The sequence below is a fragment of the Lissotriton helveticus genome, chromosome 7, assembly GCF_964261635.1.
Source record: "Lissotriton helveticus chromosome 7, aLisHel1.1, whole genome shotgun sequence".
Lineage (NCBI taxonomy): Eukaryota > Metazoa > Chordata > Amphibia > Caudata > Salamandridae > Lissotriton > Lissotriton helveticus.
The window spans coordinates 1,814,702,905-1,814,774,993 of record NC_136068.1 but is presented as its reverse complement, the minus strand read 5'-3'; positions in this window follow the sequence as shown (position 1 = coordinate 1,814,774,993).

The window sequence follows — 72,089 nt, the reverse complement described above, 5'->3', positions numbered from 1 at the left end:
GTAAATATAAGTGTTGTTTCACTTCTGTGGGTGTTGAGGTCTCTAGCAAATCAAGGCACAATTATAGGATGTCACTACCCCTGGGTGTTCCCACTGTACATAACGTTTGTCTGCCCTGTTGATACTATAGCCTTTGGTAATACCCAAGAATCTCTTGTGACATATGTTCGTGTCTAAGGGCCATAACACCCATTCGTTCCAATTTGGGTCTGTTCTATTGTACTGTAAAATGTTATCTACTGTTTCCCCATCCTGTGTACTTGAATTTTGCCACCCCTGTGATAGTCTTGGAACCTGAGATGTATTAAGATCTTTTATCTTGGCTACTCCAAGACTGGATGTCTGTTGCGCAGTTTCATTTAGAAATATCTACTGTGGAATGAGGGATGATGTAAATAGCACTTCTGTTCCCTGTACTTGCCAGACCCTAGAACCCCAGACTGATTTAAAGTCTATTGTGTCCTTCCATAGGTCAAAACTAGGCCTGGGCCTGGGCAGTAAATTCTGTTTTGCTAGCAGAATTTGGTAAATTTTGCATTCCGCGGAGAACGCAGAATTGCCAAGAATTTTGCGATCCACGGCTTCTCAGAATTTTTTTCTTGTTCATGCATTCAAAATGCGTGCTTGCAGGATATTTCACCCCGAGCACGCAAACAGTGTTCACGAACAGGAAAAAAGCATTGCGAACGGGTGGAACAAGCAATTCCGCGTATTTGCAGAACTTTTGCATGCTCGGAATTTTTTTTTACCATTTTGCAGACTTTTGCGTAGCGCGACTAAGCAAATTACGCCCACCCCTAGTCAAAACCCTGTTACGACAGTTGGGCTATAAAGGAAGCAGAGTAAATCTGTTTGGTGTTAGTCAGAATACATTTCAATGCCGATGTTGGTGTAACCTTATAATAAAATGAGGCTGGGTCTGTGGTGTTAAAACCTGAAAAGTATGAACATTTCTGTGCAAATGTATGCAAACTACTCTTTGGTGGTATGGTGCAATGATCCCATTGATTGTATTCAAAAACATTTCTAGGTGAAATAGATTTGTGCAAGACATGATGACCATAATGTTGGTAACAGTATAATGGGTCATATTCTGAATTATCTTCTAACATTTCAATATTCGGAAATTCAGCAGTATTTTCTAAATCAGACAACATGTTATTAACAGTTTCAGTGTCCCAATCATCAGAAAATGTACTAGAGGTGATAATGTCACTTAAAGAATTTTTAAATAAATGAGGAATTTTTAAATGTACCGTCGGGCCGAATTAACCTTGTCCCAAACTATACCGTCCGGTAGAGGAACTGCTGTAATGTTCACTGATGACAAGTCTCTTTGTTCACGGTGTGATTATTGATGTGGCTTTAAAATCAAGTTGACTATTTGGGCTGCAGTGCTTTGCTGAAGGTATCTTCCATTAATAAGCATGCTAGAAAAGAAACAAGCATTTGCAATGCAATAGGTCTCGCATTAGAAAAGTTTGAGCTATTGGTATTGTAAATGACCATTGTTTTATTTATGTGTTGGTTTTGAAAATAGCTAAATGAATAGCTTTGTCATTTACAATGCCAATAGTTTTAACATTCACAAACGGGACACCTTTAGCATTTGTAATGCAATATGTGTTGTATTTACATGACTTAGATGTATTAATATTTAAAATAACAATGGCTTTTATTTTTTTAATAATTAATACTTAAGTAAACGTCATTGTAATTTATAATGGCAATAGCTTTAAACTTTTGTAAATAACTTTTTGGAAGATTATGTTCAGTGTATTTTATTGTGATGAAAATCAAAGAACAGAAGTGAAACATTAACATCTTTTTGTGACATTTGTAATAAAGCTTGAAACATTGAGAGAACAATTTAAAACCAGTTGTTGTTGAATGGTTGCACAGAGTGATGCTGTGGCCTTCAGTGGTGCTGAGTGATGATGTGGCTTTCAGTGGTGCGGAGTGATGCTGTGGCGTTCAGTGGGGCTGAGTGATGCTCTGGCATTGAGTGGTGCTGTTGGCATTGAGTGGTGCTGAGTGATCCTGTTGGGTTGAGTGATGCTGTGGCATTGAGTGATGCTGTGGCATTGAGTAATGCTGTAACGTTGAGTGATGCTGTGGCATTGGGGGATGCTGTGCGCTGAGTGGTGCTGTTGCGTTGAGTGGTGCTGTGGCATTGAGTGGTGCTGTGGTGTTGAGGAGTGCTGTGGCATACAGTGGTGCTGAGTGATTCTGTGGCACTGAATGATGCTGTGCCATTGAGTGATGCTGTGGCGTTGAGTGGTGCTGTGGTGTTGAGTGGTGCTGTGGTGTTGAGTGGTACTGTGGTGTTGAGTGGTTCTGTGGCGTTGAGTGGTGCTGTGGCATTGAGTGGTGCTCTGGTGTTGAGTGGTGCTGAGTGATGCTGTGGTGTTGAGTGGTGCTGTGGTGTTGAGTGGTGCTGTGGTGTTGAGTGTTGCTGTGGCATTGAAGTACAGTAGATCAATGCCTTAAACTACAACTGATTATGTAAGTGCTGGGGTTTTGTCCAACAGAGCCAGGCAGGACATATAAATACAAGTAATACACAATTGCCTGGTCTCGAGTTCAATGCTGTCTTTTAATTATCAGCAAAATATGAGCCTGAAATCAATTACACAGCTCATGTGTTATTTCACTTATTTTACATACATTTCACATAAGACATTACTTCATTTCTTATACGAGGTTTCAACACATTCTAACTTAAATTGTAAACACATTGTACTGAACAAATTCAAAAATTCAAAACAGTTTCATACATGAATAAATCATTGGTTCAATCAATTATAAAGTAAACATCATTTGGAGTTACACCAGACTCAGTTATACTTCAGTCCTGTCAGTATTATTTCTAAATGTCTTTAGGGACTGATTATCGCCGTAGGGCTCATTTCAAACTGATGTGTCCGAATCGGACACCCTTTTTGTTTTCTACCCTTGGCGACTGGAGCGATGAATCTACTCAAGAGAGCCGACGCGTTTCCAAACCCGGTCCAATTGTTCGGGTTTTTCCTCAGGGCGAACCTGGGTACCTAACAGGTTAAAAATTACAGTATTAGTGCCTTCTCCTAATTCTATTTCAATGTTGCTATGCTACAGCTTTTTGGCGCCCGGATTTACCTTATTAGTCCAGCGCCGCTTTAGCGTATGCAATCTGGATATGTGTTCGTTTCGTGACCTGTGGTGGTGTGAAAAGAGAGAATCGTTTTGTATCCATGTGTGTCTCAACCTAGGCATTTCTTGAAACATGCTATACGTGCTCAAGACTTACTTGTGGTGGTGGATGTAGTGAGCTCGTACTGTGAACGAATCCTGCGTTGAAAAACGATCTTGAGGAACCACTCTTCTGTTTGTGGATAACAAACTTGTATCAGTTCCACATGAAAATGAATTAAAGTGTGCCAGCAGTCGTGCTTGTTTTTTAAAAAACATAACAACATTAAATGGACACACAAGGAATTTACAAATTGCAAAAGCCGCAATTTGGTCTATGCAATAATCTGCCCTTGCCCAAAACTGTATATAGGGAAGACGACCCAGCAAATAAATCAAAGATTAGCACAGCATCGATCCAGAATCAAACAAAATATACTGACAGCCCCGATGGTACAACACTTTCAGCAAAGTGGACATAGTGAGAAGGATTTCAAGTGGACTGTATTGTCCGGCATCAAGATCCCCCCACGAGGAGGAGATGTGGAGAGTTTATTATTGCAAAGAAAAGCATACCTGATTTTAAAGTTTAACTGTGTGTTTGATGGTATGAACGAACTTTCTGAACTCCAAAGGAACATTTACTGACCCCCCTGTGAACTGCACCGGCACCTTCTAGAACACTTTCAGGCGCTTAAAAATATAAAACTGTAGGAGCAGGACAAAACCCCAAATTATTGTGGTCCACCCCATAAACTCGAGCATTGTGAATTTTTATAAACTACAACTCCCAGAAACATCCGAGACAAGTGTAATCACATGACCTAGAAGGTGTGGCTCTAACTGACACACAGCAAAGACATGGCTGAACGCTAACCAGCAGGAGCGAGTAATTTTGAATCCTACCTAAAGATACAAGGTGAGCAACAAACTAACTTCCAGAGTTTCAATTACAGCCCGCAGTTAAATGCGTGTGTGCTTAACAAAGCCTTTAAACTTTTTTCAGCCAAATAACACTAAAGGCGGCAGCTTAACACTCTAACGAAGACTCGCCGAAAGACAGCAATAGGATACAACTACGGCATACACAAGTAAGAGCCCGCTCCGGTTTAAGTGCTTTTTTAAAAAACAAGCACGACTGCTGGCACACTTTAATTCATTTTCATGTGGAACTGATACAAGTTTGTTATCCACAAACAGAAGGGTGGTTCCTCAAGATCGTTTTTCAATGCAGGATTCGTCCACAGTACGAGCTCACTACATCCACCACCACAAGTAAGTCTTGAGCACGTATAGCATGTTTCAAGAAATGCCTAGGTTGAGACACACATGGATACAAAACGATTCCCTCTTTTCACACCACCACAGGTCACGAAACGAACACATATCCAGATTGCATACGCTAAAGCGGCGCTGGACTAATAAGGTAAATCCGGGCGCCAAAAAGCTGTAGCATAGCAACATTAAAATAGAATTAGGAGAAGGCACTAATACTGTAATTTTTAACCTGTTAGATACCCAGGTTCGCCCTGAGGAAAAACCCGAACAATTGGACCGGGTTTGGAAACGCGTCGGCTCTCTTGAGCAGATCCAGTCGCCAAGGGTAGAAAACAAAAAGGGTGTCCGATTCGGACACATCAGTTTGAAATGAGCCCTACGGCGATAATCAGTCCCTAAAGACATTTAGAAATAATACTGACATGACTGAAGTATAACTGAGTCTGGTGTACCTCCAAATGATGTTTACTTTATAATTGATTGAACCAATGATTTATTCATGTATGAAACTGTTTTGAATTTTGATTTGTTCAGTACAATGTGTTTACAATTTAAGTTAGAATGTGTTGAAACCTCGTATAAGAAATGAAGTAATGTCTTATATGAAATTTATGTAAAATAAGTGAAATAACACATGAGCTGTGTAATTGATTTCAGGCTCATATTTAACCTACATCTGGTCATAGGAAAATACACGGTCGCAAAGCAGGGGGACATCCATTTAGCCTTCATGGATCTGTCCACTGCCTTCGACCTCGTAAACAGGCAAAAGCTCTGGGCTTCTCTTTCTAGTATTAGGCTGGAACCTGCACTAGTATCATTCTTGGCTGATATTCATGAAAATAACAATGCAGCGGTCCATTATAATGAAAATGGGAGTTTAACTGATGCATGGCCAGTTAAGCGAGGAGTAAGGCAAGGATGTATCCTTGCTCCTTTACTGTTCACGCTTTATATAAACAACTTGGGAGAGGCATTAATATCATCTTGCAAAGACATCCCAAGAGTAGGCCAAAAAAAGATTCCAGCATTACTGTATGCAGACGATGCAGTTTTAGTGGCTAGAACAGCAAGAGAGCTGCAATCACTCTTAGATTGTTTTATTGATTTTATGGACTCAATTAATTTAATAACCAACTTCAAGAAGTCACATTCTATGACAATTAGTGGCAGACGGGCGAAAAAGTAAAAAAAAATCTGCAAGGGGCTAGAGCTCATTAAAGTGCCAACCTTCGCACATTTAGGGATACTTTTTGATGACAGAAGATCATGGGCTATGCAGTGTACCCTTAAAAAGAATAGCCTGTCTAGGTCGACTGGGGCGGTGTTAGGGTTTGCAAAACGGATAGGTTCAAAGCCCTTATGAAAATATATAATGCTAAGTGTGTCCCAATGGTGTTATATGGGAGTGAGGTTTGGGGCTACACAGATGCTAGTGAAATTCAAGTAGCGGAAAACATATTTTTACAGAAGCTGCTGTCGCTCCCAGCATCTGCAGCTACTTTTAATATACACGAGGACGTGGGTGTTGGCTACATTTTAGACCAGATTGCTGTGTCCCCATTATTAGGCTGGTTAAGAATCTGGGCGCAGCAATCGCCTAACTTAAACCAATTGATAATCCGAGACTGCATGTCCCTAGACAGAGCACTTGACATTCCATGATTACGATACATTAAAACCCAAATGGATATTCTGGGCAGCCCGATTTGTTTTCAAATCCTAGGGCTCTAAGTAAGGCGGCTATTAAAGCCACAGCATCCCAGTTTCTTAACAGGGCAATGTTCATGAGGGAAGTAGGGAAACTGGTCAAACCCTCAGTCAGGAGTTTTGTAATGCTGAGTTTAGGAAGAGAAATCCAGCCATACTTGACATATTTAAACAAGCCATATCAGTAGTTTGTATTGACAAGATTCAAGTATAACATGCTCCCATGGCTATTATCTTTCCCAAAAGGTTTTTCCAAGGAGGTGGCTTTGGGGCCTGCCCCTGTGATAATTTTTCAGAGAAGAATACTTTACACATGTTTTTTTCTGCGATATCTACGTATTATTACGTAAGACATTTATATTGCCATTGTTAAAGGGTTGTAGCTTTGAGCAAGTTAAGCCTGCCCTGGCATACTTGCAAGTCCTGGGGTCCCCGCTGTTGTGCTTTGGGGTAGCTAGCTACATCACGGGGGCTATAAGACGAAGAAATAAGGTGTAGAAACTGTGGCACCTATTTCCCAGCTTTGTACTTATAGTGACTTTTTGGACGAGGGAAATTATCAGTGTGATGATTTAACCAATGAATTATGGGATTTTACAAGGAATACTCAACAGGTGATCACAAAAATGTACATTATTTATTTGGACTCCAAGTATTTCATGATGGTTTTATGCAATTCATATGGTCTTTGCATTTAATCACAACATATGTTTATTTGTAATGTGTTATTTACATTATATAGTTTTATGTAATGTATTTTCTATCCCATGAAATTTTGTACTGCGCTTTGATGGTTTTAAATTTTAACCGAATAAAGCAAAATGTTTTGACTTTGAGTGATCCTGTGGCGTTGAGTGATGCTGTGGCGTTGAGTGGTGCTGTGGTGTTGAGTGGTGCTGTGGTGTTGAGTGGTGCTGTGGTGTTGAGTGGTTCTGTGGCGTTGAGAGGTGCTGTGGCGTTGAGTGGTGCTGAGTGATGCTGAGCGTTGAGTTGCGCTGTGGTGTTGAGTGGTGCTGTGGTGTTGAGTGTTTCTGTGGCGTTGAGTGGTGCACTGGCATTGAGTGGTGCTGTGGTGTTGAGTGGTGCTGTGGTGTTGAGTGGTTCTGTGGCGTTGAGTGGTTCTTTGGCGTTGAGTGGTGCGGTTGCGTTGAGCGGTGCTGAGTGATGCTGTGGCATTGAGTGATGCTGTGGCGTTAAGTAATGCTGTGGCGTTGAGTGAAGCTGTGGCGTTGAGGGATGCTGTGCGCTGAGTGGTGCTGTGACGTTGAGTGGTGTTGTGGCATTGAGTGGTGCTGTGGCGTTGAGGTGTTCTGTGGCATTCAGTAGTGCTGAGTGATTCTGTGGCGCTGAGTGATGCTGTGGCATTGACTGATGCTGTGGTGTTGAGTGGTTCTGTGGCATTGAGTGGTGCTGCGGCGTTGAGTGGTGCTGAGTGATTCCGTGACGTTGAGTGATGCTGTGCCATTGAGTGATGCTGTGGAGTTGAGTGGTGTTGTGGCATTGAGTGGTGCTGTGACGTTGAGGGGTGCTGTGGCATTCAGTTGTGCTGAGTGAATCTGTGGGACATTGACAAAGCCAATAGGTTTCACAATTGTATTGTGCAGTTTGAGATACTAATTTGTGGAATTGTATTTTTGTCCATGCTTGCTCTCTCTGCTACTAGAACAAAGTAAAATAGTACCTTATGCATTTGGGTGGGGTGCAAAGACATACCTAAATAGGCAATAGAAAAAGCTGACACCAAATACTCCTGTTGTCTGATCTAAGATCTCTTAGACATTGGCACGATCTAGGGGTTTGAAGGTTCCAAAGCAAAAGCAGCCAATGGCTGATGGAGACTGACCCAAAGGCCCTTGAAGGGAGTATAGGTTGCAAAGTGCTTGTCGTGAATGGTGTAGGGGCTGGGAGGACTGTGACTGAAAGTGACTGAGGCTAGGTGGTATGTTCCAATGGGCCAGAGGGTGGAATTCCAAGCAACGAACAAGGCTGTAGTCAGCAGCCTGTGACGATCCTGAGAGGAGACAAGCGCGGCTGCGAAAGCGCCATGGAGCCAAGCCAGAAATGGCGGGGTGGGGGAGCAAATTCCTTTGAAGTTTTACCATACAGAATGAAAAGTTACAATATTTTCCGGAAGCAAGCTATTTCTTTCTGGAGTGACGCACTCTGCCACCATGTTCATCATCAGGACAATCAGCCCGAAGTTTGATTGTGGTGACAGAGGGATTCCTCATTAAACTGTTTAATGCCGTGCAAAGACCTGCGAAGTACTAGTACCGAGTCCCTTATTTGCTATAAATAACTGAAAGGTGTGATCGCGATCATGCGACAACCGCCAAATGTGGGTGAGTTGACCGGTATGCTGGCCAGCAGAATATAGTCACCGCCATGCAACTCACAACCAGGCACCGTGATAGGCAATTAGGTATGAGGCTTAAACCAAGGAAGGGCACCACAGGGGCTCACAGTGAAGACGGGCCTGATTTTTAAACCTTTTTCTGCTGCATGCGTAATTTAAAAAATCTAACTATAGCCCTGCGCAGCTGTAGTGGAGACGGTGCTGTGCTGGGGCAAGAATAGTATAACGGAGCTCAGAGCGGAGCAAGGCAGTGAAAGTAAACTAGTTAAAAATGAAAGTGATGTCATCCAGCCGCGCTCTCAGTGCAGTCGCGTTGGGAGGCAAGTTAATAAACAAAAACAAGCATTTGTAACACACAGAGAACAGAAGAGAGGATATGAGAACAAAGCAAATGGGCAGCCTGAGAAGATTAGTGGCCAGATGAGGGCGATAAGCTATGCATGGGGTGAAGATGTTGTAAGCGCTGACAGGGAGGGCTCTCAGAACAGAAACTCAGGAATGCGAGGCTCTGTATGTTTTAAGTAAATATGCTTGTCCTGTGCTGGCTGGTGCTCCGGGAAACAAAAGAGAGAGTAGGAGGCTAAGGGTGGGTGCATGAGGGAAATGGAGATAACCCCCTCTTAAACAAAGCTGATGCATTCGGAGCGACGATGTGGCATATCATGCAAAGCTGGGAACTTTGGAACAGGGGATCGTTGTTCGAGTATCCACCTTAGCTCTGTGTGCCTTCCAAAAATCAAATGAAGACCATGTTGAGTATTAAAAGTTTAGTAAAGCAAAAGCCTGCTTTTATTTTTGCCTTTGTATGTTTCAAAGGGGACGGCAGGCAGACGATGCAGTGGCACGAGAAAACTTTTGACAAACTTAAAGAACAATCTACATCGTAATGTAATCCGAGCAAGCAGCGCTTGGTTTGTGAACATAAATAAATACAGCACTGAAAACGTGGAGCATGCTGCGATGTCGTGGATCAAATAGAAAAAAAATCCATATGTACCGTGATGTAATCCAAGCAGAGCTTGGCTTGCTGACATAAATAAATACATTACTCAATGAGCACATAGTGCTGCGATGTTGTGAATCAAATAGGGGAAGCTCATTCCGACTTATAAAGCAGACCATGCAAGGACCCAAGTAAACAAGTCGGTGGGGGGGGGGACGGGGGAGCAGGGGAGCGAGCGAGTGGGAGGGAACACACATGGTCGTGTGCAAGGCTTCCTTTCAAGTCGGATGGGGGTGGGGGGGCAGGGGACGATGCAGTGGCGCGAGAAAACTTCTGAAAAAATTAAAGGAACAATCTACATCGTAATGTAATCCAAGCAAGCAGAGCTTGGTTTGTTAACATAAATAAATACATCACTAAAAGCGTGCAGCGTGCTGCGATGTCGTGGATCAAATAGAAAAACAATCCACATGCACCGTGATGTAATCCAAGCAGCGCTTGGCTTGCTAACATAAATAAATACATTACTCAAAGAGCACATCGTGCTGCGATGTTGTGGGTCAAATAGGGGAAGCTCATTTCGACTTATAAAGCAGACCATGCAAGGCCACAAGTAATCAAATCGGGTGGGGGTGTGGGGAGCAGGAGAGCGAGCGAGTGGGAGGAAACACTCATGGCGGTGTGCGAGGCTTCCTTTCAAATCGGATGGGGGTGGGGGGCGGGAGACGATGCAGTGGCGCGAGAAAACTTGTGAAAAACTTAAAGAACAATCTACATCGTAATGTAATCCGAGCAAGCAGCGCTTGGTTTGTTAATATAAATACATACATCACTAAAAACGTGCAGCGTGCTGCGATGTCGTGGATCAAATAGAAAAACAATCCACATGCACCGTGATGTAATCCAAGCAGCGCTTGTCTTGCTAACATAAATAAATACATTATTCAAAGAGCACATTGTGCTGCGATGTTGTGGGCCAAATAGGGGAAGCTCATTCCGACTTATAAAGCAGACCATGCAAGGACCCAAGTAAACAAGTCGGGTGGGGGGCGGGGGTGCGTGGGAGGGAACGTGAATGGTTTTGGGCGAGGCTTCCTTTCAAGTTGGATGGGGGTGGGTTGGCGGGGAGCAGGGGAGCGAGCGAGTGGGAGGGAACGAGCATATGGGGTGTGAGTGTGAAGTGAGGCCAAGCGCGCGCTGGCGAAGCGTCACGCTTGAATACCTCACATGCATTGGGGAGAATCTGCGCTTGGTCAAGAGTTTGTTTTGTCTACTATATACTCGCCCATTAATCCCTGCGGGATATAATAGCCGAGACCTAAAAACAGTATCCCGGTAATTACCCAGAATGTTACCCAATGCGATACCAAGTATGTATTTTTAAGAAAGTGAAGAAAGTTCTTGATTTGTTGCTTTAGTGGTGTTTTGGCTGGCCTCATTTCCTGTTCACATGGATCCAAAGAAAACATATCAAAGTTAATGAAAGCTGGTCCCAGGATTACAACAATTATGCGTTTCCCCTGAGCCAGTGCTCTTTCTCTTGCTACAGTGGTCTGGACAGCTCTCTGTATTTTTTTCTGTTGCATTTGTGTAAATGTGTGATTTGTATGTGATTGGTACTGTTCCGCCTTCATTGAAGGTTAAGGAAGTGTACCCGCAATTACACGGATTACCAAGTTGCAAATGTTTACCTGTGCCTGTAAGAGTTTGGAAGCAATCATGTCTTCAACGTAGGATATTGGAATTTTCCAGTATCCAGCGTTTGACTGAAAAGTCACGTTTTATTAAATCATATAAAGGTTTTACCCTTTCTGCATATTCCAAAATGTATGTTCTGCTAAAATTTAGGAATCCCAGTAGTGATTGTTAGTTTTCTAATGTTTCTGGAGGTTGAAGCAGTGCACCCTTTTCTAAAAAGTTAGCTGTTAAACTTTTTCCTTCACTTGAGAGCTCGTATCCTAAAAGCAGGACACTGAGGAGGGCTGTTTTTGATTTTAATAAAGTTTTTTTTAAAGATTTTAAAGTTAAATTTAGATAAGATGGCCGCCGGACATGAGCTCTAGGGAAGAGCTCTGGGGTTAGGGGATATCCAAATATGGAGTAAATCTCTGAATAACCCTAGGTGCGACCTAGAATTCACGGAAGATATCGCCGAAGACTCAGAGGAGCGAAAAATTAGAAGGAACAAAGCTAAAAAGAGCAGAATACAACATACCCGGTCAGGGATCGACGAGGCTGACCCAGCTCATCGGACTCCACGGACGACGGACGGACGGACCTCGGAGTGCAAGCCTTACTGTGTGGACGCTCGGAGCTGGGGGAGGACCCGCGGCGAGCCATCTGATATCACCCTTGGCTGCTTGGGGCTGGGGCTGAGAAAGAGGAGTTTTCCCCAACTGCACCTTCTTCTTCGGTGTCGGGGCTTCGGAGACTGCACCTCCGGTGACGGCAGGCAAGTCCGATCACTGCAATCAGAAGTGGAGCCTCGGCGAACGACAGACGAGGTACGAACACCCTACCTCGCGGCACGGCCCCCCCGCCCTGATTATACACAGGGGACAAAGAGGTCGAATTGAAAGGAGAGGAACGGAGAGGAAAGGGAGAAGCGGCACGCCTGACCTTAAAATGGCGGCCGCTTGAGACTTTTCACTGTGTATGAGCACGATCCCCTAGGCGCTACATGTGGAGATCGGCAAGAGGTCTATCCTGATATGACCATGGGCAATGTGAGAGCATACCCCGACCACGAATAAAGAGGGGGAGAGAGGTTAGGACCGGTTCACGGTGCCTGCAGTGAACATCAACTCAGGGGCATAGACACGGAGAGGGGACTGCCGACATACCAAATCAGGAAGAGAGCCTGCTGAGGAAACAGATAAGCGAAAGAAAAAAGGGACCAACTATAGGAGAGGAAAGGAAGGAAGTGCACTCCCCCCCAGTACAACAGGGAAAGAAACGGCGGACATCTTGTAAGTGAAAGGAAAAAAGGACCAACTACAGGAGTGGAAAGTAAGAAAGTGCCAATCTCCCCAGAACAACAGGGAAAGAATCGGGGGACATCTTGTAATGGCTAGCTCAACACGAATCCTCTCTTAACTTATCGTAAATTAACTCAACTTAATAAGGGACAGCTAAACTAATTCTTATGGCTTGGTAACCCAGCCATAAGGATATAATTAGAGGACAGCAGAGGAAATATACTTACCACGAAATATTGGTACCAGAACTATTTCTAATCCTCTGACTACCACTGCACAATTGCAAGCGATCAATTCAGAACTAATCACCTGAAGATTTACAACGGGAAAGGAATATGGATAATAGATACCGGGCGATGGCTAGCTCCAAAGCGCAGAGTATAAAATATCCTCCTTCGCTATCCAAAAATGCTGCCAAAAAGTTTAAACATAACACACTGAGAAAGAACCCAGACATACTGTTCGCAGACCCATACTTTGATGGAGTCAAAGGCACCATAATGAATGACTTGATTTTCTACACAAATAAAACAGCGAAATGGCGCAATGCCCTCACAGAAATGTTATTCATAAAAAGTATGAGAAACATCCCTCATGGCACAAAAATAATGTCCTCCCCGACAATAAGATGCAATGCAGAATTATGCATCACGCTATATAAAACGGGAATAGTGCTGATACAAGCACCTAATAGGGACCTGGAAGAGTTTGAAAAGTCTTTCCTAACAATAAAAGAAACTCTGGAGAGACCAAGACACCAACTACCCATGACCTCACATGAAGTCACTCTCGACAACACTGAGACTACAACTAGAGATACCAACCGAACCAATGACCATAACAGCCAAACTTCCAGCTCGGGAGACATAACTGAAAGGGAGATGGCAACCCCAGAGTACGAGCCAGAAAGGGAGATGGCAACCCCAGAGAAAGAGCCGGAAAGAACAGAGAGATCTTCCAATCTGACAAATGAAGAGCAGGTCCAGGCCCAAAGGATACAGCTGATGCCGCCACCAGTCAGTGCGAATCTACTTGAAGAGAATACCTCAGCTCCTAGCGAGTCACTAAATGACGCGATACCTCTCCCGAATTGCATACCAGAGTGGGAAAGATCACCACCCACAAATTCAATACTTGCATTACACAACACAAATAACACACTTGACATCCCAAACAGATTTGGAAGCGACAACCCACCCAAGGAAACAAAGGATAGAACTTTGAAAATGAGAACAGAACAACTACGGAGTAGAGCAAAATGCACAACCCGAAGTGGCAGGGCAATCCTCCCTAAGAAAACACCGCGAAGCCAGAAAGAAATTAAGAAGCTCCAGAAAATAGTAGGCAACCTGGCACAAGGCTCGAGGATAATTTCGCAGGCATTCGAAAAAATGTGGGAGTTGACGGCAAGCACACACTCCAAGGTCTCTGATATCCAGAATCTAGTACTCGCCGCACAAAAAGGAAATGACGAGATGGCCCTGTCCCTAAAAAATAGGCCCAATAGACCAGACAGGATAAACCCTTTGTCAAACGAAGAAACTCAGGCCTTACTCCGAACTTATGAACAACCGGCCCGGGAGAGGGAGGAGAGAATCAGAACAGTACCAATTGATTCCAATACAACTTCCAGAAAGAATGACAGGAAAGCAAGTCACCTCAACCTACAACATATTCAGTTATCAGCATATGAATCTGAAAAAGGGAACATCCTTAACCCTGATAATCCCTTAAAATGCCTTCTACTCAATTGTCGTTCGGCATCCAAACATGCATCAGACATAGCAGCACTCATCATCAATAACGAAATCGACCTGGCAATCCTTACGGAAACGTGGCTAAAGGAATCATCCTCCCCCGCCATTGATCTCTTAGTACCACCTCATTATAACATTATGAGGTTAGATAGGCCAAGGAAAACAGGAGGAGGTATAGCATGTATTCATCGATCAGAGATAGAGGTCAACATGATTCAAGCCGACCCCATAGAATCTTGTGAATACCTCGGTCTGAATATAAGATCTTCAAATAAACAAAAATGCAATTTACATGCATTCTACCATCCACCAGGAGATAACACAAAGTTCTCAGAGCAACTAATAGAGATCATAACTGCCAACTCCAATCCGGATGCCAACAACATATTCCTGGGGGACTTTAATCTACACTGGGACGACGACAATGACAAACTGGTTAATTCGTTAAAAGAGTTCCTCGCCGAAATAAACCTCATACAAGCATGCACCCAACCTACCCACGTGCAAGGAGCGATCTTAGATTGGATCATCTCCAGAAACAAAGAGACATTGATCTGCGCCATAGATCCATGCGACTGGTCTGACCATCACGCCATAACATTTATGATTCCCACAGTGAAAAAAGGTAGAACCGTACAACCCCCCCAAGTCCACAAAATTGATCAGAGAAATAAAAGAGGCGAACATTGAGCTATTGGTTGAGAGCTGCGAGAGAGACTTAAAGCCACCTAACAGGATGCAGGATGTAAATGAGCTGACTGAGCACTACATAACCTCAATAGGAAATATCGTCAATGACACCATGCCTCTAAGAATGAAAAAAGTTACCGACAAGCCAAAGAATCCGTGGTTTAGTGGATCACTGAATGAGGACAGGCGCAAACTGAGAACAGCCGAAAGAAAATGGAGACAACACCCTTCCTCACCTGAGCTGAAAGCCCTCAGAAAAATCAGAAACGATTATAACAAAAAGGTAATCAATTCCAAAAAAGAATTTATAAGAGCAGAACTAGACAATGCCAAAAATAGACCACGAAAACTCTTTGAGATACTAAAACAGCAATCAGATAAACTAGCCAAATCAACCCAAGAAAACTCAAAAACTCCCTTAAGCTGTGAGGAATTCTCTACATTCTTCTTCGAGAAAACAAAATCACTAGAGGTAGAGCTCTCTAACGCTGCGGTTATCCTCCCGACCCAAACTCTGCCGAGGAGCGAGGCCGATGTGACAACAGAGAGTAATAAAACAAAGAATGAAGCAATCTGGGACACATTTGAATTATACGACCAGGTCAAGATCGCCAAAACACTGTCAGAAATCAGACCAAACAACCACTATCAAGACCCTTTACCTGCAAAATGTGTAAGAGAAATCAGCCACATTGTGGTTCCAATATGGACCGAAATTATAAACGCTTCACTTACACAAGGGATCCTCCCTGACTGCCTAAAAACAGGACAAGTAGTGCCAATAATCAAAAAACCGACAGCGGACGCATCAGATCCGAATAACTATCGACCAGTAACCAACATCCCTTTACTGGCCAAACTAATTGAGAAATGCGTGCAGAGCCAATTGAAGCAACACATCACCAAGTTCTCCCTACTAGACGAATGCCAATCAGGGTTCAGAGCAGGGCACAGCACAGAAACAGCGATCCTGCATATCGTTGATGACGCGCTTCAAGCCCTAGACCAAAATCAAGCATGCCTATTGATTCTCCTAGACCTGTCATCTGCTTTTGACACGGTAAACCACGAAACACTACTCTCCAGGCTACAGGACAGGATGGGATTGGCCGGTAATGTGCTGAGATGGTTCAATTCGTTCTTAAGCAACAGAACCCAACGATTCCGGGTTAACCAAGCAATTTCAACCCCTTGTCCTAATGCAATTGGGGTCCCGCAAGGCTCAACTCTATCCCCAGATCTATTCAACTTGTATGTCGAACCTCTTACAGACATTCTTCGGAAATCAACGATATCCTACCACATGTATGCTGACGACACGCAAATATACTTAAAGATCGCCTCCCTTGATGACATAGATCTAATGAATAAGACACTAAAGATGGCTATGCAATGGTTAACGATGAACCATCTGAAATTAAATGCCCAGAAAACAGAATTCATGCTAATTGCACCTCCAAGGAGCCACCCGGAAGTAAAGGAATGGACCAAATTGGTGACTGCGCTTAACTGCACACCAACCCTTGTCAACTCAGCTAAATCATTGGGAATCATATTAGATGAGAACCTCGACATGAAAGCCCACATCAATTCAATGGCGAAAAGTGCCCGCTTCCATCTGAGCTACCTAAGAAAATTAAAACCATTCATCTCAAAGGCAGACTTAAAATTGGCTTTACAGTCCCTAGTCATATCCAGGATCGAATATGGTTGCTCTACATTAACTCGTCTACCTAAAACATCTACAGCACCGCTAAAAGCCTGTCTCAATGCTGCGGCAAGACTTATCACTGGATCGAGGAAATTTGATCATATATCTCCTCACCTGAAAGCACTAAACTGGCTACCTTATGAGGCCAGAATTCAAATGAAGACAGCATGTATCACTCACAAAGCGGTGCACTATAACACGCCAGGATACCTAAGCAAGAAAATAAAGCTATCGGGAGGAAACAGACCAACGAGAAGCGCCAAGGAGCTGCTGTTGAGGCCGGCCTTTTTTCGAAAGAAAAAGACATATGATCGAGCATTCACTGGAGCTGCCCCCAGAGTTTGGAACTCACTCCCTCCTAGCATTAGGAAGATCCAAAATATCGCAACATTCAAACGGGAATTGAAAAGCCATATGATGAGTAAATACTTGGCATAGGGAAGCCGACGGATCGCCAGTATGAACTACTACATCAGCTGAAGAGTGGTCCCTCTTCATGAATACTATCTTTATCAAGAAACTGACTCCACTCACTAGCCTCGGCTGTACCCTTATCAATACCACAGTCCTGTGTGAACCAATTGCTGGTCTCTGAGCCAAACTATATAACCTCTAACTCACCTTAGCTACTGATATGGATGGTGTTATAAGTTATAAGCTAAGCCTCTCTCACCTTTATTACTAATTGCACATGTGTTTGGTATATACTTATTTATTTAGGCATCCGTTATAGCCACAACCTCTTCTACCTTATATCTGTTGGTTGTTAGAATGGATATATGACTGTCAATGCGTAACCTACCTCGATGTAATGTGATGTAGTGTGCGGAGATGGTTTAAGCCATTCCTATGCAACAGAACTCAACGAGTCCAAGTTACTAAGCAATCTCAACCCCTTGTCCTCATGCAATCGGGGTCTCGCAAGGCCACCTTATCTACTGATATGGACCGTGTTATGAACTAGGCCTTTCTCACCTTTTACTACTAATTGCACATATGTTTGTAATAGGTTTATTTAGGCACCCCTTATAGCCATTGCGCCTTTTACCTTATATCTGTCTGTTTTTAGAATCTGATATTGGACTGTTAATGTGTAACCTACCTCGATGTTAAGCGCTCTGATACCCACGGGTCTTGTTCGCGCTATACAAAACTCTATAATAAATAAATAAAAAGCCCTCAGAAGCGAATCCCATAATGATGGTGCTCACTCTGGTCAAGTGCCTCATTAAGCTTTTGTCCGTCAGATTAAATATAATCTACATAGGATAATGCTTCTTCATCAAAATTTAGAGTAACTCAGTTACCCTTGCTGAAAATACCCCGGGGCTATTCTTATACTCTTGGGGGAGTTGACAAAATTGTTGCTGTGATCCTAACTCTGATAATGTGGTCAAATACCTGCTTTTAGTTGCTATATTTTGGCCGAAAAATCATTTTGAGATATCAAGCGTTGTCTTTCCGCACCATGTTATTCATTTATGCGATACTGTGAGCATTTTGGACAGCAAATGTCTTTGTACAAATGTTTAAATGTTTGTAATATAAAACTAGACAATATGAATTATCTAGAATTGATAAGGGAAACAAAGGATTGTTCATTGGTGTGGTGCAAATTTCGATCACCCCTTGGTATTCAAGTTGATCTAAGATCTGTCTGACCTGAGCATTTGATGAAACTTTTAACAGGATTACGTGGTGGGTTGACTCCTCATCCCATCCTGCATGATTTAATACAATGCTGGAGCTAGGGCTGCTGCCCGCTGCAGTGCATATGCATGTTTAAGATGTATAGGAACAAGGTCATAAAAAGATGGAAAAATAAAATGTTCTCCCCTTAGGCACTCAATAACGAATGATGGCGGCCAATCTTGTTCTGCTAATAGGATGTCATACCCACATGACAGATGTTCCCAAAAGAGATCCTTTACTTTAATGGGCTTGTTCCCCCCATCTGGAGTGCTACCTCGTGTATCTTATGAGGGACACTCATCCTTGTGTGTGATCTTTCCACTGTGATGCAATCATTCAAGTTTGCTGACATCAGAAATTCCTTCAAGTTCTATTGTTATTTCTGCCGCACTGTCTAGCATCGTCTGAGCCCATTCCCCATTTAGAAGCTGCATCCTCAGTATTCTGGGCATGTCTGATCTTCAAGCCTTGCAACTTTCTTTTTCTTAAATTGAGGTTTTGATTTTGGCTTGTCTTCTTTTATGGAAGTATAGTCTTGAGTGTGTTGCTTGTCTCTGGACTTTTTACGCTCTGTGTTCTGACTGACCTTCTTTCTCTGTAGCTTTCGTCGAGCCCTTAATGGAACAAGAGGAATGTGTATCAGTATCCTGATACCTGTCAGGGTTCCTAATATTATCCGTATTCCTAAGGTTGTGCCTCTTTTCTGAGGGCTCCTGTGGAGGAGATCTACCTTGGAATGGAGATCTCTTTTCTGTATTGTTTGATTGTTTTTTATTACTCCACTTCTTTTTAGAAGAAGAAGAAGCAGGTTTCTGCTTAGAAGTGTCCTTTTCAGGACTGCCTATCAGTTGTGTTTTTAAAACTTGTTCACCCAAACTGTCTCTGCCTAACTCTGCATATGCAGTTTCAATTATTTTGGGTAGTTTGTGTGGTTGATCTAAAGGATAGATCTCCCTTAGGCATTGGCGGATTGCCACTGTCGCTGCTTTCCCTTTATTATCCAGTATTATAGCTGATACCTGTTCTGAGTTCTTTATTAACTTCACCCCAAAGTTCAGAGCAGGCTCTGCTCTGTACTCATTCTGTATTTGTCTCAATACTTCAGGTATAACAGTTAATGAAGGAATACCATGTGTTCTGGTATATATGACAGCAAAGACGGTACCCCAAGTGGAACAATCCTCTAACTGTGGTGTTATCCCCATGGGCAAGCAGATTGTTAACATCCTGTGTTTTTCAAATGTGGTAGTATTTGGATATACAGCTTCAAGCTGAGTTATTTTCTGAGCTACCCAGAATAGTATTTGTTCTTGTTGCGTGGGATTTGCCTATTACCTCTTGTAATGTTTGTGCATTTATTTTAGTTGATGTACCCCGGGATTGAGTACCATTTGTTGTTGTTGGTTGGACTGTATAAGTCCACATGACGTATTGAGTCAAGTTTCTGTAGATTCTAGTTAGATCTTTGTGTTGTGTGAGTAAGTCAGGTTGTGGCATTTTATCAATGTCAGGATGCGGTGTATAGCCTGCTAGTACGGGCCATGTTTCGCCGTCTCCTCCGAGCGGGTGTAATCTTACTCTGTTTTTTAAGTGGAGTAGGGCGCCTTAAAACCAGTAAAAGTTTTTCTGTTACATGAGCGGTTCCTCTATGTCCTCGCAGGGACCATATTGAGTTGGTGCATCTCCCTCTGTGTAAGAGTTATATGTGTGTGTTCTAGCATCTGCTTTTGGGAATGTAACCCACATATAGAATACCTCTGTTTTGTTTGATTTGTGTGCCTCAATCACAAAGGCTACTAAACCACCCGGGTATCAAACCATGTTCTAGTAGTTTCAGGGTGATAGTAAGTCTGAAATTAGGTGGAATCAGAATTCCATCCACCTCTACTTCTGCTTCCGAGAGGTGCATATTTATAGCTGTGTTATTTTAAGCCCCAGTCTCAGTCATTTTTTAAACAAAGACGTTTAATCAAATGTGTTCAAATGCACTAAGATAAGGTGTTATGCACACTTTTAGGAACATTATGTCCTTCAACCTTGATTAACCAGCAGTCAATAAATAGGATATTTTGCCTACTCATCTGTGGCAAAGTTTTGTGCCCACCCACTCCAGATGTCTCTGTTGTTTGTGAGTAGAGGTCTCTGAGAATTAACATGACTTAACTACTCAGATTCTACTGTTAAATAAGTGATATACCAATGTTGGTGGCGCCATGTTGTGTAGCTCCTATAGTACCATGTAGAACCTGCGCATTTGGATAACATAAACTGTAGGATTGATGGCAGACTAACTCTGAGCACCCCCATCGCATATGTTAGCTGGTCTTAACATTAGCTAGCTCACAGTGCCAGTGGTGTCTCCTCCTATTGGGGAGAGATTAATTTCTGGCAGCCTCAGACATGACAACCCTGATCCCTCAAGATCGTGGAAACAATGTGCTACTTTTCTTTCAGTCACTCATGCTCGTTTTTTTATCTCAGAGGTACAAAGAATAACAATTGTATTGAACAGTTGTTATTCTTGTGTAGAATATATGAGCTGTAACAACCATTAGACAGTAGCAGAAATATATGATTAGCAGTACTATTAATCTAAACGTATCGTACAGTTCTACTATTGTGCAATAAGTATGAATTAATACATGAATATAAAATGCATGATAAAAGTGCACATACACCTACGATGATCTATCTAGATGTACCTAAATGTACCTAGCATATAAGTAGGTGTAAAAGCCAAGATTCCCTCCAGGCTTTAGTCAAACCCCATTACCTGAAGTATGAGAAATGTCATAGCCCTTCTTGGTCGCAAGTTGGACACCCCGCAAGGGATGGTCAGACCACTGTCAGCTGGAGCGTCTCATGCAGGAGCCTCAGCATCTCTGGTCAGTGTGTCGACCTGGAAGTATTGGTTCCCTCTGCTTTATCTAGGCAAGATGTGGTATATTTATATATTACCTACTGGCGGTCACCAGTAGGTATATATAGTTAGGATTTTTTCTCTATGGGTTTTTTGAAAATTCTATGTCTAATAACTTTGGCGTTTGTGGACGGAATTGGCTGAAATTTTCAGGAAAATGGCACATTTTGTTTCTGAGCAGCCCCTGAAAATTGGGGGGGGGGTTTCGTCCAGGGGGGGTCGAGAAAAAAGGGGGGTCCCAAAACGTGTTTTTAACATTGAGTTTTCCATAGGGCGGTTGGCCTCACTTTTAGCCCGAACGGCTGAATGGATTTGCACGAAACTTGGCAAAATTGTAGGGACTGGTAGCCCGATGTGCCTTTTGTAGGTCTCAATATATGTGCTCCAGTGGATTTTGAGAAATTAATGTTTAAAAAAAGATATATATCTGTAACAGCGGACCGGGCAGCGTCCCAGGACGCGTACTTTTCGTGCAACGGAGCTTTGTGAAGCGAAGCTGATTGGTTCTCCGGCGTCTGTCAACATTCCAAACAGTCCGTAGCGGCCGCCATCTTGTCTCTCGGTAGGATCGAGAGACAAGAGGAGGCCAAAGCGAAGGGGCAAATGACCATAAGGGGGAATAGTAGATCCTCGCTGACCCCCTAGGTTTGATGTGGAGGTTTTAAAAGGGCCCCGCGGGGCAAAAAAAAAAAATAATAATAATAATCGAACGGCTGAATGGATTTGCACGAAACTTGGCAAAATTGTAGGGACTGGTAGCCCGATGTGCCTTTGCTAGGTCTCAATATTTGTGCTTCAGTGGATTTTGAGAAATTAACGTTCCAAAAAAGATATATATCTGTAACAGCGCACCGCTTCGCGTACTTTTCGCGTTACGGAGCTTTGCGAAGCGAAGCTGATTGGCTCTCCGGTGTCTGTAAACATTCCAAACAGTACGTAGCGGCCGCCATCTTGTCTCTCGGTAGGATCGAGAGACAAGAGGAGGCCAAAGCGAAGGGGCAAATGACCATAAGGGGGCATAGTAGATCCTCGCTGACCCCCTAGGTTTGATGTGGAGGTTTTAAAAGGGCCCCGCGGGGCAAAAAACAAAAAAAATAATAATAATCGAACGGCTGAATGGATTTGCACGAAACTTGGTAAAATATTAGGGACTGGTAGCCCGATGTGCCTTTGCTAGGTCTCAATATATGTGCTTCAGTGCATTTTGAGAAATTAACGTTCAAAAACAAGATATATATCTGTAACAGCGCTCCGCTTCGCGGAGATAAAATTATATCTGTATTACCTAGCTGTTGCTAACACCAGTTAGCGACGGCTAGTAGGAGATAGCGACCATCTTGGGCCCCACTTTGCATGTGAGTGATATTTATCACTAATGACATGCAAAGTGGGCATGCCAAGATGTTAGCGACTGGAAACAGTTGTTAACATCGCTATCTCCTATTATCAACTTTTGGAAATATTCGAGATAAGCGCGAATATCTCCAAAAGCTAGCACCTGCCCTGAGCAGTTCTTAGCCATGTTATCCAATGGGAGGTGGATAACATGGCTAAGAGCATTAGCTCGGTAATGCATGAATATCGCTGAGTTTTCAGCGATATTAATGCATTGCGGTCGTTTTTTATCGTATTTGCGATAAACCTTGATAATAGCAAGGTTTATGTGCGATAATTTCTGACGGTAAAAAAATCTTTGCAATGCATCGTTAGGGATAAATATCGCTTAACTTTGGTAATATGCCCCAACGTCTGTTAACGTTCGATTCGAAGGAAATCAGGAAGTGTTGAAAAACATTGTCTGCGCCATCTTGTCTTTTTTCAAATGCCACACTTTCGTCGTGCACGGCAGCCATTTTAGATGCCTTGACCAGACCCACTCTGTGCACGCTGTCGATCCTTAGCATGGCTCCCCACCCTCGCAAGCATCTCACCCAGGCAGTGGTCACCCCCGCTCTCTGTCTTATGCATGGGTAATAAACCTCCCCCCATCTGCGCTGCTCTTCCCTGAGAATCACACCCTGTGCCCGCCCGACACCTCCCTTTCGCCCTATTCACTACCGCACCCTCTGACACTCCTTTTCCTCTGTGTCCGATTGTCCAGGCCGGTCCTAGGCTATCAGCTAGCCCTGCAGATGTAGTTTATGGCCACAGCTGTAAAGAATCACCCCTCTTCAAAGGAGTTATAGTAGATCAAGGCCCACACTCGATGAGATCCGTCACAGCAGAAGCGTTGCTATTATCTGAAAACCATCCTGTATTGTGATTGGGGAGGGGACCGAGCGTGAAGCGGAAGATTCCAGGGATGACTCTTTGTACATCAAAGTTTTTACAATTATGTGTCACATTAAAAATATATAGCACTCCGACAAAGTAGTAAGATTATAAAACTTTAATAATTTATAAATATATACAAGAAAACAAAAATAGTAATAACATATAAACATTTTTAGGGAAAAACAACGAAGTAGCGGTCGGCTGTGCGAATAGTCCCAACGCAGCACAACGTCCAGATTTCCGGCGTGGGGCGTCGCGGGGGGTGGGTCATCAGTAGCAAACTGTTGTGCGAATAGTTCCAAGGCAGCAGAACGCGCCGAAATCTAGATGACACGAAAGTGATGTCTAGTAAGTTGCCACCCAGCAAATAACGGCGTGGGGCGTCGCGGGGGGTGGGTCATCAGTAGCAAACTGTTGTGCGAATAGTTCCAAGGCAGCAGAACGATGGCACCAAGGTGATGTCCAGTAAGTTGCCGCACTGGTTTTGGTATCCTACAATGCTGCTCCGAATAACGGCGTGGGGCGCCCCGGGGGAGGCGGTGTGAACGGGCCTCTCCAGGTGGAGTGTCATCTGTTGTAGTGGGGCGCCCCTTTACCGTTTCAGTTGCCATTCCGTCCGTTTTTGGTCCACTGTGTCAAAAGCCGCAATTCAGCTGAGTTGCGCCCACTCTTGCGGTGCAGCGATAGGCGGCTGTCACAGGACTCTCAAAATGGCGGCAGGCTCTTTCCTTTTTGGGCCTGGTCCACTGAAATGGCCCTGGGACACCTTGGAAATCGGACGCTTGTCTGCTAGGTCTTGGACCCCATTCTCGAAAGCGTCCCCTCCGCATTGAGAATTCATCAAAAGTTTTGGGGGCCCCGACTCCTGCAGGCTTCTGGTGGGGAGCGGCTGCCATGATTGCTCGCGGAATGACCACGACGGAGCTACGAGATGGTGGTGCTCTCATGCTGACGCCAGCTTCAGTCTGAAACATCCAGAAACAAGGTGGGGCTTTCATCGTTTGGGAAAAAAAAAAGTTTTCATCCAATGAAAAGTGTTGTTTTTAGGTCATATGATCAAGCCTTCCATCATTAGGAAACCAAAAGTAAAATGAACCAATGAAAAGTTTTATAAACAAGTCACATGACCTGTTATGCGGCATAGGGTATAAAATGCGGAGAAAATACGTTGGCACGTGAGGCGGCGTCAGTAGCGGACCGATGTGCGAATAGGCCGAAGGCAACACAACGCGCCAAGATCCGGATGGCACCGAGGTGGTGTCCAGCAAGTTGCAGCACTGGTGTGGCCATCCTACAATGCTGAAAGTCGGCGTGGGGCGCCCCGTTGGCCTGTGAGTTTGCGTCAGTAGCGGACCGATGTGCGAATAGGCCGAAGGCAGCACAAAGCGCCAAGATCCGGATGGCACCGAGGTGGTGTCTAGTAAGTTGCCGCACTGGTGTGGCCATCCTACAATGCTGAAAGTCGGCGTGGGGCGCCCCGTTGGCCTTTGAGATGGCGTCAGTAGCGGACCGATGTGCGAATGGGGCCAAAGGCAGCGCAACAATATATTCTGAATTGAAGACACCACAAGGCGCTGAGATGCCAAGTTCCAGATGGCACCGAGGTGGTGTCTAGCAAGTTGTGGCACTGGTGTGGCCATCCTACAATGCTGAAAGTCGGCGTGGGGCGCCCCGTTGGCCTGTGAGATGGCGTCAGTAGCAGACCGATGTGTGAATGGGGCCGAAGGCAGCGCAACAATATTTTCGGAATAGAAGACACCACTAGGCGCTGAGATGTCAAGATCCGGATGGCACCGAGGTGGTGTGTAGCAAGTTGCCGCACTGGTGTGGCCATCCTACAATGCTGAAAGTCGGCGTGGGGCGCCCCGTTGGCCTGTGAGTTTGCGTCAGTAGCGGACCGATGTGCGAATAGGCCGAAGGCAGCACAACGCGCCAAGATCCGGATGGCACCGAGGTGGTGTCTAGTAAGTTGTCGCACTTCTGTGGCCATCCTATAATGTTGAAAGTCGGCGTTGGGCGCCCCGTTGGCCTGTGAGATGGCGTCAGTAGCGGACCGATGTGCGAATGGGGCCAAAGGCAGCGCAAAAATATTTTCTGATTTGAAGACACCACAAGGCGCTGAGATGCCAAGATCCGGATGGCACCGAGGTGGTGTCTAGCAAGTTGTGGCACTGGTGTGGCCATCGTACAATGGTAAAAGTCGGCGTGGGGCGCCCTGTTGGCCTGTGAGATGGTGTCAGTAGCGGACTGATGTGCGAATGGGGCCAAAGGCAGCGCAACAATATTTTCTACAATATTTTCGGAGTAGAAGACACCACAAGGCGCTGAGATGCCAAGATCCGGATGGCACCGAGGTGATATCTAAGTTGCGGACCGATGTGCGAATGGGGCCAAAGGCAGCGCAACAATTTTTTCTGAAGAGAATACACCACAAGGCGCTGAGATGCCAAGATCCGGATGGCACCGAGGTGATGTCTAAGTTGCGGACCGATGTGCGAATGGGGCCAAAGGCAGCGTAACAATATTTTCTGTATGGAAGATACCACTAGGCGTTGAGATGCCAAGATTCAGATGGCACCGAGGTGATGTCTAGCAAGTTGTGCCACTGGTGTGGCCATCGTACAATGGTAAAAGTCGGCGTGGGGCGCCCTGTTGGCCTGTGAGATGGTGTCAGTAGCGGACTGATGTGCGAATGGGGCCAAAGGCAGCGCAACAATATTTTCTGACTGACACCACAAGGCGCTGAGATGCCAAGATCCGGATGGCACCGAGGTGATGTCTAAGTTGCGGACTGATGTGCGAATGGGGCCAAAGGCAGCGTAACAAGATTTTCTGTATGGAAGATACCACTAGGCGTTGAGATGCCAAGATTCGGATGGCACCGAGGTGATGTCCAGCAAGTTGCTGTACTGGTGTGGTCATCCTACAATGCTGAAACTCGGCGTGGGTCGCCCCATTAGCCTGTGAGATGGCGTCAGTAGCGGACCGATGTGCGAATAGGCCGAAGGCAGCACAACGCGCCAAGATCCGGATGTCACCGTGGTGGTTTCATAGTTGAGAGGCACTTCATCTGCAGTGGGGCGCCGAGATCCGGATGGCACCGAGGTGATGTCTAGCAAGTTGCTGTACTGGTGTGGTCATCCTACAATGCTGAAATGTAGTGGGGCGCCCCTTTACCGTTTCAGTTGCCATTCAGCTGAGTTTCGGCTGCTCTTGATGCTACAGCGACAGGCGGCTGCAAGAGGACTCTCAAAATGGCGGCCTGTTCTTTGGATTTGGGCCTGGTCCACTAAAATGGCCCTGGGACACCTTAGAACTCGGACGCTCGATTTTTTTTTCCCTTTCCTGTACATGCAAAAAAAGGTAAATGCCCGGTACGTTACACGCTTCATCTGCCACGATGAACTCTCCAGAGGAACCGAAAAAAAATATAGTTGTGGTAACTATACCATGCATCGTCATATGGAGAGGTGGCACCAATTAATTATAGTGCTGCATAAAAGAGAGATTTGGAGGAGAACCCCTGACCTGCTAGTACATTCATCAAAGAAGTGGGACTGAGAGCTTCAGAGGCAAGGGAAACGGTCCCAAATATTTAGAAGAACTTTGGAAAGATTAAAATGACATGTTTAGATTGTGGCAAATTAATTTCATGTGGACAGATGAGTGTTACTCTAATAAATACAGCATATGAACGTCATCATAGTCGATGGTTGGTAGAGACATTTTGACTATATCCTGGACCTGCCCCTCCTCGCCCAAAATGGCGCCGGAATAAATGGGACTCGTAACTCCTTGTTGTGTACTGGTTGCAGAACCTTGAAATCACGAGATACGTATGCAGTTTTGAAGCACATGGCGGGCGGGGACGAGAATTGATTGAATATTTCGACATCCCTATTGATATTAAGTTCTGATGTGTTATTGATTACTGTACTGTTGAAAGTTCGAATTAACGTCACCCATGGTACTTGCCCGCAAATGTATATCTAGATAATTTTATTGTAACTGGCCCTGTCGTATTTTAATTATAAAATGTACGTCCACCGATTCCGTAACTGTTAGACACCTTAGTTCTTGCAACCTAATGGCCCGCCCGTTACGTTCCTCTACAGTGTAAATGTCTATTCATCATATACGATTACAGTTTGCTCTGTGGCAGGCCCACGTGGTTATAGGCTCGTATTTGTATAATGAAATTTTCACAATAAAGGTTTTTAAAAGAAAACATGGTAGTAGTATATACATTGGTAAAGTTTTTAATAATAGTCACTGTTTTAGAATCATTAAAAGGCAAGTGAAATAAAGCAGACCAATTACATGAAGGGTAAAAGGTATAATACGAAGGAACGCAGTAAAGATAAATGGTCAAGGGCTGTTGTGTTTTCTACTCCTGCAACATAAAGTGATCAATAAGAATCTCATATTCAGGCGTATCGGCGACTAAGACAGCAGGTCGACCCTCTTTTGCTCAACGGCTCCGTCATGGGACGAAGAAACGCTCTTTTTCTCGAAAAAAGAATATATTTTACTTGCAGGACAGTTGTAAATTTTCCGGGAAAGTACATTAGCCTGGAACATTATAACATATATTTAAGAAAAAATAATGTTCGGAAGTAATAAAAAGCGTAATTTTTAGGTCATATGACCAAGCCTTTCATCATTAGAATAAGAAAAGTAAAATGAACCAATGAAAAGTTTTATTAACAAGTCACATGACTTGTTATGCTTACGTTACGCGCTGCGCGCCCCGGATGACTTCCGGATGCGCTAACGCGGCGCGTCATATGACGCATTACGCGACAACGCAGGTCCAGAATATAGTCAAAATGTGTCCACCAACCAGCGGTCGGAACACAACCCCTTTCAGCAGGCTAAATAGTTCTGTTAAATGACAACAGAAGGGACAGGCAACAAGAACCATTAGTCAAAGAGGGGAGGGCTAGTTCTTCTCTACCGGGTTACATTGGGGCGCTACCAGAACTGATCGAATTGGTAGTCTACAGTGTTTCTGGATGTTTCAGACTGAAGCTGGGGTTAGCATGAGAGCAGCACCATTTCGTAGCTCCGTCGTGGCCATTCCGCAACCAATCATGGCAGCCGCTCTTTATCGTTATTTTGGGCGGGGTGGGTGGCGGAGCCGAGCTGTTTTGCAGCCATCATTGTGTGGAGTTCAGTTCATTTCACTAGTTTTGTATTTGTCATGAGGGGTTGTTCCTAATGTTTCTATTTTAGCGAGGTCAAAAAGAGATCCCATTAGTGGCCTACTGATTTTGCTCGATTCCTTTTCTTTTTTTTTTACACGATTTTTCGTTATCTGCAAAGACTAAACAGAGTATTGCGACTCTGTGTTTGTTTGTAAATAGAGAATGAACCAAAGAGAACCAATTCTAAAACAGTAAATACTTGGATAACAATCAATCAAATGGAGAGAGAAGCAGGCACGACGTATTACAACGGGGGCAAAGGCCTGCGTTAACTACCCTTCACTATGTGCAAAGAGAGAGTACTCCTAATAGAAATGAGGGGGGGGGCACCATTCAAAGCAGATCAGTGTGCATAAACACGAAAATGTTTTCACTTACCACGTACTTGACATTCGACAGCTTATGATATTTGCTATTAAAAAACCATTGAAATTCACTGAAAAAACCATAGGTTATAGACCATATATAGTTAGGAATTAGCATTTACAAAACCTTGAAAATTCACTGAAAAAACCATAGGTTATAGACCATATATAGTTAGGAATTAGCATTTAAAAAACCTTATTTTACTCACACAAAACCATTGAAATTCCATATATAGTTAGTTGCACTAACTATATATCGCGCACCCGCAATCCACTGCTGATGATGTCACATATTACATCATTCATGACATGGTCAGTGACATCACTGATGACATCACTGATGACATCTCAAATGACATCACTGATGACATCACTGATGACATCTCATTTGACATCAATGACCACATCACTGATGATATCATTCATGTGACAATACAATGCATCTCCTCACATTTTAATATAACCTCTGTTTCACCCAGTGTTAAAAACAGAGTATAATTTTTGAAACCATTGACACACCAATACTAGTTACTACATACGTACTCACTGATTCCTACGTCTACACACACATTCACTCATTCACCCATACAATCATTCATACATACAATCACTCATCTTTACAACACTATCATATGCACTCATACATCTATACAGACACTCACACTCTGCCACTCATCCATGGAGTTACTCACACACCTAGTCAGTCCTGTAAAGAATCAATCACACTTCCATTTTCTTGTCTATACAGTTAAACATAGAGCACCTTACATTTTCAAACATATACTAACACATTCTTACTCTCTTATACAATCATTGATACAAGAACACATTGATCTGCACAGAGTCACACATCTCCCAGCCAGCCACACACACACTCAGTCTCCCATACAAATACTTGGACAATCAATCAATAACCCATATAGTTACCCATATAGCTACTGATCAACACATGCAGCAGTTTACAGAACAACAGACATAATGATGCACAAATTAAGACAGTTTAGTCACTAACCCATGCACTCAGTGAGACACATTTAATCACTCACTCATACAGTCAGTCACGCACCTACTAAATCTTTTATTTAGACACTTCTACATCCACTCATTTTTCAATATGTAAAACATATTTAAACTTTACAGAAACACACAGTCACTGGATGATGTCATCAGTGATGTCATCAGTGATGTCATTTGAGATGTCATCAGTGATGTCATCAGTGATGTCACTGACCATGTCATAAATGATGTAATATGTGACATGATCAGCAGTGGATTGCGGGTGCGCGATATATAGTTAGTACAACTAACTATATATGGAATTTCAATGGTTTTGTGTGAGTAAAATAAGGTTTTTTAAATGCTAATGCTATATATGGTCTATAACCTATGGTTTTTTCAGTGAATTTTCAAGGTTTTGTAAATGCTAATTCCTAACTATATATGGACTATAACCTATGGTTTTTTCAGTTAATTTCAATGGTTTTTTAATAGCAAATATCATAAGCTGTCGATTGTCAAGTACGTGGTAAGAAATTTTTTTTTCGTGTTTATGCACACTGATCTGCTTTCAATGCTGCCCCCCCCCCTCATTTCTATTAGGAGTACTCTCTCTTTGCAGATAGTGAAGGGTAGTTAACGCAGGCCTTTGCCCCCGTTGTAATCCGTCGTGCCTGCTTCTCTCTCCATTTGATTGATTGTTATCCAAGCATTTACTGTTTTAGAATTGGTTCTCTTTGGTTCATTCTCTATTTACAAACAAGCACAGAGTCGCAATACTCTGTTTAGTCTTTGCAGATAGCGAAAAATCGTGTAAAAAAACAAAAGGAATCGAGCAAAATCAGTAGGCCACTAATGGGATCTCTTTTTGACCTCGCTAAAATAGAAACATTAGGACAACCTGTTGAAAATAGCAATGTGTATGTACATAAGCGGCGTTCATTTGTGTTCACAGTACCCCTTGTTGTAAGCAGAACAGATATCGCTAAAACACTGACTGTGTTATCCCGCTAGCATAGACCCATGCACACACGTACACGACAGCCATTTTAGGTACCATGGTCTCTCTCCGTGCAATCGATCACCAGCGCCCCTTCCCTGACCCTGCAAGCTTCCCCCATGCACCCTGACTGCCCCCGCTCCCATATGCACAAGTTATGAGCCCTCCCCTCCCGCATGACTCTGTCTCCGAGAATCGCACCCCGCGCCTGACCAACACCTCCTGTCCCTCCATGAATGCCCCTCCTTGGATGACCTCTTCCTCTGAACCTAATTGTCTACATGGACCGCTGGTCATCCCTTAGCCTGAGGATACAGTTCATTGCCCACTACTGTATGCACTCGCCTCTCTTGAAAGGAGCCACTATTGATCATGACCACCCCACCCCCTGAGATTCGATCAGGAGCACACATTCCAACGGAATCAACAGCACACTCAGCTGCGTGACAGCCCTTCCTATTGTATGGAGGATAAGGGCCCCTACTGTAGCCACGTGTTGGAATATCTTCGTACTTTACAATGTCTTGATTGTAATGAAGGATGTGTGTGTGCCATAAACCTGTGTATAAAAGACAAAGCCTCAGAGAAACTTGTTAGAGCACCTCCCGAAGACACTATGCGAGTGTCCCAAATGACAGGCTCTCCTCATGAGTAATAAATAATAGTGAAGGATAGGTAAATGCAGACTTTTGTCCCCATTGTAATCCGTCATACCTATTTTTCTCCCCATTGATTGATCGATTGAATCGAGCATTGAATTGTTCGAAGTTGGTTCTCTTAAGGATCTTCTCTGCCTGCAAACGGGGAAGAATAGGAATATTCTCTCTCCCTTTGCAGATAGTGAAGGGTAGGTAACGCAAACCTTTAACAAGTCGTGCCTATTTCGTTCCTCATTGATTGATTGTTTGCCCGAACATTGACTGTTTGGGAATTGGTTCTTTTTGGAGGTATTCCCTGTTTGCAAATAAACGTAGGAAAATCTTTGCAAGTAGTGAAAGGGTAGGTAATGCGGACCTTTGTCCCCCGTTGTAATCTGTCATGCCTATCTACTCCCCACTGATTGATGCACCTGTTTCACCCGGACCATTTACTAGAGATAGGTCATCTGGCCCGACCAGAGAGCACCCCTAGTGAAAAGGACATATGCAATAATAACGAAGTGATCACTGTATCCTGTTAACAGAAACTTTAGCATGAAACAACCTGGAAAGAAAGGAATAGGAAAACGAAAATCAGTAGGCCACTTTTTATTAAATAACAAACAAAGAAACGATAACAATACGTAATGATAAAACCTATTATTGTCCTAGAAACAAGAAACGTTAGAAGTAAGCCCGTAATAAGAAACCTGAAAACAGTAAGAGAAACCAAGTGTGACATTGCAACGGCCACAAGGCAACGAGGCTTCATCGCCCCTCACTGCCCCAAAACGTGTCTGACCCACACCCTGCCACGCCCAAATAACGGCAAACTGGGAAAGATACAAGTCAGCAGACATCCGCCCCATTCTGGAAACTTCCAAAGTGCAACAGGTTTGCGGCTACGCCCAGCCGGAAGCAACACATATAAGGCGGGTCCTGCTGACAACCGTCGGCAGAAGATCATCAGGTAGGGTGTAGCCGGAGGAAAGGCCGAGGCCAATGGGACCCGGCCAGGGGGATTGCTACGACAACCCTGGAGAGTTGCAAGGGGGCGAATGTCCGTGTCCTCGACCCTCCCCTCTCTCTTCCAGCCCGGCCACCATCAACCAGAGGCCGAGGCCGACGGGATCCGGCCGCGGTAACACTGGAGAGTTACAGGTTCGACCCCCCCCTCTCTCTCCCAGTCTGGACCAGCATCCATGGAGGGCCTGGGAGTGGAGAGGCCACTGCACGAAAGGCCCAGGAGAGGCGCCGCGCGCCACGCGCCAAGGTCTGTCCCAAGGATGGACTAAGGGACCCGTTCCTGGGGCCGTGGCAAGGAGCGTCCGGCTACCATCAACCATAGGCCCGCCCCAAAAGACGCACTGGACATTTCTTTTTTCTTCCATAATGGCTGCAACAACCCTGGGGGGGGGATGTCTTGCACATGCCTCCGACCCCCCCTCGTCCTCATCGCCTGGTCCGGCCATAACAAATGTCAAGCGAAACGCCGTGGGTTGCACTGGGAGGGAGAGACGGTGCGAACAGGCCTCTCCCGCCTCCCCAGGTGGAGGCTTCCCAGCTGCACCCTCAGCGCTCCAGGCGCCCGGAAAAGGGTTCTTCCACTGTGGCGATGCTGCAACGTCTCGCCCGGCAGGGTGTAGCCCGTCCGCTCATTTGACCCCGCGATCGCCGGTAGCTGCCGAACTCTCAAAATGGCGATCGACCTGGTAATAGCGGGCCCAGCATGAAGAAATGGCCCGGTCAGTGGTTGACTCCACCACCGTAGTCCTCCACGACCTTGAAGATTCTAGAGGAGCCGCGGGAGTCCCCGACCCCCGCAGACACCCCCGATGGGGAATGACTGCCATGATCGCCCGTGGAGCGACGAAACTGTAGCCGCGGGACATCGGCGCTCCCATGCTGGCGCCAGCCTCAGTTTGAATGACTAGAATCCTGCAGACCACAGTTCGGATCAGTTCCGGTGAAAGCACAGTGTGACCTGGTAGGAAAAATTGTTGCACCCCCTCCCCTTTTTGACTGATGGTTCAAACCACCAATCCTTTCTTTTGCCCTTTTAACGGAACTTTGGACTGCCAAAGGAAGCTCTGGGCCAAACACGAGTTAATAGAGATTTAGACTATGCCTGGTTCTGCCTGACCGCACCCAAAATGGCGCCGATGCAAATGAAACCCTCAACTCCTTATTGTACCCCGATTGCTCAGCCTCGGTGTCATAGGATATGTATGAAGTTTTTAAACATATAGATTGATATAGGATGTGTACTGATTATGAGTTCGGACAATGGATTGATATAGGATGTATACTGTCAGCTCGGACAATGAATTGATATGAGATGGGTACTGATTACGTGTTCGGACAATGAAGGACAATGAATTAGCATAAGATGGGTACCGATTGAACATTCGGACAATGAATTGTTGTTGAGTTTGGCGCATCATGATTATTGAAAGTTCGAAATTTCGATGCTTACGATATTCGCTCACACTAAAGATTCAATATGATTTTTATTGCACTTGGCGCACTTTTTATGAAATTAACGACCACTGACTCCATTAAGTTTTCCACTAATAAAGTATCCCCACATCTACAGTTCCAGCCTGCTCCGTGGCCGGCCCACGGGGTTGTAGGCCCGTATTTGTGCACCGACATTCTCATTAAAGATTGTTTTTGAGAAAGCAAATATAGTTGTCCGCGTAAATTGATAAGTTTCGTATAAATGATCCGATATAACTTAAGTACAGGTGAAACGACTCAGCTTGATTAAAAAAAAAAAGGGTTAAAAGGGTATAGTACGCAGAAATACTGCAAACATGAACGGTCCAGGTTTTTGTTGTATGTACTTTGCACATTTTTGTACAGCCAAAGGCAACCGCTAAAGATCCTGGTATTTAGCCTATACTTTATATGCTGCCTGTATAAGAAAAATCACACTACCGGTCCACCTGGGCTTGAACGCCCAGTTGGCAGTGACTGCATCCCGTGGAGATAGGCCGAGTACGCAGTAAGTAAAAGCCTTTCTGGGTTTATGCGCGCTAGTGTGTCTATCAATGTAGCCCCTGCCTCCCTTCTTTTTCCCTCTCTCTGCAGGTCACATCGGAATGTCGACTAATGTACGAAAATGGTGATCTAACGAATGACGAGACGGGAAAAAGGCGTTTGATTATGGTGCCTGACCACGACAAACCCCGAATAGTGCAACGAAAAATAACATACAATAATGAATACATTCCTACTTTTAACTAAAGTAGGGAAAAGTTTAGGGTATTTCGAGGTAAGGGTTACACAAGTATCCTCCGCCGAGAGGACTAGGGATATTGCCAATATTTGAAAACCTACTACCTCCTTTTTCGCATCCTCATAGGCATGTAACTCAAAGCTGCCCCATTGTTCTCCAACTGACACCGACTATTGTCTCAGCCTGGAAACACATTTGGTAAAATGACTCGAAAATACCACCGTGAGCACTAGCCCGATCAGGTTAGTTCATGACCAAGTGGCAGAGACGTAAGTGTGCGCAACCACAACCTCCAGTAAAGGCAGCCGACAATAAAGAGAGAAGAACAAGTAAAGAGAGCTTAAGATACTGAGAATGCGCAGCGTACCGGAGGAGATCATTGTTGGCCAATAACTGTTCTATGTTTGTCTTGGATTTCTGTATATAATACATGTACTGTCTCCCCCGTCTGAGTTTGTGTGTACGTGATGCATGAATATACGTCATCCCTCTGCCTGTGTTTTTGTGTCACTTAACCCCTGTTGTTCTGTGTTTGTGCGCGCACTGAATGGCCCATTATTGTACACGTCTCTCTCTCTCTTTCTCTCTCCATGTCATACGTGTACCGAATGGACCATTTAGGGTGCGGTCTCTCTCTCTCTCTCTCTCTCTCTCTCTCTCTCTCTCTCTCTCTCTCTCTCCCTCTCTCTCTCCCTCTCTCTCTTTCTCTCTCACCCTCTCTCTCTCTCTCTCTTTCTCTCTCCAAAAGCCCCCTGTTTCCTCTTTTCCTTGTATGGTGACGTTGTGCCCCTCCGGCACAAAACATATTTGGGTTTCCTCGAATGCAAAGGTGTTCAGCAAAATTGGCCAAAACCAAAACGATTGTGACTTGCCATATTACTACCTCTCCTTTCTGCAAACGATAGAACCCGAGTTGGTAATGAAGGAAAGGACAGGTAAGACGACAGATGTCCCCTAATCTGGCCTTTTATAAGGGAACTATAACGTCAATGGTCTTCTGTTCCTCAGTTCGTTAGAAATGCGATCCCCAATGCCCCGATTGCCCCACCCCCCTGCACCTAAGTGCGGATGTCCAGAGTACCCCACTCCTCCCGATCGACCCCAGCTCCCTGTCCAAAGCACCCACGCGCCCCCGATCAACCCTAGCCCCATGTCAGCTACCCACGAAACGTAATTGATGACCTTGATTAACGGTCATTCCCCAGGAAAGCCATGTTTTACATCTGCCCCTTTTTTTTCAGGGAGGATCTACTATGCCCCCTTATGGTCATTTGCCCCTTCGCTTTGGCCTCCTCTTGTCTCTCGATCCTACCGAGAGACAAGATGGCGGCTGCTCCGTACTGTTTAGAATGTTTACAGACACCGGAGAGCCAATCAGCTTCGCAAAGCTCCGTAACGCGAAAAGTATGCGAAGCGGAGCGCTGCCCGGAGCACTGTTACAGATATATATGGCTTCATTCCTGTCCAATAGGACACAGGCAGTGACACTGGGCGCATTTCAATCCCCTCAGCTCGCCCTCCCATGTGGCGTCCCGCAAGGCTCATCCCTAAGTCCGACACTCTTCAACATCTATGTGTCGGACTTAGCAAGGGTGATCAAGAACTACCGGATGAGCCTTACCTCCTACGCCGACGACACCCAACTGGTGATCGCAATCAAGAACAATGGTGAGGAGGTTGCCGCCAGATTCCAAGAAGGCATGCTTGCCATCAAGGAATGGATGGCTGAAAATTGGTTGCGCCTCAACTCGGAGAAAACCGAGGTAATGATCTTTGGAAATCTATCACCGCAGTGGTCCACTCTTTGGTGGCCGACACCCCTCGGAGCCCCTCCAGAACCAGTGAAAAAGGTCAGGAACTTAGGCATTATATTTGACGACAACCTCAATTTTTCCAACCATGCCAACCAGGTTGCGTTGTCTGCTTTCTACAAGCTTAAGATCATTAGAAAAATCCTGCCCTATCTCCCTGAGAGTGCTAGGAAAACAGTGGTGAGCTCCTTAGTACTCTCATCACTTGACTACTGTAACGGACTGTTTGTAAACGCCCAGGCACGGGTGGTGGCCAAACTGCAGCTTATTCAAAATGCGGCCGCAAGGCTACTAGCTGGCATTCCTAAGTTTCAGTCCACCAAGCAAGCGATAAGAAATTTCCACTGGTTAACAGTGAGAAATCGCATTAGATTCAAGACCCTGTGTCTCACCTATAAAGCCCTTAAGGGTCTCGGACCAGCATTTCTCAAACAGAAACTCTATTACTACTCACCAAAAAGATCCTTACGCTCCGAACAGAGTCACCTACTGGTAGTACCACGTACCAGGACGGTGACATGGGGCGATAGAAGCTTTACCAACGCTGCAGCCAAAATCTGGAACATGCTCCCAAAGGAAATAAAACTGTCACCCTCGTTATTTCAATTTAGAAAATTGGTAAAAACCTGGTTATTCGACCAATAATCTGTTCAGTAACAATACATTTTAAGGCAGCTACCACTTCATTCTGGGATTTTCAGCAAAATTATAGCGCCAAGACACCCACGGGTATACGCCGCGCTTTATAAATTTTTAAAATAAATAAATAAATCTTTTTTTGAACGTTAATTTCTCAAAATCCACTGGAGCACATATATTGCGACCTAGCAAAGGCACATCGGGCTACCAGTGCCTACAATTTTGCCAAGTTTCGTGCAAATCCATTCAGCCGTTCGATTATTATTCTTTTTTTTTTTTTTGCCCCGCGGGGCCCTTTTAAAACCTCCACATCAAACCTAGGGGGTCAGGGAGGATCTACTATGCCCCCTTATGGTCATTTGCCCCTTCGCTTTGGCCTCCTCTTGTCTCTCGATCCTACCGAGAGACAAGATGGCGGCCGCTACGGACTGTTTGGAATGTTTACAGACGCCGGAGAACCAATCAGCTTCGCTTCACAAAGCTCCGTAACGCGAAAAGTACGCGAAGCGGAGCACTGCCCGGAGCGCTGTTACAGATATATATCTTTTTTTAAACGTTAATTTCTCAAAATCCACTGGAGCACATATATTGAGACCTAGCAAAGGCACATCGGGCTACCAGTCCCTACAATTTTGCCAAGTTTCGTGCAAATCCATTCAGCCGTTCGGGCTAAAAGTGAGGCCAACCGCCCTATGGAAATTAACATTGGAAAAACACGTTTTGGGACCCCCCTTTTTTCTCGGCCCCCCCTTGACGAACCCCCCCCAAATTTTCAGGGGCTGCTCAGAAACAAAATGTTCAATTTTCCTGAAAATTTCAGCCAATTCCGTCCACAAACGCCAAAGTTATTAGACATAGAATTTTCAAAAATCCCATTGGGAAAAAATCCTAACTATATATACCTACTGGCGACCGCCAGTAGGTAATATATATTACCTACTGGCGATAGCCAGTAGGTATATATAGTTAGGATTGTTTTGCATAGGGAAATCGCAACATTCTATTGGGAATAACTTTGGCGCCGGTTGAGGAATCTGCCTGAAATTTTCCTTAACTTTGCCTCGCTGCGCTCCGCTCCTTCCCTGAAAGTTTCGGGGGGATCCGTCAAGCGGGGGCCGAGATAAAAGGGGGGTCCCAAAACGTGTTTTCCCCATGTTAATTTCCATAGGGCGGTTGGACTCACTTTTAGCCCGAACGGCTGAATGGAAGGTCCCATCACCTCCTTTGCTGCACCCGCCTGAGAAGAGTGTACGGCGCCGTGATGGGGAATGAGCATGGCAGCAGAACTGCAATTCGCCGAGCACCGCCAACGCAGCGTGATGTAACGAGTCCATAATGGCGAGCATCCAGCCTGCGGGGAGATGCTCATATACCTCTCCCTAACTTTATTATCACTACGCTGCCTGGCTGGCGAGGGGTTTCCAAGACAAGGCCACTCCATGACAAAAGAAAACCCCGAACTTGTACGCAATACTGCGAGTAGACATCACGGCAGGACTACAAACACCACTAGGCACTGCGCCCATCCAGGGGCGTGCACTGAACAATATATAAAAAAAAAAAAAAAAAAAGGGTGTTTCCTGCCACTACCCTGCAAAGCATTCATCCTCCTCTGAAGAAGAAGGCTACCGCCTACGAAACGCGTCAGGACAGCAGACGAAGCAGGAATCATCATGAACTTTGTTCCCGGTTTCCAGCTATTGAGCGATTTGTTATGAAATAAAGCCTTGCCTGGAAGCCCCGTGAGTGTGGTTGGTGTGTTTACACTCGAGCGATCATATTTTGGAAGGTCCCATCACCTCCTTTGCTGCACCCGCCTGAAAAGAGTGTACGGCGCCGTGATGGGGAATGAGCGTGGCAGCAGAACTGCAATTCGCCGAGCACCGCCAACGCAGCGTGATGTAACGAGTCCATAATGGCGAGCATCCAGCCTGCGGGGAGATGCTCATATACCTCTCCCTAACTTTATTATCACTACGCTGCCTGGCTGGCGAGGGGTTTCCAAGACAAGGCCACTTCATGACAAAAGAAAACCCTGAACTTGTACGCAATACTGCGAGTAGACATCACGGCAGGACTACAAACACCACTAGGCACTGCGCCCATCCAGGGGCGTGCACTGAACAATATAAAAAGGGTGTTTCCTGCCACTACCCTGCAAAGCATTCGTCCTCCTCTGAAGAAGAAGGCTACCGCCTACGAAACGCATCAGGACAGCAGACGAAGCAGGAATCATCATGAAGTTTGTTCCCGGTTTCCAGCTATTGAGCGATTTGTTATGAAATAAGCCTTGCCTGGAAGCCCCGTGAGTGTGGTTGGTGTGTTTACACTCGAGCGATCATATTTTGGAAGGTCCCATCACCTCCTTTGCTGCACCCGCCTGAAAAGAGTTTACGGCGCCGTGATGGGGAATGAGCGTGGCAGCAGAACTGCAATTCGCCGAGCACCGCCAACGCAGCGTGATGTAACGAGTCCATAATGGCGAGCATCCAGCCTGCGGGGAGATGCTCATATACCTCTCCCTAACTTTATTATCACTATGCTGCCTGGCTGGCGAGGGGTTTCCAAGACAAGGCCACTTCATGAAAAAAAAAACCCCGAACTTGTACGCAATACTGCGAGTAGACATCACGGCAGGACTACAAACACCACTAGGCACTGCGCCCATCCAGGGGCGTGCACTGAACAATATAAAAAGGGTGTTTCCTGCCACTACCCTGCAAAGCATTCGTCCTCCTCTGAAGAAGAAGGCTACCGCCTACGAAACGCATCAGGACAGCAGACGAAGCAGGAATCATCATGAAGTTTGTTCCCGGTTTCCAGCTATTGAGCGATTTGTTATGAAATAAGCCTTGCCTGGAAGCCCCGTGAGTGTGGTTGGTGTGTTTACACTCGAGCGATCATATTTTGGAAGGTCCCATCACCTCCTTTGCTGCACCCGCCTGAAAAGAGTTTACGGCGCCGTGATGGGGAATGAGCGTGGCAGCAGAACTGCAATTCGCCGAGCACCGCCAACGCAGCGTGATGTAACGAGTCCATAATGGTGAGCATTCAGCCTGCGGGTAGATGCTCATATACCTCTCCCTAACTTTATTATCACTACGCTGCCTGGCTGGCGAGGGGTTTCCAAGACAAGGCCACTTCATGACAAAAGAAAACCCCGAACTTGTACGCAATACTGCGAGTAGACATCACGGCAGGACTACAAACACCACTAGGCACTGCGCCCATCCAGGGGCGTGCACTGAACAATATAAAAAGGGTGTTTCCTGCCACTACCCTGCAAAGCATTCGTCCTCCTCTGAAGAAGAAGGCTACCGCCTACGAAACGCGTCAGGACAGCAGACGAAGCAGGAATCATCAGGAACTTTGTTCCCGGTTTCCAGCTATTGAGCGATTTATTATGAAATAAAGCCTTGCCTGGAAGCCCGTGAGTGTTGTTGGTGTGTTTACACTCGAGCGATCATATTTTGGAAGGTCCCATCACCTCCTTTGCTGCACCCGCCTGAAAAGAGTGTACGGCGCCGTGATGGGGAATGAGCGTGGCAGCAGAACTGCAATTCGCCAAGCACCGCCAACGCAGCGTGATGTAACGAGTCCATAATGGCGAGCATCCAGCCTGCGGGGGGATGCTCATATACCTCTCCCTAACTTTATTATCACTACGCTGCCTGGCTGGCGAGGGGTTTCCAAGACAAGGCCACTTCATGACAAAAGAAAACCCCAAACTTGTACGCAATACTGCGAGTAGACATCACGGCAGGACTACAAACACCACTAGGCACTGCGCCCATCCAGGGGCGTGCACTGAACAATATAAAAAGGGTGTTTCCTGCCACTACCCTGCAAAGCATTCGTCCTCCTCTGAAGAAGAAGTCTATCGCCTACGAAACGCGTCAGGACAGCAGACGAAGCAGGAATCATCATGAACTTTGTTCCCGGTTTCCAGCTATTGAGCGATTTGTTATGAAATAAAGCCTTGCCTGGAAGCCCCGTGAGTGTGGTTGGTGTGTTTACACTCGAGCGATCATATTTTGGAAGGTCCCATCACCTCCTTTGCTGCACCCGACTGAAAAGAGTGTACGGCGCCGTGATGGGGAATGAGCGTGGCAGCAGAACTGCAATTCGCCGAGCACCGCCAACGCAGCGTGATGTAACGAGTCCATAATGGCGAGCATCCAGCCTGCGGGGAGATGCTCATATACCTCTCCCTAACTTTATTATCACAACGCTGCCTGGCTGGCGAGGGGTTTCCAAGACAAGGCCACTTCATGACAAAAGAAAACCCCGAACTTGTACGCAATACTGCGAGTAGACATCACGGCAGGACTACAAACACCACTAGGCACTGCGCCCATCCCGGGCCTGTACTGAACAATATAAAAAGGGTGTTTCCTGCCACTACCCTGCAAAGCATTCGTCCTCCTCTGAAGAAGAAGGCTACCGCCTACGAAACGCGTCAGGACAGCAGACGAAGCAGGAATCATCATGAACTTTGTTCCCGGTTTCCAGCTATTGAGCGATTTGTTATGAAATAAAGCCTTGCCTGGAAGCCCCGTGAGTGTGGTTGGTGTGTTTACACTCGAGCGATCATATTTTGGAAGGTCCCATCACCTCCTTTGCTGCACCCGCCTGAAAAGAGTGTACGGCGCCGTGATGGGGAATGAGCGTGGCAGCAGAACTGCAATTCGCCGAGCACCGCCAACGCAGCGTGATGTAACAAGTCCATAATAGCGAGCATCCAGCCTGCAGGGAGATGCTCATATACCTCTCCCTAACTTTATTATCACTACGCTGCCTGGCTGGCGAGGGGTTTCCAAGACAAGGCCACTTCATGACAAAAGAAAACCACGAACTTGTACGCAATACTGCGAGTAGACATCACGGCAGGACTACAAACACCACTAGGCACTGCGCCCATCCAGGGGCGTGCACTGAACAATATAAAAAGGGTGTTTCCTGCCACTACCCTGCAAAGCATTCGTCCTCCTCTGAAGAAGAAGGCTACCGCCTACGAAACGCGTCAGGACAGCAGACGAAGCAGGAATCATCATGAACTTTGTTCCCGGTTTCCAGCTATTGAGCGATTTGTTATGAAATAAAGCCTTGCCTGGAAGCCCCGTGAGTGTGGTTGGTGTGTTTACACTCGAGCGATCATATTTTGGAAGGTCCCATCACCTCCTTTGCTGCACCCGCCTGAAAAGAGTGTACGGCGCCGTGATGGGGAATGAGCGTGGCAGCAGAACTGCAATTCGCCGAGCACCGCCAACGCAGCGTGATGTTACGAGTCCATAATGGCGAGCATCCAGCCTGCAGGGAAGATGCTCATATACCTCTCCCTAACTTTATTATCACTACGCTGCCTGGCTGGCGAGGGGTTTCCAAGACAAGGCCACTTCATGACAAAAGAAAACCCCGAACTTGTACGCAATACTGCGAGTAAACATCACGGCAGGACTACAAACACCACTAGGCACTGCGCCCATCCAGGGGCGTACACTGAACAATATAAAAAGGGTGTTTCCTGCCACTACCCTGCAAAGCATTCGTCCTCCTCTGAAGAAGAAGGCTACCGCCTACGAAACGCGTCAGGACAGCAGACGAAGCAGGAATCATCATGAACTTTGTTCCCGGTTTCCAGCTATTGAGCGATTTGTTATGAAATAAAGCCTTGCCTGGAAGCCCCGTGAGTGTGGTTGGTGTGTTTACACTCGAGCGATCATATTTTGGAAGGTCCCATCACCTCCTTTGCTGCACCCGCCTGGAAAGAGTGTACGGCGCCGTGATGGGGAATGAGCGTGGCAGCAGAACTGCAATTCGCCGAGCACCGCCAACGCAGCGTGATGTAACGAGTCCATAATGGCGAGCATCCAGCCTGCGGGGGGATGCTCATATACCTCTCCCTAACTTTATTATCACTACGCTGCCTGGCTGGCGAGGGGTTTCCAAGACAAGGCCACTTCATGACAAAAGAAAACCCCGAACTTGTACGCAATACTGCGAGTAGACATCACGGCAGGACTACAAACACCACTAGGCACTGCGCCCATCCAGGGGCGTGCACTGAACAATATAAAAAGGGTGTTTCCTGCCACTACCCTGCAAAGCATTCGTCCTCCTCTGAAGAAGAAGGCTACCGCCTACGAAACGCGTCAGGACAGCAGACGAAGCAGGAATCATCATGAACTTTGTTCCCGGTTTCCAGCTATTGAGAGATTTGTTATGAAATAAAGCCTTGCCTGGAAGCCCCGTGAGTGTGGTTGGTGTGTTTACACTCGAGCGATCATATTTTGGAAGGTCCCATCACCTCCTTTGCTGCACCCGACTGAAAAGAGTGTACGGCGCCGTGATGGGGAATGAGCGTGGCAGCAGAACTGCAATTCGCCGAGCACCGCCAACGCAGCGTGATGTAACGAGTCCATAATGGCGAGCATCCAGCCTGCGGGGAGATGCTCATATACCTCTCCCTAACTTTATTATCACAACGCTGCCTGGCTGGCGAGGGGTTTCCAAGACAAGGCCACTTCATGACAAAAGAAAACCCCGAACTTGTACGCAATACTGCGAGTAGACATCACGGCAGGAATACAAACACCACTAGGCACTGCGCCCATCCCGGGCCTGCACTGAACAATATAAAAAGGGTGTTTCCTGCCACTACCCTGCAAAGCATTCGTCCTCCTCTGAAGAAGAAGGCTACCGCCTACGAAACGCGTCAGGACAGCAGACGAAGCAGGAATCATCATGAACTTTGTTCCCGGTTTCCAGCTATTGAGCGATTTGTTATGAAATAAAGCCTTGCCTGGAAGCCCCGTGAGTGTGGTTGGTGTGTTTACACTCGAGCGATCATATTTTGGAAGGTCCCATCACCTCCTTTGCTGCACCCGCCTGAAAAGAGTGTACGGCGCCGTGATGGGGAATGAGCGTGGCAGCAGAACTGCAATTCGCCGAGCACCGCCAACGCAGCGTGATGTAACAAGTCCATAATGGCGAGCATCCAGCCTGCGGGGAGATGCTCATATACCTCTCCCTAACTTTATTATCACTACGCTGCCTGGCTGGCGAGGGGTTTCCAAGACAAGGCCACTTCATGACAAAAGAAAACCACGAACTTGTACGCAATACTGCGAGTAGACATCACGGCAGGACTACAAACACCACTAGGCACTGCACCCATCCAGGGGCGTGCACTGAACAATATAAAAAGGGTGTTTCCTGCCACTACCCTGCAAAGCATTCGTCCTCCTCTGAAGAAGAAGGCTACCGCCTACGAAACGCGTCAGGACAGCAGACGAAGCAGGAATCATCATGAACTTTGTTCCCGGTTTCCAGCTATTGAGCGATTTGTTATGAAATAAAGCCTTGCCTGGAAGCCCCGTGAGTGTGGTTGGTGTGTTTACACTCGAGCGATCATATTTTGGAAGGTCCCATCACCTCCTTTGCTGCACCCGCCTGAAAAGAGTGTACGGCGCCGTGATGGGGAATGAGCGTGGCAGCAGAACTGCAATTCGCCGAGCACCGCCAACGCAGCGTGATGTTACGAGTCCATAATGGCGAGCATCCAGCCTGCGGGGAGATGCTCATATACCTCTCCCTAACTTTATTATCACTACGCTGCCTGGCTGGCGAGGGGTTTCCAAGACAAGGCCACTTCATGACAAAAGAAAACCCCGAACTTGTACGCAATACTGCGAGTAAACATCACGGCAGGACTACAAACACCACTAGGCACTGCGCCCATCCAGGGGCGTGCACTGAACAATATAAAAAGGGTGTGTCCTGCCACTACCCTGCAAAGCATTCGTCCTCCTCTGAAGAAGAAGGCTACCGCCTACGAAACGCGTCAGGACAGCAGACGAAGCAGGAATCATCATGAACTTTGTTCCCGGTTTCCAGCTATTGAGCGATTTGTTATGAAATAAAGCCTTGCCTGGAAGCCCCGTGAGTGTGGTTGGTGTGTTTACACTCGAGCGATCATATTTTGGAAGGTCCCATCACCTCCTTTGCTGCACCCGCCTGAAAAGAGTGTACGGCGCCGTGATGGGGAATGAGCGTGGCAGCAGAACTGCAATTCGCCGAGCACCGCCAACGCAGCGTGATGTTACGAGTCCATAATGGCGAGCATCCAGCCTGCGGGGAGATGCTCATATACCTCTCCCTAACTTTATTATCACTACGCTGCCTGGCTGGCGAGGGGTTTCCAAGACAAGGCCACTTCATGACAAAAGAAAACCCCGAACTTGTACGCAATACTGCGAGTAAACATCACGGCAGGACTACAAACACCACTAGGCACTGCGCCCATCCAGGGGCGTACACTGAACAATATAAAAAGGGTGTTTCCTGCCACTACCCTGCAAAGCATTCGTCCTCCTCTGAAGAAGAAGGCTACCGCCTACGAAACGCGTCAGGACAGCAGACGAAGCAGGAATCATCATGAACTTTGTTCCCGGTTTCCAGCTATTGAGCGATTTGTTATGAAATAAAGCCTTGCCTGGAAGCCCCGTGAGTGTGGTTGGTGTGTTTACACTCGAGCGATCATATTTTGGAAGGTCCCATCACCTCCTTTGCTGCACCCGCCTGAAAAGAGTGTACGGCGCCGTGATGGGGAATGAGCGTGGCAGCAGAACTGCAATTCGCCGAGCACCGCCAACGCAGCGTGATGTAACGAGTCCATAATGGCGAGCATCCAGCCTGCGGGGGGATGCTCATATACCTCTCCCTAACTTTATTATCACTACGCTGCCTGGCTGGCGAGGGGTTTCCAAGACAAGGCCACTTCAAGACAAAAGAAAACCCCGAACTTGTACGCAATACTGCGAGTAGACATCACGGCAGGACTACAAACACCACTAGGCACTGCGCCCATCCAGGGGCGTGCACTGAACAATATAAAAAGGGTGTTTCCTGCCACTACCCTGCAAAGCATTCGTCCTCCTCTGAAGAAGAAGGCTACCGCCTACGAAACGCGTCAGGACAGCAGACGAAGCAGGAATCATCATGAACTTTGTTCCCGGTTTCCAGCTATTGAGAGATTTGTTATGAAATAAAGCCTTGCCTGGAAGCCCCGTGAGTGTGGTTGGTGTGTTTACACTCGAGCGATCATATTTTGGAAGGTCCCATCACCTCCTTTGCTGCACCCGACTGAAAAGAGTGTACGGCGCCGTGATGGGGAATGAGCGTGGCAGCAGAACTGCAATTCGCCGAGCACCGCCAACGCAGCGTGATGTAACGAGTCCATAATGGCGAGCATCCAGCCTGCGGGGAGATGCTCATATACCTCTCCCTAACTTTATTATCACAACGCTGCCTGGCTGGCGAGGGGTTTCCAAGACAAGGCCACTTCATGACAAAAGAAAACCCCGAACTTGTACGCAATACTGCGAGTAGACATCACGGCAGGACTACAAACACCACTAGGCACTGCGCCCATCCCGGGCCTGCACTGAACAATATAAAAAGGGTGTTTCCTGCCACTACCCTGCAAAGCATTCGTCCTCCTCTGAAGAAGAAGGCTACCGCCTACGAAACGCGTCAGGACAGCAGACGAAGCAGGAATCATCATGAACTTTGTTCCCGGTTTCCAGCTATTGAGCGATTTGTTATGAAATAAAGCCTTGCCTGGAAGCCCCGTGAGTGTGGTTGGTGTGTTTACACTCGAGCGATCATATTTTGGAAGGTCCCATCACCTCCTTTGCTGCACCCGCCTGAAAAGAGTGTACGGCGCCGTGATGGGGAATGAGCGTGGCAGCAGAACTGCAATTCGCCGAGCACCGCCAACGCAGCGTGATGTAACAAGTCCATAATGGCGAGCATCCAGCCTGCGGGGAGATGCTCATATACCTCTCCCTAACTTTATTATCACTACGCTGCCTGGCTGGCGAGGGGTTTCCAAGACAAGGCCACTTCATGACAAAAGAAAACCACGAACTTGTACGCAATACTGCGAGTAGACATCACGGCAGGACTACAAACACCACTAGGCACTGCACCCATCCAGGGGCGTGCACTGAACAATATAAAAAGGGTGTTTCCTGCCACTACCCTGCAAAGCATTCGTCCTCCTCTGAAGAAGAAGGCTACCGCCTACGAAACGCGTCAGGACAGCAGACGAAGCAGGAATCATCATGAACTTTGTTCCCGGTTTCCAGCTATTGAGCGATTTGTTATGAAATAAAGCCTTGCCTGGAAGCCCCGTGAGTGTGGTTGGTGTGTTTACACTCGAGCGATCATATTTTGGAAGGTCCCATCACCTCCTTTGCTGCACCCGCCTGAAAAGAGTGTACGGCGCCGTGATGGGGAATGAGCGTGGCAGCAGAACTGCAATTCGCCGAGCACCGCCAACGCAGCGTGATGTTACGAGTCCATAATGGCGAGCATCCAGCCTGCGGGGAGATGCTCATATACCTCTCCCTAACTTTATTATCACTACGCTGCCTGGCTGGCGAGGGGTTTCCAAGACAAGGCCACTTCATGACAAAAGAAAACCCCGAACTTGTACGCAATACTGCGAGTAAACATCACGGCAGGACTACAAACACCACTAGGCACTGCGCCCATCCAGGGGCGTGCACTGAACAATATAAAAAGGGTGTTTCCTGCCACTACCCTGCAAAGCATTCGTCCTCCTCTGAAGAAGAAGGCTACCGCCTACGAAACGCGTCAGGACAGCAGACGAAGCAGGAATCATCATGAACTTTGTTCCCGGTTTCCAGCTATTGAGCGATTTGTTATGAAATAAAGCCTTGCCTGGAAGCCCCGTGAGTGTGGTTGGTGTGTTTACACTCGAGCGATCATATTTTGGAAGGTCCCATCACCTCCTTTGCTGCACCCGCCTGAAAAGAGTGTACGGCGCCGTGATGGGGAATGAGTGTGGCAGCAGAACTGCAATTCGCCGAGCACCGCCAACGCAGCGTGATGTAACGAGTCCATAATGGCGAGCATCCAGCCTGCGGGGAGATGCTCATATACCTCTCCCTAACTTTATTATCACTACGCTGCCTGGCTGGCGAGGGGTTTCCAAGACAAGGCCACTTCATGACAAAAGAAAATCCCGAACTTGTACGCAATACTGCGAGTAGACATCACGGCAGGACTACAAACACCACTAGGCACTGCGCCCATCCAGGGGAGTGCACTGAACAATATAAAAAGGGTGTTTCCTGCCACTACCCTGCAAAGCATTCGTCCTCCTCTGAAGAAGAAGGCTACCGCCTACGAAACGCGTCAGGACAGCAGACGAAGCAGGAATCATCATGAACTTTGTTCCCGGTTTCCAGCTATTGAGCGATTTGTTATGAAATAAAGCCTTGCCTGGAAGCCCCGTGAGGGTGGTTGGTGTGTTTACACTCGAGCGATCATATATATATATATATATATATATATATATATATATATATTACCTACTGGTGATAGCCAGTAGGTATATATAGTTAGGATTGTTTTGCATAGGGAAATCGCAACATTCTATTGGGAATAACTTTGGCGCCGGTTGAGGAATATGCCTGAATTCTTTTTTTAACTTTGCCTCGCTGCGCTCCGCTCCTTCCCTGAAAGTTTCGGGGGGATCCGTCAAGCGGGGGCCGAGATAGAAGGGGGGTCCCAAAACGTGTTTTCCCCATGTTAATTTCCATAGGGCGGTTGGACTCACTTTTAGCTCGAACGGCTAAATGGATTTCCACCAAACTTGGCAAAATTGTAGGGACTGGTACCCCGATGTGCCTTTGCTATGTCTCAAGATATATGCTCCAGTGGTTTTTACGAAAATGTACTTTGAAAAAATATATGTTGGGCTACATTGGGCTATATATATGTTAGAGCCCAAATGTAGCCCGATGTAGCCCAATGTAGCCCAAAATAGCCCAAAGTAGCCCAAAGATGGCCACCAGAGACAAAAAAAAACAAATGTAGCCCAAATATCAGCCAGATGTAGCCCAACTATAGCCCAATGACAGAATGTCCCAGAGTGTTCTAAAGAACAACTAGAGCGCTAACAGTCTTACTTATGACAAAAGTATGGCACACCTGAAGTCATCTTGATTGGAATAAAGTGTTAACACTTAAAACATTTAATTTGCAAAGGAACAAAATGAGGGGGTTCATTTTGCCATTGAAATTATGATTAGAGCTGAATAAAGAAAAATTAGGGCACATTTTGAGTGACTTCTCAAATCCTTTTATATTTCATTAAAACAAATTCTGATATGCAGTCTCCCAAGATGGCCACCAGAGACAAAAGAGACCAAATGTAGCCCCAATATCAGCCAGATGTAGCCCAACTATAGCCCAATGACAGAATGTCCCAGAGTGTTCTAAAGAACATCTAGAACGCTAACAGTCTTACTTATGACAAAAGTATGGCACACCTGAAGTCATCTTGATTGGAATAAAGTGGTAACACTTAATACATTTAATTTGAAAAGGAACAAAAGGAGGGGTTTCATTTTGCCATAGAAATTATATATATATATATATATATATATATATATATATATTCACTGAAAAAACCATAGGTTACACACCAGTTATAGTTAGGAATTAGCATTTAAAAAACCTTTGAAATTCACTGAAAAAACCATAGGTTTCACACCAGTTATAGTTAGCTGGAAATTTTACTCGCATAAAACCATTGAAATTCCCACGTTATAGTTAGATGGACTCACTATAACTTGCACGTCTGCAATGCACTGCTGATGACGTCACATATTACATCACTCATGACAGTGTTTTAAAAAAAAAAATTGATTGGTTAACTGACTTATTAAGTGTATCTTAGTGAATACATATATTAGCGATTAATGTTTAAATATATATTACATCCAATCCCACTCCCGAAAGAATGGGTCCGAGTCCACTCGGTGACAGGGGATGATGTGTTTTGCCAATTAAAAGCGCAGACAAAGGAGTTGGTATTGTCCTTGCAAATCACATAAGAGGGGATTGCTGTGCCCAGGAACCGCTGGACAGGGCAGACGCGTTTCAGCCTTTCTGCTTTCTTCAGTGCCATTTTCTCCCCAGCAGCGATGTCACACCTGAGGGCCTGTTTAAATCATAGTTCGTCCTCTCCCATTGGAGTACTGCAGTGGCCCTTCCTCATCGGCTGCTGAGTGTGCTGTTCCTGTTTCTTTATCCATGCCGGATTTTGTGTTTCCACGTAGTGGGTGCAAAATACAGTGACTTGCCCACTCGAACACCCTGTTGCATCCCAGACTTGCTATCCACGATCCTCACGCACCCCTGCAGGCGACACAAGGAACAAAAAAGGTCAGTTTTACCCCTGTCACCTTCACGCAGTGAAATACTGCTTCCTTTCTCCCCAAACGGCGAATGCACACATGCACATTTTTCACCATTCGGGGGGGCTACACGCTGTATTTTTAGATACACAGTCCATTTGCTCACAAGCTTAGCGTGTTGCTCCTGAACGAAAAGGGTCCCGGAAGCTGGTGCTTGCTTACTGTTGAATATTACATCCAATCCCACTCCCGAAAGAATGGGTCCGAGTCCACTCGGTGACAGGGGATGATGTTTATTGCCAATTAAATGCGCAGACAAAGGAGTTGGTATTGTCCTTGCAAATCACATAAGAGGGGATTGCTGTGCCCAGGAACCACTGGACAGGGCAGACGTGTTTCAGCCTTTCTGCTTTCTTCAGTGCCCGTTGCTCCCCAGCAGCGATGTCACACCTGAGGGCCTGTTTAAATCATAGTTCGTCCTCTCCCATTGGAGTACTGCACTGGCCCTTCCTCCTTGGCTGCTGAGTGCGCTGTTCCTGTTTCAGACTCCATGCCGGGTTTTGTGTTTCCACGTAGCGGGGGCAAAATACAGTGACTTGCCCACTCGAACACACTGTGGCATCCTAGACTTGCTGGGATGCCACAGGGTGTGTATATATGTATGCTTATTACCTACTGGCGATAGCCAGTAGGTATATATAGTTAGGATTGTTTTCCATAGGGAAATCGCAACATTCTATTGGGAATAACTTTGGCGCCGGTTGAGGAATCTGCCTGAAATGTTCCTCAAATTTACCTCGCGGCTCTCCGCTCCTTCCCTGAAAGTTTGGGGGGGATTTGTCAATCGGGGGCCGAGTAAAAGGGGGGTCCCAAAACGTGTTTTCCCCATGTTAATTTCCATCGGGCGGTTGGACTCACTTTTAGCTCGAACGGCTGAATGCTTTTCCACCAAACTTGGCAAAATTGTAGGGACTGGTAGCCCGATGTGCCTTTGCTATGTCTCAAGATATGTGCTCCAGTGGATTTTGAGTAATGTAGGTTCAAAAAAATATATATATCTATAGCAGCTTACCCGTGAGCTTACCGGTGCGCTTACGGTACGCGTACCGTACGCGCACCAGCTGCATGCTGCTTGGCTGCCACTGTCTGTCAACACTCTAAAACAGAAATTGTGGGCAGCCATCTTGTGCCTCGGTAGAGTGAGGTACAGGAAAGCAGAAAAACAAATGTGTAGAACTCAAAAAGGGGGCAGGGTAGAAGCACCCTGACCCCGTAGACCGAATGTGCACGGTACACGTACCCCGCGACTTTAAAAAAAAAAAAAAAAATTTGCCTTGGGGGTCTTTGTGGGACCCCCTGAGCAGGCCTAGGGGGTCAGGGTGCTTCTACTCTGGCCCCTTTGTGAGTTTCACACCTTTGTTTCACTGCTTTCTTGTGCCTTGGTTCTAACAAGGCACAAGATGGCTGCCAACACTTCCTGGTTTTGAGTGTTGACAGACAGTGGCAGCCAATCAGCATGCCTTCCCGAGAAAGCTGCATGGTCATTGGCTGTCAACACTTCTAACCAGGAAGTGTTGGCATCCATCTTGGGTCTTAGTAGACTGAGGCACAAGAAAGCAGAAAAACAAACGTGTAGAACACAAAAAGGGGGCAGGGTAGAAACACCCTGACCCCTTAGGGCTGCTCAGGTGGTCCCACTAGTATATTAATATATTTAAACGTTATCCGCTAATAGAATTAGCATTTAAAAAACCTTTGAAATTCACTGAAAAAACCATAGGTTTCAGGCCTTATATAGTTAGGAATTAGCATTTAAAAAACCTTTGAAATTCACTGAAAAAACCATAGGTTTCAGGCCTTATATAGTTAGGAATTAGCATTTAAAAAACCTTGCAAATTCACTGAAAAAACCATAGGTTTCAGGCCTTATATAGTTAGGAATTAGCATTTAAAAAACCTTTGAAATTCACTCAAAAAACTATAGGTTTTAGTGGTGTTATAGTTAGCTGGACATTTTACTCATACAAAACCATTGAAATTGCTCCTATATAGTTAGTTGTACTAACTATATTTCGCGCACCCGCAATCCACTACTGATGATGTCACATATTAGATCATTCATGACATGGTCAGTGACATCACTGATGACATCTCAAATGACATCACTGATGACATCACTGATGACATCATCCACGTGACAATCACATACACCTTTTCATACACTATTACAATTTTTCATCACTCTTTGTAAAATACAGAGTATCATATTTAAATCCATTGTCACAGCAATACAAGTATCTAAAAATCCACTCAGTGATTCATAGATTTATACACACATCTAATCACTTACCTATGGATTCACTCATACATGCTGTCAATGAATAATAGAACACTATCAAAAATACATCTATATCGACATTAAACAACAGCACGCATCCTATTCACATATGAAGTCATCCTACTCACTTATGCAAACAATGGATCATACTTACATATTTACTTAGCAAAACACTTATACAAACACCTCTTCTTCTATTCATTTAGATAGTAAGTCAAATCAAATCAAATCAATTAAGCTTTATTCTATTTAAAAAATGTAAATCATAAAAGCATACAAATTATTCAGAACAGTCATAATAATTACATTTCACTAAAATAGTTATTTACACGTTTAAAAGAAAACAACATTTTACAGAGTTTAATATTTAGAGCGTGTTAAGTTAGCATTAAGTCAGCTAAGGGCTTCCCCTGTGTGAATTAATGTAAGCTAATCCACGCCAGATTCGGGGCAAAATCTAGAATTGATTTGAAGTCAGCATTTTATAACCATTTTGTACATATACGTTTCTGGCCAAGTGATGGTTGCTCTCTACTATTGATCTTGACGGGGTGAGGAAAAACGCCCTTGGATAAAAGTCTTGTAATTGCCATGTAGATATAGGCCCATCTCCCAATTGGGGCTGCCAGGATTGTAAATAGGGGACGACACATTCATTTCTAAATCTTACCAAGACAAGATCCCCTTTGGTATCCTTAGGGAGCGATCCCAGCCAACCCATCCTTCTGACACTTACTATCGAGCCGTCAATATGAGGTGACAGGGGTCTGTTTTTCGTTAGCCAAAAAACGACTTTATTTCTTAAGTCGTGCTGTGTTTCAGATATTCCTTTCTTAAGTGGTGGGACACCCGAAAGGACACATACAAAAGGGGCAGCTATTGGGGGTAGATTTATGTGGTCGCTTCTGCCAGGGATGATACCTTGGTTATCAGCTATCACATTATGAGGTGTTGGGCCTGGGGTCGACCTTACTTTAGGGTTGGGCCTCTGGGGTGTAGTGGAGTGGCTAACTACGTTTGGATTTTTTCTTGCTGTCCTATGTGCAACTATTGATTTATTCCCACAGTTATTACTTTGAGTAGGTGATTCGTGCACCACAATGGCAGCTCGAACAGGTTGCTGGCTGAGTTCTGCCATGTTCTTTATTAGTGACGTGCTGGCATTAATTGACATCTCAATTTCACTGAGCTTTTCTCCTAAACTGTTTATTCTTACTATCAGTGGGGATATGATAGAAGTAACCAACCGTTCTATGGGGTCCAGTAAAGTTGCCTGGGAGGTAGGAGCATGAAATTCCAGAGTTTTGTGTATCTTAGCTGGTATCGGGGTAAGTATAGTAGTTGCTAGGGGACTTGGACACAATTTTCCTTGTTTGGTTTCACTCCCCGTGTATGTTGTTCCGTGTCGCTTCCTTTTGACGGGTGGGATGTTAAGGGGCCCTATATGATTGCTGTTAAGTTTTACAAGTGGAGATGGAGAGCGGGCATCAGGTGTGTTAACATCTATCAGTAAAGGCGTAATGGGCGGGGCATTAGGAGTTGCTAAGGGACTGACCAGAACATGGAGTTGCTCGGTTACATAATCTGCTGCTACATACTGGGTCTTACAAAGATCATTTAGTTCTTTCAGCAAGGCTGATCCATATGCTACCTCGGCAGTCTGTATGACAGGGTGATTGCAGAGCACGCTAACTCTGGGCAAGCGTTGTTCTAAACTATCTAGTTCATGAGTGATAGGTAAAATTCCCCTTTCTAGATAGCAATCCATGGGTCCCGTGACCTCGCTCCTCTGCGTGCCATAGCTCTTAGAAGCCATCTTACATGACATGAAGGTAGTAGATCAACAGTACAGTCTCGAAGTAGGATCCGTAGCGAGGGTTTTTAGAGTGATCAAATGTTAATACGCATAAAATCGATGTCAACATTTACCTTACAAACAAAACCAAGGGGACAGGCCCGGTCCGGTCTCCTCTGGCCTCTGAGGGCCACAGAGGGCCCGCCCTTTGCCCGGGCTTAGCCCAGGGCGCCGACCGGCGCGCGATCCCGCGACGCAGGGGCTCGCGCTGGCCTTAAGCGCACCTCCGGGGGCGGGACAGGATGCAGCAATCCAGCAGCGGTCAGGCTGCGTCAACCCTGGAACCCAGGTGGAGACCTCTCCAGGTCAGTGTTAATGGCGAGTCCCACGCTCCCCCGGGGCTCGCGCTGGCCTTAAGCGCACCTCCGAGGGCGGGACAGGATGCGCGCCTTCCTAGGCGCAAGCGGTGCTGGGAAATGTAGTTCCAGATCTGCTGCCTCGCCGGGATGGTCGGGAGGCGGCAGGCAGCAGAGAGTCAGAGAGTCCGGTGGCAGCAATCCAGCAGCGGTCAGGCTGCGTCAACCCTGGAACCCAGGTGGAGACCTCTCCAGGTCAGTGTTAATGGCGAGTCCCCCGCTCCCCCAGAGCTCGCGCTGGCCTTAAGCGCACCTACGGGGGCGGGACAGGATGCGCGCCTTCCTAGGCGCAAGCGGTGCTGGGAAATGTAGTTCCAGATCTGCTGCCTCGCCGCAATGGTCGGGAGGCGGCAGGCAGCAGAGAGTCAGAGAGTCCGGTGGCAGCAATCCAGCAGCGGTCAGGCTGCGTCAACCCTGGAACCCAGGTGGAGACCTCTCCAGGTCAGTGTTAATGGGGAGTCCCCCGCTCCCCCGGGGCTCGCGCTGGCCTTAAGCGCACCTCCGAGGGCGGGACAGCATGCGCGCCTTCCTAGGCGCAAGCGGTGCTGGGAAATGTAGTTCCAGATCTGCTGCCTCGCCGCGATGGTCGGGAGGCGGCAGGCAGCAGAGAGTCAGAGAGTCCGGTGGCAGCAATCCAGCAGCGGTCAGGCTGCGTCAACCCTGGAACCCAGGTGGAGACCTCTCCAGGTCAGTGTTAATGAGAAGTCCCCCGCTCGAGGGTTTTTAGAGTGATCAAATGTTAATACGCATAAAATCGATGTCAACATTTACCTTACAAACAAAACCAAGGGGACAGGCCCAGTCCGGCCTCCTCTGGCCTCTGAGGGCCACAGAGGGCCCGCCCTTTGCCCGGGCTTAGCCCCGGGCGCCGACCCGCGCGCGATCCCGCAACGCGGGGGCTCGCGCTGGCCTTAAGTGCACCTCCGGGGGCGGGACAGGATGCAGCAATCCAGCAGCGGTCAGGCTGCGTCAACCCTGGAACCCAGGTGGAGACCTCTCCAGGTCAGTGTTAATGGCGAGTCCCCCGCTCCCCCGGGGCTCGCGCTGGCCTTAAGCGCACCTCCGAGGGCGGGACAGGATGCGCGCCTTCCTAGGCGCAAGCGGTGCTGGGAAATGTAGTTCCAGATTTGCTGCCTCGCCGCGATGGTCGGGAGGCGGCAGGCAGCAGAGAGTCAGAGAGTCCGGTGGCAGCAATCCAGCAGCGGTCAGGCTGCGTCAACCCTGGAACCCAGGTGGAGACCTCTCCAGGTCAGTGTTAATGGCGAGTCCCTAAGTCATACTTAGTGAATTATAAAATCATTATTCCAAGTATACAGTTATCCATACAGTCACTCACACAATCATTGTGTCTTATGTATACTTATTTATATACAACAACTGACACATACACTGCCTTTTATTTTTCTAGTTTGTTGTACCTGTACCTTTGAGAAATATATTTGCTCATCGACACACCCATAAAGAGATTTCCTCACCCAAACTGTTAGAACATGTAGTTTTAACTTCATATATCTACTGAATCAACTATTCACACATCTTTGGACAGTCACACACCCCCCATCGAACCACACACACTTTCACACTCCCATACAAATACTCAGTTAACTAATCAATAACTAATATAGACTTTCACATAGCTAGTAACCAACTGTAGAATCAGTTTACACAACAAGTGACAAAGTGATACAGATATTCACACAGTTTAGTCACTATCCACTATATTTAGTGAGACATTATAAATTGGTCAAGTAAACAGTCAATTACATTGCTACTAAATCCTCCATACAAATATTTATTTATATATATCCACTCATTCTTCAATGTAAATTGCTATATATATAATGCATATTTAAATAACGAAGCAAACCACATTCTCTAGTCGCACCTGGGCTGGCTATGTACATTGTTGGATATGAAAAACTTTTTTGTAGACGTTTGTTTGTATTTTGTTCAAGGCAGGGATGTCACAACCTTTCATTATTTCCGTGCCATAGGTTACTGTTGGCATTAACTGTGCCTGCATTATGGTTAATAGGTTACCGTAAGAAGGACTGTTAATTTCTGATTTAGAAGGTTAAAAACATATTTAAGGTTTTGGGATCTCGACCACATTGAGGTGAGCTGTGATTTATAGCTCAATTTTTGTTCCACCATGAACCCAAGATATTTATAGGAGATGACCGCTTCAACTTTTTACCCTCTATATGCCATATGAATCTCTTGTATTTGGCATCCACCAACCGCACAACCTTTGTTTTTAGTAAATTCAGCTCTAGCCCTTATGCTGACAAATAATTGGCTAAGAGAACAACACAATTGCCAATACTGGATTTTACTCTCTATTTTTTGTTCTGGCTTTTATGAAACAAACATACCGGCCCGTTTTATTTAATTACATCACTAGTTTATTTTTTCATTTACTTCACTATTGGAACTTTTTAAAATGTTTTGGACATCTCAGAGATTTTTTTTGTGCATGTATATACAGATATCAAACAATACAATTCAGAACAAAAAATTATTTACATTATATACAATCTTTACAAAATTACAACACATCCTCCACACACTTTGGCCAATACAAACATCCCCCACTCATACAAACCACATACACCATAAATTCCAAGTGGACCCTTTGTCAATTCCTGATTATTTATACAAATGGATGAGATTGTTTATCCTTATCCAGAGTCCTATTCCATCAAAATGTAAATTGGAAACAAATCCATCTATTTATTTTGATTGACAACGCTTTCTGGCACGGAATAGCCACTAAAACACCCCGGTTTGTCCACACAGGGGTACAGTGAAGGTCCTCCCTGGATGAAAAGTTACAAGCCGTGTAGAAGCACGAAGGTAAGCCGGCAATTTCTCCGCTTAAGATTCACCCACGCCTAATGACCGCCGAACAGCTACTAAAACATCTCGGTTTGTTCACAGGGCAACATTGAAAGCCCTTCCTAGTTGAATAGTTTTAAGCCGCGTAGAGTCGTGGTAAGTCCCGAGCTGAATAACTTTTATTCATAATTACAGCAACTGAGCCGTGTAAGTAATACGCGAACTCTCCTTCCTCTCATAGGAGCACATGGCCCCCCCTAACAAGAGTAACAATGACACCCGATATGATAACAAGCTTATTATTTTGATTGTATTCACTTTCATGCTGACACCATCCAATAAAATATATATATATATTTTTTTAACCAAACACCCGAAGCATTTCAGGAGGGCACACAACAGAATTCCCACCTTCCGGTTTTCACACAAACTTGCCTGGCATGTCACGGTGCATTAATTCTGTGCCCAACGCTTTTCAAGGATGTGCTCCTCTTCGTCAGGGGCTTGCTTATTGAGAAAAAAGGAACAGCCAATCCTTCTTTTATTTTATTTTTTTTATTTTCATGGCATTAGCATTTCTTTATTAATTACAACCATCAGTTGGCCCGCCTTCGTCAAGCAGCATGCTGGGACATGGAGTCCATCACTATTCCCTAAGTGGGTTCAGTTCCTTTGGTCCATTTTAAAAGCACACTCATTTTTCTTTATCAGACTCGTGGCAAGTCTCCTTTTAACTGTAGACCTCTGTGCTGCATCCAGCTGGAAATCGTTTCCTGCAGCAGCCTTTCAAATCTTTATGTGCATGGTGCTCCTCCCCAGGACAGGGCTGCCCTGCAGTAAACTTTTGAACCAAACCAGCCAATCCTTCTTTTATTTTCTTTTTCTTTTTCTTTTTTCTTTTTATTTTATTTTCATGGCATCAGCATTTCTTTATTAATTACAACCATCAGTAGGCCCGCCTTCGTCAAGCGGCATGCTGGGACATGGAGTCCATCACTATCCCCTGTAGCCTGTACCCTCTCGCCTGTAGAAGTAAGAACAAAACTACGGCTTTACATCTACTCACCTGACTACCACCATACAATATTCCATGACAATATCAGTGCATGCACCAAAAAAAAGAACTTTCCAAATGGCTTTTAAATGTGAGGACTTCCAGTTCGTACTTTTTCAGAACGCGCATTGCACTATGGAATTTGAAGTTTTTGTAAATTGGTCACGTGAATAAAACCTTTAAAAAAACGCTTGAGCTCACGTCTGCGTCACCTTCCACCTGTGAGCAAGGCTACTGATGCCGAAACGTTAGGAAATGGAAGCTGGTGCTGCTCGACCTTGAAAGCAATTTGACTGCAGCAGTGGGCTTCAACATGTTTGTTTTGCACGGCAAGTGTATTTGATGGGCTGCTCCGTGCCCATTTCCTTTGAAGCCGCCCTGTAGGGTCTGGGGCTCCAGAACGAGAGACTTTTGGTATTTTGATGTTTATGGCGGAGCCTGATCCACTCGCACACCTGACCTACGAAGGATATGCTAATTCAGCGAAATATGGATGTGTGAGGAAGGGATTTGTGGCAGGCTGACGTCCTGCTACTATCGTGCTGCAGCCTAAGATGCCTTCTGGTCGCCTGTAGTAGTAAGAACAAAACTACGGCTTTACATCTACTCACCTGACTGCTACCATACAGTATTCCATGACAATATCAGTGCATGCGCCAAAAAAAAAGAACTTTCCAAATGGCTTTTAAATGTGAGGACTTCCAGTTCGTACTTTTTCAGAACGCGCATTGCACTATGGAATTTGAAGTTTTTGTAAATTGGTCACGTGAATAAAACCTTTAAAAAAATGCTTGAGCTCACGTCTGCGTCACCTTCCACCTGTGAGCAAGGCTACTGATGCCGAAACGTTAGGAAACGGAAGCTGGCGCTGCTCGACCTTGAAAGCAATTTTACTGCAGCAGTGGGCTTCAACATGTTTGTTTTGCACGGCAAGTGTATTTGATGGGCTGCTCCGTGCCCATTTCCTTTGAAGCCGCCCTGTAGGGTCTGGGGCTCCAGAACGAGAGACTTTTGGTATTTTGATATATATATATATATATATATATATATATATATATATATATATATATATTTCCAAACACAGTCCTCCGAATTAAAGGAGCCCCCGACCCTACAGGGCGGCCTCAGACAATGGGCACGGAGCAGCCCATCAATCACCACCATGACAAAAAAGCAATGAGGCCCAGTTCCGGAGACATGGCATTTATTCACAGGCACAGCAGCACACCCAGTTTTCATATCCTTTCGCGTTTCGGCGTCCATTACAGCCTTGGTCACAGGTGAAAACATTTGAAAATGCAATATATATATTGTATATATATTTTATTTTTTAAAACAAAAACACCTATATTTTAACGGCTATTTCTTTGGAAAACTCCCTCTTTCAGCTCTGCCTGCTCCTGACTAATATTGCTCCTTCAATTCAAAATCCATAGAGTATGAATTGCAGGTCACAGCTATATTTATTGGGCTGAAGAGGCTGCAAACAAGAGAGCTATTGACAGGGACTTGGGGTTGCCAAATGCGCAGATTTTGATCGAGAGGGCTAAAGTTTCATCAGTTGCTGGCTTTGGTTAAATCCCAATGATCTAGTCACATTGACTGGGTTAGGGCTAGAAATCCTAATGAAATTCACCTTTGCAAGACTGATGTCACTTCTCCCTTACACTGTCTTGGTGTACTCTAATATATGCCAAAGACAGAAATGAAACTGATCAAATTAATTCTGTCCACAGATTGACAAAGCCAGGAAAAATGTTAATAAAACAGTTTCTGCATTCCTTAGAGATCATCGCATGCGAATGCATCTATAACAAAAATCTGCATTTTGACATGAAAGGAATTTATAGAAATAATGGAGTGCACTTTATAGATGAAGGCAACGGGGTGTTTCTAAGTAACCTGACACTCTGCATCCGGTCTTATGTGTAGCATCCATATGCATACAACTAACACAACAGCTCTTGTCAGAGCTACCCTAGTTCAAAAAATATTGAGAAGTTTTTTTCTACAAAGGGTTTCTTTTCCTTTAGTTTTTGACAATCTTCCGGATGAAAGTGTGATCCTCACGGATGCGTTGTGCAAATGGAAAACAAAAGCAAACATTGAATAGCCACCAATCCATCCAAAAATGATATACAAATTTTTTTTTTCTGAACATTGCGCCACACACTTTACCATATGCATACTTATTTGAAAGCATGTTTAAACTGATATTTTTTTTTCTTTAAAAACCATCTTTCAGACCTATTTTCCATTTTTTTGTGGTAACTTCGGATGTAGCAATGACGGCGTTAACTACGACGATCGCGCCATTCTGATACAGAGAAAACACATATATGCACACGCATTACAGTATTCTACACACTAGAGGTTTATTGCTGTACACTTCAAACTCATGTTTGTCTACTGTATTTATATAGCTTTCTCAAAGAACTTTTTTTTTCTGTTTTCGCTGTGAGGCTGGAGATTGCGATGACATTGGTCATCACGATCCCCACAGGTACGTCGTGAAAGCAGTAAGCAAAAGCCAGAATTCAATAGCCACCACTCCATAAAAAAATGATAACTATATACTTAATTCTAACCATCATAGTAGATAACTTACTATATAAGTATAACAATGTATTCTAACGATTCATTGATATTTTTTTTAATAGTTCCCTCAATATTCACAACGACATTGATAGTCGCAATGTACCCACAATGGCATACGGGGGGAGGTGCTGGCAAAAAAAATCTATTTTGGACATATAAATTCTGTCACTAACACCTCCATTTTTCAACCATGGGCTGAGAGTATCTCCACCCTGATCTCTTATCTGGGATTTCATACAGATTTTCAGCCCTGGTAACCAATAAAGAAAGAGCATTCCCGTTGGCACATGCAATCATGAATATTTGCAGAACCACCTTAGCTAGTTCATATGCTAGGGCTATCTCGAATATAATAAGATGGGCAGATAACCTTTTACATGCTGATTCTGGATCCTTAAGGGATATTTTAAAATTGGAAGCTTTTGGAGATCAGTAGTTGTGATACACTTTTAACAAGAATCTTAATAAAGCTCTTAACCTGTCTCACTGCACTGTTGAACTTTTTACAAATTTGGACACCAGCACACTTGAAGCTCTTCTTAAAGGACCTGACACCAAGACTAAGCTTCGAATTGGATGTTGAACATTGCCTTAAATTAAAGCACTACACACAATTTGCAAAAAAAACAGAATATAAATCTCCAGAGGAATACATTTACTTTTCACTAGAACACAGGGTATGGTGCTGTATTCTTCTACTGAGGATGGAAATCCTCCCACTGAAAGTATACATAGATAAGTGGAATAACTCAGAAAATACAACAGAGCTCTGCATCTTGTGTAAGGGAGGAACCCAAGGTCTACCTCATGTATTGACAGTTTGCCCTAATCCAACCCTGGTAGAAGACTAGTGGGCATATCTGAGGCCGATTTGTTTCAGATACAATGTCTTTTCTGCACAAGGTCAAATTAAGCTCTTTAAATCACCACCTAATGAACTTGTTCGTAATCAATTGTATAAATTCCTAAAGAGTTTTTTAAAGTTGTTTTAATGTTATTATGATAAATGTTTTGATATCATAAAAGCACAATCTGTTTTTAAGGGGATTATAATTAATGTTTTAAAACTATGTCTATGTATTTGTTGATCTCAGTAGAGGTCTATATCAAATCTAATAAAAAACTCCCGACAACTACTGAGACCGCAAAATATCCGCTGCCAGAGATATCACTATAATTTTAAACTAACATTTCTCACATCTACTGAACAGATTTACACCAAATAAGGAAAAGTTACTCCCTTGAACCAGCATCTACTTCTCTGCCAAATTTGGTGTAAGTCCATTCAGCGGTTCGGGCTCTAGAAGTTGCTAAAGGATCCTGTGGGAATTAACATTACAAACGTAAGCTTATTTTGTGGTACAAATTCTCGATCCCCACTGCACGCATCCCCCCCAAACTTTCCCAATCAATAGTACCCACTATGCAACTTTTTTGGCATAATTTTATGTAGATTGGTCAAACAACACCAAAGTTATAGACAAGTCAAAAAATGATATTCCTATGGAAGCGAGGCCCTAATTATAACTACCTACTGGTGACCACCAGTAGGTAATATATATATATAGACTATCTGGTTTAGGGTTTAAGCCTATAATCACTGATCATACCCCAACAAAAGGAAAATAACCATCACCGGTATAAACATATAACACTGAAAAACACCTTTACAAAGACAAACTAAGTGCCATTCAAAGATAGTGAAAGAGTCATTTTTATTTCATCCTCAAGGGGTTAATACAATGTAACTTTGTTATACAAAGCAGCAGCAAGAAAGACTGCGCTAACATTATTCTGCTCAAGTTTTGTTGTTTAGGGATGTCACTAAAACATTGTCTCTTGTTCCTTATGCTTTTTTCAATTTTGTGGTCTTTGGTCTAAAGGTAAAGTGTTTAGAAGAATTCTGTAGGTCTTCTTTAGATTATTTTATAAATCGTAGAGAATCGGGAAATATCAAAATCATATTTGATATTTTGGCTACATTTGATTTAACAGATAGGTAAAATGGCTGGTTTCATAAGATTCTTTCCCAATATGTACCATCACATTTACCCACAGCCAGAGAATGGGTGAAATCCCTTGATACATCAGCCCCCTTTTCTAGCGAGTCAGTGTTGATTGTAAGTGAATTGCCAAACACCCCTTGCTTTAAACATTCCATGTAAGTTGTAGCAACGGTTATATGTGAAAAGAATGTTGTCACCAAGCATCTGAGAAAGTGGTGAAAACATGACACCAGACATTTGGTAAACATTGAATGCAGTGTCACTTGAAATGCTGTTCTTAAAAGTTCCTACCAAGTACAAAAAAGATTGGTTAATATTGTTTGTATTTGTAGTAATTCAGCTACTTATATGAAAAAGTTGTATGCTGGCCTGTCAAAGTCAATTCCTAAGCTGAAGTGCTTCCTTGTAAGAGATCCTTGTCACTTGCTAGATGGTATGCTGAAGGTATCTTTACAATCTACAGAGTTCATGAAGAATGTTATTGACTTTGTAGTCCATTCTGGTGCATTGTTTGGTTATGCCCGGGAATTCAAGTGCAAATATTTCTCTTTTTGTGCTTTTTGTAGCATCAAAGAAAGAGTCATACTAATTGTGTCATTTAGACAGTGGATCTCAATCCTAAAGGCTGCGAATGCTATCTTATCCATGTAGCGACCGTTTGCGGAATTTTTGCTAAGTGATGATGCAAAAGGCAAGAAATGTGATGATCTCTGGTCACATATTGATATTGATGTGAAAAAAATACAGTCTACTGCATGCTTAGGTTTTTATAGGAAAGCGTGACTGCTGTAGTGGAAATAATCAAAATCCTAGAATCTGAAACCATCCTTGTCTACCAAGTGTTCAGCAGAATTGATGTAGACGTGAAACATCTCCTTGAGAGTAGACTGGGTGACACCCGACACTACCCTAAATCCTAAAACACTACCCTACACTACATAAACACTGCACCACTACACTAAACCCTAAAACAATACCCCAGCACGAACCTCCCCCACCCCCCAGTCTGGTCCCTATACTCACACACTACCCTGCATGACCCCCAACACTACCCAAAAACTTAAAACACAACCTTACACTGCATAAACCCCCCAACACTACCCTAAAACCTAAAACCCTACACTATACAAACACAACATTAGTACCCTAAGCTGCTACTACTCCCGGAAAAACCTTCTCCCTACCCTCAGTCTAGTCCCTACACTGAAACACTACCCTGTGTAACCCCCAACACTACCCTAATCCCTTAAACTCTATCCTACACTACATGAAAACCACAACACTACCCTAAACCCTAAAACACTACCCCCAGCACGAGCCTCCCCCTATCCCCAGCCCAGTCCCTACACTCAAACACTACCCTGTATGATCCCCAAGACTACCCCAAAACTTAAAACACAACCTTACACTGCACAAACACCACAGCACTACCCTAAACCCTAACACACTACCCCTAGCACGGACCCTCCCCCTCCCCAGTCCAGTCCCTCACTTAAACACTACACTGCATGACCCCTAACACCACCCTGAAACCTAAAACACAACCCTACACTACACAAACACCACAGCACTACCCTGAACCCTAAAACACCAGCCCAAGCACAACCCTCCCCCTTCCCCCAGTCTGCTCCCTACACTCAAACACTACCCTGAATGACCCCCGACACTACCCTAAATCCTAAAACACAACCCTGCACTACAGAAATAATACAACATACTTCAACACTACTCTAAAGCCTAAAAAAGTAACCCCCACCCCAAGCGCAATCTCACTTACTTCGCTCCTCGTGGTTCCTCTCTCCTGGTTCCAGTATCGTCTGAGGGGCAGTGAACATTGTTGTGAGGAAAAAGAACAGCCTCAGTTTCCTCCCAACGATGTGGATAGCCATTACATTGCATGCGTTGTAAAAGCGCATTCAATGTAATGGTATGCGTAGCAATGACTACGTGTTGTTACATTGCATACATTGTAATGCACGCAATGCAATGATTTATGGGGTAACTGCCTTGTTGTAATGGCTGTTTACCTTTTAAGAACAGGATTTGAGGGCATCACCCCAACAACCCATCGGCCTCATACAGCCTCAGGTCTGTGGGATCGAGGAAATTTATCAGAGAGGTGTAAAATGAGGCACTGCCTCGGACCACCTATCTGCAACGCACCTCCCTAGTGCAGACTGGAGGTATCTGCTGGGCTAGTCGGACCCCAGGGACCCTCAGTATTCAAGGGGACTTAACCCCCCAACTTAAAACGTGACACAGGGCGCCTTTGCGCAGTGGTAAAGGGAGGGGCGGGGCCAGGGGTGACCTGTGCCAACACGCCCTTTAGCGCATTGTAGGTGATGTCATCAGTGATGTCACTGACCATATCATCAATGATGTAATATGTGACATCATCAGTAGTGCATTGTGGGGGCGGGAGTTATAGTTAGCTCAACTAGCTATAACAGGGGAATTTCTATGGTTTTCTATGAGTGAAAGTTCCATCTGACTGTGACGTCCTTGAAACCTATGGTTTTTCAGTGAATATATGTATATATATATATATAATTGCGCAGAACTACAAGTCCCAGCAGGCTGGTTCAGCTCACACCTACTGGGTGGGACTTGGTGTGATTATCAGATGTTCAGTGCGATACCTGCCGCTACTTCCTTTTTCCTTCTGCCCGTGACCAAGAGAACACACGATGTTTGAAACGCGTTGGGCTCAAATTATGGATTTGAAAGTGGAAGATGGCAATCCTGAAATCCTCGATTAAAGGTTTTAATCTCTACATGTGAGGCGTCTCCTTTTGAGGGCAACCTTCTGTTTTGGACATTTAGCGGCTTGCTCAGCCGCGGAGACGCCCTGCTGTTGCCTATACAGATCCCGCGTTTGAAAATATCGAGCGCTAATGGAATGTGGAGTCCATGTCGATGGATATAAAATTAACAGTGTGGCAATCTAACTACGCTCTTGTCCACCCACTGGGGATTTCATTGGAACTACTACGAGGGGCAAGTCGGCACCCACTGGGGTAAGAATTGCGCAGAACTACAAGTCCCAGCAGGCTGGATCATCTCACACCCACTTGGCGGGACTTGGTGTGATTATCAGGTATACAGCGCGATACCTGCCGCTACTTCCTTTTTCCTTCTGCCCGTGACCAAGAACACACGATGTTTGAAACGCGCTGGGCTCAAATTATGGATTTGAAAGTGGAAGATGGCTATCTTGAAATCCTCGATTAAAGGTTTTAATCTCCACATGTGAGGCGTCTCCTTTTGAGGGCAACCTTCTGTTTTGGACATTTCGCGGCTTGCTCAGCCGCGGAGACGCCCTGCTGTTGCCTACACAGATCTAGTGTTTGGAAATAACGAGTGCTAACGGAATGTGGAGTCCGTGTCGATGGATATAAAATGAACAGTGTGGCAATCTCACTACGCTCTTGTCCACCCACTGAGGATTTAATTGGAACTACTACAAGGGGCAAGTCGGCACCCACTGGGGTAAGAATTGCGCAGAACTACACGTCCCAGCAGGCTATTTCAGCTCACACCCACTGGGCGGTACTTGGTGTGATTATCAGGTGCTCCACGCGATACCTGCCGCTACTTCCTTTTTCCTTCTGCCTGTGACCAAGAACACACGATGTGTGAACATTTTGGGCTCAAATTATGGATTTGAAAGTGGAAGATGACTATCCTGAAATCCTCGATTAAAGGTTTTAATCTCCACATGTGAGGTGTCTCCTTTTGAGGGCAACCTTCTGATTTGGATATATATATATATATATATATATATATATATATATATATATATATATATATATATATATATATATATATATATATATTCACACAAAAAACTTAGGTTTTACAGATGTTATAGTCAGGAATTAGCATTAAAAAATCTTAGAAATGCACCCATAGGTTTCAGGGATATTATAGTTAGTTGAACATTTGACTCATATCAATCCAGAGAAATTATATTTGGTTGAGCTAACTATAACTCTATCGCCCGCATTGTACTGCTTATGATGTCACATATTACATCACTCATGACATGGTCAGTGAATTCACTGATGACATCACTGATGACGTCTCAAATGACATCACTGATGTCATCACTAATGTGCTATGTGCAATTTGCGTAGTGTGTAGTAGCGCAAACTTCACAAACTACGCGAGCGTAGCGTAGTACTTCGCCCAGGGTTATTTTAAATACTGGTTCTCATTTTACAGGGGCAAGTTGTAACAGTTCTCCAAATAAAATTAAATGTTTTTCCCTAAAGAGAACGTTGTAATCTGCTGTTAATATTGTTCTCTATAAGATATAAGGTAGTCTTTTCAACTTTATTAACATCCACAAATTCTTGCCATATTTTTCAACTCTTTGTTGGTACAATAAGGGGTACTAAAATAACTACTGCCTCTTCTACCTCTTTCTCTCCAGCAAGAGTTTGAATATTTTTCTTAAATTCCAAAGGTAAGTACACCATTCTTCCTTTCAGCCCTCTTTGCGAGTCTGTTGGTGGCAGTTTACCAGTTTTAGGCTCCATCTGAATTATAGTTTGAAAAGGATGAACAGATTGAATTAGAACCTACTCACATGTATTCAATTCGGCCAGCTCCTGCAGAATAGCTACTAACTCCAACTCATTATGCACTGCTCTAGCAGGCATTTTGTTCTCTTCTTATTTGTTGTAACAATATTTACATATACGTTGATCACTACCTAAATCAAAGCGACCTTCAACAAAGAAGTACGTTGTAAATTCTTCCCACTTACCATTGTTCTCCTTTTCACTTTTCAAATACAACTCAAAATTCCTACTTTGACTTTTATAATGAGTACATCGACAACAAACACAAACATAGTTTGGTATTTCAGAGCACACTACTTTAAACTTTAAAATTTCTTCTTCAAACTGATCAATGCTAATCACTTTCTCATCTCCTTTAACATCTGTAATTGTCAAACTTTCACTATCTATGAACTGCTCTTCTGAACCAAAATAACGCATTTCAATATCATCACACTTTTTTTGAACATCTGATAAAGAACCATATAAAAGACTTCCATTCAGTTCATTTAAATTTAATGCACGACTTTTTACAAGGTACAGTTTCTTTAAAAAGTTTGGCATTTCTGAATGGTGTACTGCTAACATCCTCAAATGATGAAAAACATTTTTACAACTTTTTCTTGAAAGATAAGCCAGAGAATGCCCATACTTCTATTCCTTGTAACAACTTAATCTTCTGTGTTATACTTTTCTGAGTATATTCTCATAATATACTATTTGAATTATATCAATTGATTCCTGTTGAATACTATAAGCCTGGGCGTAAAATTCGTTCTGCTCGCGGATTTTGTGGATTTTTTCGCGGCAAAATCAAAGAATCCGCAAGCGGAACAAATTTTGCTCAGGAAGCACCTACAGGGTTAAAGCAGGTGCCCAAGTTGAAGCTAATTACTTTGTAACCATTTACAAAATGGTTAGAAAGAAATTAACTTCAATTTGGGCACCTGCTGTAACCATGTAAGTGCTTCCTGAGTGGCGCCTCGTTGCCTACTTGCAACTATTCTCTGACCCTGCTCTGACCCTCGAAGCAGGGTCAGAGAATAGTTACAATTAGGCAACGAGGCTCCTGTCACTAAAATTAAATCTCAGCAGGAAGCACTTACAGACAACAGGTGCCCGAGTTGAAGCTCAAATTCAGTAACGCATTATAATCAGCCCACGAATCTAGTGAGCACGGTCGATGCTAGGCAGGTGTGCTTTCTCCCCAGATCTACCCTCTACAATTAGCTGTAACCTGTGATGGAGGTCTAGGCATCCACGAGTTTCTCGAGCACGATCCCCCTGTACTTCCAGTGACCAGGAGGGTGCTTTCTCCTCATCTGCTGCGCTGATTGGCCTCTGACCTTTATAAACAAGAGGCATGTGAACTCGCACAGAAGCCCGGCCTCACACACACTAGGCTATGCAACCTCTTCCCGCCCTTTCCCCCACTGTGATGGACAGCTCACTCGAGGGACCTCGGCGCCTATGGGCGCGGTGGCGAAGTTACAGACACACGGGGTCACTGGAAACAACTCTTCTGGGCCTTTACACAGCTGTAGTGCAGGAAAAGCACAATACATTTACCCAACGAGGTAGCACTTACTGCTTTATCCTCATTTGCTGCTCTGATCGGTCTCTAACCCTTTATAAACGAGAGACATGTGAACTCGCACAGAAGCCCGGCCCCTCACACACTAGGCTACGCAATCTCTTCCCGCCCTTTCCCCCACTGTGATGGACAGCTCACTCGAGGGACCTCGGCGCCTATGGGCGCGGTGGCGAAGTTACAGACACAGGGGGTCACTGGAAACAACTCTTCTGGGCCTTTACACAGCTGTAGTGCAGGAAAAGCACAATGCATGTACCCAACGAGGTAGCACTTACTGTTTTTCTCCTCTTTTGCTGCTCTGATCGGTCTCTGACCCTTTATAAACTAAAGGCATGTGAACTCACAAAGAAGCCCGGCCCCACACACACTAGGCTATGCAACCTCTTCCTTCCCTTTCCCCCACTGTGATGGACAGCTCACTCGAGGGACCTCGGCACCTATGGGCGCGGTGGCAAAGTTACGGACACTCGGGGTTACTGGAGACAACTCTTCTGGGCCTTTACACAGCTGTAGTGCAGGAAAAGCACAATACATTTACCCAACGAGGTAGCACTTACTGCTTTCTCCTCATTTACTGCTCTGATCGGTCTCTGACCCTTTATAAACGAGAGGCATGTGAACTCGCACAGAAGCCCAGCCCCACACACACTAGGCTATGCAACCTCTTCCCGCCCTTTCCCCCACGGTGATGGACAGCTCACTCGAGGGACCTCGGCACATATGGGCGCGGTGGCAACGTTACAGACACTCGGGGTTACTGGAGATAACTCTTCTGGGCCTTTACACAGCTGTAGTGCAGGAAAAGGACAATACATTTACCCAACGAGGTAGCACTTACTGCTTTCTCCTCATTTGCTGCTCTGATCGGTCTCTGACCCTTTATAAACGAGAGGCATGCGAACTCGCACAGAAGCCCGGCCCCACAACACTAGGCTATGCAACCTCTTCCCGCCCTTTCCCCCACTGTGATGGACAGCTCACTCGAGGGACCTCGGCGCCTATGGGCGCGGTGGCAAAGTCAACTCTTCTGGGCCTTTACACAGCTGTAGTGCAGAAAAAGCACGATACATTACCCAACAAGGTAGCACTTACTGCTTTCTCCTCATTTGCTGCTCTGAACGGTCTCTGACCCTTTATAAACGAGAGGCATGTGAACTCGCACAGAAGACTGGCCCCACACACACTAGGCTATGCAACCTCTTCCCGCCCTTTTCCCCACTGTGATGAACAGCTCACTCCAGGGACCTCGGTGGCAAAGTTACAGACACACGGGGTCACTGGAGACAACTCTTCTGGACCTTTACGCAGTTGTAGTGTAGGAAAAGCACGATACATTTACCCAACGAGGTAGCACTTACTGATTAACCAGTAGAAAGTACTCCAGTATGGTGCAAATCGCAAAACAATCTGCGATTTCGGGAGAAATTCTGCGAATTCGCAGATTTTTTGCGATTTCGCGTGAATTCGCGGACCACTGATTCACAAATTTCACCCATACTTAGAATACTACAAATGCTACTACAACTCCACTTTTACACAGGAGCTCAGGGATGTTTCCCTTGTACTTCTTCAGCTATTAACTCTTCTGCACTTCTACCAACCTTTCCTCCTTTGGAAGAGGAACACCATCCTGAACTTCGTAGCAACGATCTCCAGTATCAATTGAAAATGATAAACTATTTTTCTGAAAGTAACTTTCCTCATTAAAAAAAGGCTCAGTATCAGAAGTATGTCTCCAATGTCCACTAAAGATTTAACAAAAGTTGGTTCTGTTCACAAGTCTTTTTTTTCTACTTTTGTCAATACTTTGACTATTTTATCCAATACTTTTATTCTGTTTAAAATCAAATTGGCAACTTCTGTTTGAAATTGAAAGCAGTATCCACTATACTTTCAATACGCTGCTTCTCTTTGAATTGCAAGATTCTTTTTTTATATTTGCAGCATGTTTTCAATAAATTCTGAATCCCTCTAGATCGAAAAAGTCTCTGACGAAATTCTTGAAATTGTTTTTGTACCAGATACTATTTCTTTATCATCTTTCCTTTTCCTCATATTTGAAATTGAACTCTGCTTCATCTTACTTGAAAAAGTCTTCTTTTTGCTTTGTGTGATGTTTTTCTCATTAAAAGTTCGTAATATTTTTTTCAGAAATTGTCTTTTGCTTTTACTCGAACAAACAGTTTCTGTACCCACCACATGTTTTTCTACTTCAAGATCTTTCCTTTTCGTCAAATATATATTTTCCTCTCTATTCTTTTTTTCCACTTCTT